The 72089-nt window shown below is 44.1% G+C and overlaps 1 protein-coding gene across 1 annotated transcript; it reads left to right on the top strand.

Annotated features, from left to right (window-relative positions):
• Positions 1 to 21860: 21860 nt before the first annotated feature.
• LOC142189620 (uncharacterized) lies at positions 21861 to 42493 on the top strand. Its single transcript, XM_075262226.1, has 5 exons — positions 21861 to 21944; positions 22206 to 22264; positions 23158 to 23267; positions 24683 to 25292; positions 42130 to 42493. The coding sequence occupies exons 1-5, from the start codon at positions 21861 to 21863 to the stop codon at positions 42296 to 42298; spliced, it is 1032 nt and encodes a 343-aa protein (XP_075118327.1). The 3' UTR covers positions 42299 to 42493.
• The last annotated feature ends 29596 nt before the right edge of the window (positions 42494 to 72089 follow it).

Below are 72089 nucleotides of genomic sequence, written 5' to 3'. Positions count from 1 at the left end.
GCCATTAAAAAAAAAGGGGGGCCTGCAGTTCTCCGTGCAGGGATAAGTGGGGAGCTGATTGTGACTGGTTACCAATGTATCCCGGCAAGGGAGGCCAAAAACGCAATGTGAACACTCCTTTAAAGTGAAAGTCCCACCCCCAAACAGGCTGCTATGCTAGTAGCATAGCGGCCTACATCATTATTAATACAAAGCACACATACCTTTGGAGGTCTTGTATGCTTTGTAGTTCTCCAGCTAAAAACTTATATATTATACAGTCCTATGAAAAAGTTTGGGCACCCCTATTAATCTTAATCATTTTTAGTTCTAAATATTTTGGTGTTTGCAACAGCCATTTCAGTTTGATATATCTAATAACTGATGGACACAGTAATATTTCAGGATTGAAATGAGGTTTATTGTACTAACAGAAAATGTGCAATATGTATTAAACCAAAATTTGACCGGTGCAAAAATATGGGCACCTCAACAGAAAAGTGACATTAATATTTAGTACATCCTCCTTTTGCAAAGATAACAGCCTCTAGTCGCTTCCTGTAGCTTTTAATCAGTTCCTGGATCCTGGATGAAGGTATTTTGGACCATTTCTTTCTACAAAACAATTCAAGTTCAGTTAAGTTTGATGGTCGCCGAACATGGACAGCCCGCTCTCAAATGATCTGAAAACAAAGATTGTTCAACATAGTTGTTCAGGGGAAGGATACAAAACGTTGTCTCAGAGATTTAACCTGTCAGTTTCCACTGTGAGGAACATAGTAAGGAAATGGAAGACCAGTTCTTGTTAAGCCCAGAAGTGGCAGGCCAAGAAAAGTATCAGAAAGGCAGAGAAGAAGAATGGTGAGAACAGTCAAGGACAATCCACAGACCACCTCCAAAGAGCTGCAGCATCATCTTGCTGCAGATGGTGTCACTGTGCATCAGTCAGCAATACAGCGCACTTTGCACAAGGAGAAGCTGTATGGGAGAGTGATGAGAAAGAAGCCGTTTCTGCACGTACGCCACAAATAGAGTTGCCTGAGGTATGCAAAAGCACATTTGGAGAAGCCAACTTCATTTTGGAAACGAAGATTGAGTTGTTTGGTTATAAAAAAAAGGCGTTATGCATGGCGTCCAAAAAGAAACAGCATTCCAAGAAAAACACTTGCTACCCACTGTAAAATTTGGTGGAGGTTCCATCATGCTTTGGGGCTGTGTGGCCAATGCCGGCACCGGGAATCTTGTTAAAGTTGAGGGTCGCATGGATTCCACTCAGTATCAGCAGATTCTTGAGAATAATGTTCAAGAATCAGTGACGAAGTTGAAGTTACGCCGGGGATGGATATTTCAGCAAGACAATGATCCAAAACACTGCTCCAAATCAACTCAGGCATTCATGCAGAGGAACAATTACAATGTTCTGGAATGGCCATCCCAGTCCCCAGACCTGAATATCATTGAACATCTGTGGGATGATTTGAAGCGGGCTGTCCATGCTCGGCGACCATCTAACTTAACTGAACTTGAATTGTTTGTCCAAAATACCTTTATCCAGGATCCAGGAACTGATTAAAAGCTACAGGAAGCGACTACAGGCTGTTATCTTTGCAAAAGGAGGATCTACTAAATATTAATGTCACTTTTCTGTTGAGGTGCCCATACTTTTGCACCGGTCAAATTTTGGTTTAATGCATATTGCACATTTTCTGTTAGTACAATAAACCTCATTTCAATCCTGAAATATTACTGTGTCCATCAGTTATTAGATATATCAAACTGAAATGGCTGTTGCAAATATCAAAATATTTAGAACTAAAAATGATTAAGATTAATAGGGGTGCCCAAACTTTTTCATAGGACTGTATATTATTGCCCCCTCAAGTCCCCTCCATCTCTACCCCTAGATTCATGCCCTCCATCTCTGCCCCCATATTCATGTCCCCTCCATCTCTGCCCCCATATTCATGTCCCCTCCATCTCTGCCCCCATATTCATGTCCCCTCCATCTCTGCCCCCATATTCATGTCCCCTCCATCTCTGCCCCCATATTCATGTCCCTCCATCTCTGCCCCCATTGTCATGCCATCCTCTCCATCTCTGCCCCCATATTCATGTCCCCTCCATCTCTGCCCCCATATTCATGTCCCCTCCATCTCTGCCCCATATTCATGTCCCTCCATCTCTGCCCCCATTGTCATGTCGTCCTCTCCATCTCTGCCCCCATATTCATGTCCCCTCCATCTCTGCCCCCATTGTCATGCCGTCCTCTCCATCTCTGCCCCCATATTCATGTCCCCTCCATCTCTGCCCCCATATTCATGTCCCTCCATCTCTGCCCCCAGTGTCATGCCGTCCTCTCCATCTCTGCCCCGAGTGTCATGCCGTCCTCTCTCTGCCCCCAGTTTCACGTTCCACATTACACTGACTGACTTACCTTCTCCTTCGTTCCCTCGCAGCTCTCTGCGCGCCTCTCTCTCACTGGCGCACAGTTATAGACGCGATGTGACGTCATCACATCGCGTCTACAAGCCAGTAGCGGAGGCGGCGAAGCGAGGAGCTGACACAGGTCAGCTCCTCGCTTCAGCCGCATATGTGACAGCGAGAGAGGCGTGCAGCGGCGAAGCAAGGAGCTGACCTGTGTCAGCTCCTCGCTTCGCCGCCGGCTACTGGCTTGTAGACGCGATGGCTGAAGCGAGAAGCTGACCTGTGTCAGCTCATCGCTTCGCTGCTGCCGCCGGCTACTGGCTTTTAGACGCGATGTGATCACATCGCGTCTACAAGCCAGTAGCAGCGGCGGCGGCGAAGCGAGGAGCTGACACATGTCAGCTCCTTGCTTCAGCTGCATATGTGTCAGGGAGAGAGGCGCGCAGCTGCTTCAGCCACGTATGTCTTCAATTAAGATCTGCATCCTCTGGATGCAGATCTGAGTTGAAATAGGACATACACAATGACTGCTACGGGCGCCAGGGGGCCGGCACACGGTATATAGGCTCCTTCACAGCAATACCTCCCAGTGATACAGTCTCTCATGTACAATATAGTGGGGTGCATGTGAGGAGGATTCCCTGGTAAGGGCTGGGGCTGACAGAACTTTCCTCAGATTTTGTAGTCTAGAGTTTTGAGGAGACACAGTTAAGATTATCGCTACAGAAGAGGGATCTTCATCCGTTGGCTCCCGCTGGGTGACTAATTTGGGTTATATGTAGTTACTCACAGTTACTGGGCCGTGGTATCTGATAGCCAGACGCAGACCTAGGAGACATATGGCCTGGAAACCATGCAGCACTGGACTTGACCGGTGGCCTACTTTAAGGTCCAGGAATGCAGAAGGCTCCTTTATAGCTGCTCCTTTCTGTCAGGTTCTCTCCTTCTTGGAGGCAATAGAAGTATGCTTGTTATCCCTTCTGTATTGACTGGTGAAGGGGCCGAGGAGGTTCTGTGCCTTACATGGGCCATGAGATTCACCATGCAGCTCCTAGGTTTGGCAGGAATAAACTGAGAATCGTGCTTGGTGGTGGCCTAGCTGGAGGTGCTGTCATATCTCCCAACTTTTAAAGGATAGAAAAGGGACAAAATGCAGGCACGCTATGTGCACCATGCCATATTTCGCTCCACCCACTTCTAAATTGACTCCACCTATTCCCATCCATTTTATACCCTACATTCCACATCTCTCCCCCACACAGTACACCATGCACCACACATCGTCCCCCCCAACACAGTACACCCTGCACCTCACATCTCTCCCTCCACATCCTGCACCCACATCTCTTCCCCCGCACCCTACACCCCACATCTGTTCTTCCATACAGTCCACCCTGCACCCCACATCACTCCTCCCACACAGTACATAATGTACCCCACATCTCTCCCCCCCACTGTACACTCTCCACTCCACATCTCTCCACCACATTACACCCTGCACCCCACATCTCCCCGCACAGTACGCCTTGCACCTCACATTTCTTCATTTTCCTCCATTCAACAGGATACAACTTTTCTTCATGTAGAATGATTGTCTTACAAACACAGACACGCCTACCCAGACTTTCTGCTTCAAACCTAAAGGAAATCCGCCAGTGTTTCCATAAGTATAATAGACATCCTTCGATTTTGAAAAACTGACGGTTTTGGAAATCGCAGAGTGTCCGCAGTGCATATTTTTACGCTGTGTATGGATGGGATCCTCTAGAATCCATCTGTATACACTGACTGTAAAATTCCGTGTTTCTTTCTGCTGCTTTTCTGCCGCAGTCAAATCACAGTGTTTACACCACATGTGGCTCCTGGCCTAAAGAAGGAATGCAGCCTAGGATGCAGTAATTCATGCAGTTCCCTGCAGTGGGGATTTTTTTTGCCTGAGAGTTCTCATTTTTAATAAGTGCTCAGTTTCAACCCCAATTTTGAATTGGAAGCAAATTGAATAGTTCATGGGTGGTTCAACTACTTCAAGACAGTTCAGTTTGTACGTTCAGGTGGTCCACTGTTAACTCTGCAAGGATATATACATATGGACATACAGTATATACGCCCTTTAAGGGAGCCTTCACACGGAGTAAACGCGTGTATTTTTGCAAAATACACGTGTAAAAATAAGACTCCCATTGTCTTCAATGACATTTTACAGGCATATTTTTACAGGCGTATTTTTGATGTGGCTTCACTTCTGCCCTGCGTCCATGTGATCTGCCTGCTGAACTGATTTTCCACGTGTATCCTTTATGCTGTTGCGAGATACTTAGATCCAACTAGTGGTCAACTCCATTAAAACTCCCCATATAGCGGCCATATAGTGGCCACCACCTAAGAGGAAGATGAGACTCCATGGACTGTTATACCCCAAATCACCCCCCCACCCCCCATACAGCTGTCACCAACTAAGAGAAAGATGAGACTCCACGGACTGTTATACCCCATATCACCCCCTCACCCCCCCGCCCATACTCTCCCCCTCGACTCCAACTCAACTCCCCCCCCCCCTGTACTAGCTTTGGTAATGCCAAATATCTATTCGGACATGCCAATAAAGCCTATTTGATTTGATTTGATTTGATCATGCCATATTTCTATGTTATGTTAGTTTCACTGTGGCATGTTGTGCACTACATCAGACTGTGATGCCAGCATTTATATTACCACTTCAAGTGAAGGGACAGGACTGCAATACCAGTAGATGTAGCTGCCAGGTAGCGAACTCTTTAGTAAGCCACTGTCACTGTAATGGATCAGATTTTGTTATTCAAGGTTTGTAGCTCAGCTTGTGATAGAATTGCAAAAGACATGCCATCAGTGACATCTTAATTATTGCCTCCGGTTTGCAAAATACTCTACTCAGGGTGCCACTGCCTTCTCCTAAGGGAGGTGAGGATCTGCCAGCAACTGTTGTGAATTTTGTGCTGTGCTACAAAAAGAAAAAGTGCAGTAATACTGCAGGGAGACTAGGATGTCAAAGGGACACTGTGAGGTCCAGTAGGATGTCCTCAGACCCCCTTATGATACTATGGAAACAATAAAGGACAGTTTTTCCTGGCAGTAATACCATGTACACAGTGCAGATGAGTATAAGAGAATTGCTGACTTGATGACCATCGCAAAGCGACATTGAGACTAGGGCCCCACGTTGCAAAAATGCTGCGAATCCCAAAAGAGATAAGGGAAGGTGAGTTTAAACTTTTTTTTTTTTTTTACATCTCCTCTGGGTCTCCACCTATTATATTATCTTGCATACCAGTATCATAACATATCTCTTCAGACCCCAGACATAAGATAACATAATCCTTTAATAGTCCCTCCATGGGGAAATTCAGTGTGTTACAGCAGCATAGATAATACAATAATAATACAAAATATGAGTCCAAAAGCTCCACAGTAGAGGCATTACAGTAATAGTAGGTACAGATAAAAAGATAAGGTAAAAAAGATAGTAGGAGGGATACCACAAGTTAAGGATCTTTCAGTTCTCTGTATGGAGTGATCTACATTTAGAGTATGTTAATTTCACTTCCGGTTCTATCCGAAAACGTTCAGACTAAAGTGAAACAGAGGATTGCTTCATCTGAACTCGAGGCAAAACAAATCTACAGAGGTTCACCCATCTCTAATAATAATAATAATAATAATTATTATTGTGTATTTATATAGCACCATTAATTCCATGGTGCTTTACATTTGGGGGTTACATACAGTACACAGAATATACAGGTAGATATAATACTAACAGTGACCGACTGACACAGTGGGGTAGAGGGCCCTGCCCGCGAGGGCTTACAATCTATGAGGGGAGGGGGGTAGAGACAGAAGGAGAGGGGGAGACTGTACAGATGGGGGTGCGGTGATAGTGTTATTGGAGGTTGTAGGCCTTCCTGAATAGGTGAGTCTTCAGGGCCTTCTTGAATCCTGTGATTGTGGGGGTCAGTCTTATGTGTCGTGGTAAGGAGTTCTAGAGTATGGGGGATGCACGGGAGAAATCTTGGAGACGGTTGTGTGAGGAGAAGATGAGAGAAGAGCGGAGTAGGAGGTCATTGGAGGATCTGAGGTTACGTGTGGGCAGGTAGCGGGAGATTAGTTCAGAGATATATGGAGGGGACAGGTTGTGGATGGCTTTGTATGTTAACGTTAGTAGCTTGAATTCAATTTGCTGGGCTATGGGTAGTCAGTAGTGAGGAGGGACTGGCAGAGGGGAGCAGCTGATGAAGATCGGGGGGAGAGGTGAGTTAATCAGTGTCCCAGGGAAGAAGTGTGGAATAATAACAAAACCCTTATCCTCACTTTTTCGCACCTCTCCAGGGGCTCTGCCGTGGCTTCTAATCTTCTTTCCCAGGCATCCCCAGTATCTTTCTGGAGCTACTGATGTAACAGGATCTTGTTTGCCCCCCATCATCACTTCTGCAATTGTAAACACAACAAGACAACTTAGATGCCACTATCTTTATTTCAGCACCTGCTGCTGATGTAATAATACGTCACAATGCTGGAACTAGTTCAAGCATCTTAATTAGAGATGAGCAAGTAGTATTCGATCAAGTAGGTATTCAATCGAATACTACGGTATTCGAAATACTCATACTCGGTCGAATACCACGCGGTAAACGCAGTAAATATTTGATTCCCCTCCCACCTTCCCTGGCGCTTTTTTTTACACCAATAACTATGCAGGGGAGGGGGGACAGGAAGTAGGGAACATAGGCATTGGAAAAAAATGTATACAGCCATTGGCTGGCCAAATCAGTAGCAGCAGCAGTAATAATAATAATAATAATAATCATACTGGGACTTGGGCGTGTTAGATGCCGCCAGGCATGCTTCCCCTGGTGTCCCAGTTGCATTCCAGAGGTGCTGGCATAATTTCCTGAGGTGGAATTGGTGAGTCCAATTGGTCGAATTTTGGTTTCCCTGAAACAAGCATGTTTTTCCCATAGACTATAATGATATTCGATATTCAAATGAATAGTCAAATATTGAGGTCTACTCGAATCGAATTTTCAAATATTTCACTACTTGCTTATCTCTAATCTTAATCTAATGCTAAATATAGCTCCACTGTATTAATCTAGGAGAAGTATAACTATATCTTTGTGCCGTATTAGCCAGTGGATATGAAATGTAAAAATTGAGAATCCTCAGTAATTGATAGCTTTTTTACTGGCTAACTAAAATGATAGTACTAAACAAGCAACATTAATCCAGCTCACCTAACTGTGAACAGAAAAACCTTTCCTGGGAGGCTCGGATGCTAGATGGACTTGAACCAGCTTGAAGAATGTGTGATCAAATGAGTAAAAATCCAGCGTCGACCAGGCGGTAAATATTCAATAAAATATAACCTTTATTCTTGATCCAGATAAAATGTTACATAGTAACAGACAGTAGATTAATCGTGCAGACACATGGTTTGGCTACGCGTTTCAGAACGATAGACGTGCCGTGGTCGACGCTGGATTTTTACTCATTTGATCTTTTAACTAAAATGATGTTTTGAAAGCTCGCAATCTGTCATCATTTTTGTTAGCCAGTAAAAAAGGTATAAACTACTGAAGACTCTCAATCTATACATTTCTAGGAGAAGTAACAACATCATATTTTTAAGGAATCAGGAGTAAATGCCATAAACCTACAAGATTTCATAAGAATGGATAGTAAAGTAGCCTTGTGATCACCTTTGCCTAAAAAAATAATTGTTGCGTGTAGTATTGGTACTTGCCCAGATCCACTGGAGATAACTCTGATTATGGTAGAATTGTACTGTATCTAAGTTATTGGGGAGACTCCCTCTTTCAACCCCTCAGCACCCACATGCTGCAAAGGTGGGATGCCAAGGGGCTGGCATATAGCTGAAGGTCTTGTAGTAGCAATCATGCTACAATCTACAGATGCCTATTAGGCTCAGTCATTGCTAACAGGTAATAGATCAATAACTGCAAAAAAGCCTTCACACAGCTCCATAAATGAAAAAAATTAAAAAGCTGTAGTATTCAGAAAATGTCTTAAAAAGGGTTTAAATTTTCTAAAAGTAATTTTGGTTCATCATAAGCTGCCAAAGAGATTGTATAGCACTAGATGGTAAAGGGTAAGGCACCATTTAGCTGTTGAAAGTTATGACCATGTAATGTTTATGAGTATAGCTGCAGGAAATAACATGTAAGGTAGCAAAAAACAGATTACATAAAATACCAAGATCCGAGGGCATATAGCAAGGACAGGTAGGGGGCAACAACAGAAATAGAACATACTGTGAAAGTTACTCCATGTTTTATCTCCTTTCTGTGAAATCCTGCATTTTTTCACTCCTTTCCTTGCTTCTCTATTCAGAGCTGTTCCTTTGTAACATGAAAATTAGGAAAGGGAGGATTACTTTAAACATTTATATATTGGACATTATAAAAGGAACAAACTCTTCTTTCATGTGGCACTAAAGTTGCAGTGCTATCTATATTATTTCCAGAGATATCACTGGTTAAACACACAGTCAGAATTGGGATAAATCAGAATTGAAAAAAAAAAAAAAGAATTGGGATATTTATATTCAGCTGAATAATGTATATGTGATGTACATATCATGATCGACTTCATTTTCAACCAGTGATATCTCTAGAAATAATATAGGTAGTGACACCTTGACACCATATAACACCTTAGTGTCATATGAAAGAAGAGAATCTCCTCTTGCATATGACACCAAAAGCAAGTTTGTATGTTTTATAAGATGAGATGATCTGTGATATAACTGTTTGAAGTGACCCTCCCTTACCTTCCAGGCCTGTACTCCATACACAGTAACATTCAGAGAGAGGCAGGAAAAGTTCACAATACAGAAGCAATGGAAAGGATAACAAATGCAGAATTTCACAGAGAAGATCCAAAATATGTTAAAAAAATATGTTACCAAATTTACTCATGACACAAATACTTCCAGGAAATCAAAAATTGTCTAAAAGTTTAGTTACACTATAAGGGAAATTCCCACTTATGTGATAAATTTACATATACAGACAATTTTTGGGTAGATGAGGGTGGTTTTTGCATAAGCTTATTGCAAAAAGAGGAAAAAACTGTTGTGTCTTCCTTTTGTTGCACAAGTATTGCACACAGTATGTTCACATATTTTGAGCAAGAGGAAGCATGCTGTTGTGCTTTTTGAAGCATATTCTACATGGTCCAATTACTTGTATATTGTAATTCAGCATCCTTTGTCACAAGGAAAAGGTATAAATGTAAGATATTACATAAGAACTGTTAGAGAAGGTATGCAATTATTCAAGACACTCACAGGCAGATAAATGGCATACTGTTCAGGCTGGTAAATCCAACCAACACACATTGTTTCACAGCTAAGACTCAGTTGTGTGAATGTAGGGTCAGTATTTAAATAAAGACACAACATACAGTGTGACATTATGGTTGAGATTGGCACAGCAACCTTTTATTAAAGAGGACCTTTCACCATATCTGGGCACATGCAGTGTTATATACTGCCAGAAAGCTGACAGTGCGCTGAATTCAGCGCACTGTCGGCTTTCCCGATCCGTGCCCGGTGTAAAGCGCTATCGGTCCCGGTACCGTAGCGCTTTACAGTCAGAAGGGCGTTTCTGACCATTAGCCAGGAACGTCCTTCTGCCTCGCGGCGCCAATCGCGCTGTGCTGTGGAGCCGGGAGGAACGCCCCCTCCCTCTCCTGATAATGCTCGTCTACGGACAAGCTGTGTGAGCAGAGGGAGGGGGGAGTTCCTCCCGGCTCCACAGCACAGCGCGATTGGCGCCGCGAGGCAGAAGGACGTTCCTGGCTAATGGTCAGAAACGCCCTTCTGACCATAGAAGAGCTACGGTACCGGGCCGTAAGCTCTTCACACCGGGCACAGATCGGGAAAGCCGACAGTGCGCTGAATTCAGCGCACTGTCAGCTTTCTGGCAGTATATAACACTGCCTGTGCCCAAAAGTGGTGAAAGGTCCTCTTTAAATTAACCAGGGCATCTAAAATATATAAAAAATATTGGCAATATTACATTTGAAACCTGGAATTTAAAAGGGGGGATCATTTGATTGCTCATTTTCTTACTCTCTAGGGCAGTGATTTTCAACCTTTTTTGAGCCGCGGCACACTTTTTACACTTAAAAAATCCCGGGGCACACCACCGACCAAAATGGCACAAAATGACACTAAAACAGTACATATTATACATATAGTTAATAATATAGATTCTAAATGTATTTATACTCACTCAGTGTGAAACCTGGGCCTGTTTCGATGTACACAAAATTTCATTATCATTCATTATCTGTCCCCAGATTCATGTCCTCTCCATGTCTGCCCCCAGATTCATGTCCCCTCCATCTCTGTCCCCAGATTCATGTCCCCTCCATCTCTGTCCCCAGATTCATGTCCCCTCCATCTCTGCCCCCAAATTCATGTCCCCTCCATCTCTGCCCCCAGATTCATGTCCTCTCCATGTCTGTCCCCAGAATCATGTCCTCTCCATCTCTGCCCCCAGATTCATGTCCCCTCCATCTCTACCCCCAGATTCATGTCCCCTCCATCTCTGCCCCCAAATTCATGTCCCCTCCATCTCTGCCCCCAGATTCATGTCCTCTCCATGTCTGTCCCCAGAATCATGTCCTCTCCATGTCTGCCCCCAGATTCATGTCCCCTCCATCTCTGCCCCCAGATTCATGTCCCCTCCATGTCTGTCCCCAGATTCATGTCCTCTCCATGTCTGCCCCCAGATTCATGTCCCCTCCATCTCTGCCCCCAGATTCATGTCCCCTCCATCTCTGCCCCCAGATTCATGTCCTCTCCATGTCTGTCCCCAGATTCATGTCCTCTCCATGTCTGTCCCCAGATTCATGTCCCCTCCATCTCTGTCCCCAGATTCATGTCCCCTCCATCTCTGCCCCCAGATTCATGTCCTCTCCATGTCTGTCCCCAGAATCATGTCCTCTCCATGTCTGCCCCAGATTCATGTCCTCTCCATGTCTGTCCCCAGATTCATGTTCTCTCCATGTCTGTCCCCAGATTCATGTCCTCTCCATGTCTGTCCCCAGATTCATGTCCCCTCCATCTGTGCAGAGAGTGTACACATTACACTTACCTTTCTCCTTGTTCCCTCGCTGGTCTCTCTCTCTCCGCGGTCTTGCTAACAGTTAGAGACACGATGTGATAACGTAGCCAGACTACGGAGAGAGAGAGAGAGAGAGAGCGGCGAGAAGAATGAAGGGAACGAGGAGAAAGGTAAGTGTAATTGGGGAACTTTCCCCGCGGCACACCCGACCATGTGTCGCGGCACACTAGTGTGCCGCGGCACACTGGTTGAAAATCACTGCTCTAGGGTACCCAAACATTCACATCTGAAGTAGATGGGCTGACCACCCTATTGAAGACAGGACCCATCTATCCACAGGCATTCAATTCAATTCAATTAACACCGCACCACTTCAAATCCACTGTTGCTGCGACTCCATAGGAACAACTGTTCCACTATAGACATAAATGAAATGATGGGCAGACAAGCTGCTCCATGTTACTCTCCATCCAAATGCTGACTCCTCCTCAAACCCTGTGCTTTAAGGGTGAATTCACACAGAGTAACGCCAGGCGTTTTTTGTGTGTTTTTTGCACATAGCGCCGCGTTAACGCCGCGTGTACGCCGCGTTAACGCTGCGCTATTTTGCGGTGGCGTTGCCCGGCGTTAACGCGGCGTATACGCGGCATTAACGCGGCGCTATGTGCAAAAAACACACAAAAAACGCCTGGCGTTACTCTGTGTGAATACAGCCTAATTTCAACGCCTTTCAATCCTTTAACCTCCTTCTTCCCCCCATTTCCCACAACCTTAGTTGTGTTTCCTTACAGGTAGGCTTTTCCTGCCTCTACTCACATTTTTCAGGATTAGTCCCATTTATTCAGTGTTTCTGTATGGTAATTTCTTTGGTGAATTTTTTTAGCTATATACTCAGAAACCCATGTATAATTTCTGTTCCACGTGAAAAAGGTTGTGAAAACTCTATGGTGATTATAATCAGATTTATAAAGATTATTTTCAGAATATGTGCCATAATCTATGACAACGTGTGAAAAGATCATTCTTGCAAATTCTATCCACACATTGCAGTAAAATAACCGCAGTGGAAATGCTGCGATTTCCAAAACTGTCATGTTTAGATATATATACATATATATGCTCCCCTCTGCCAGTCCCTCCACTGGCTACCTATAGCCCAGCGAATTGAGTTCAATTCTACTAACACTAACATACAAAGCCATCCACAACCTGGCCCCTCCATATATCTCTGACCTAATCTCCCGCTATATATATATATATATATATATATATATATATATATATATATATACACACCTATAGAAACGCTTGTGGTTTCCCTAGACGTATAATAGGAGCAGAAAGTCTGCAGAGGAAAACTTTCTGTGAAAAGCACTGCGAGAAAAACCACAATGTGTTTATGGCTGGGTTTTTCCTGCAGCACCTTGCTACGGGAAGGGGGGGACGGACCTTAGCCTACAGCAGTAATTAACAGAGGTAAGATAGAACACATACTAGAACCTGCTGTAGAATATGTATCTGTGTGTCTCTCTTACACTCTCCTTCTCCCATCTCCATAACCATTTATAATAGTGCTGTAGCATCAGTCCGGGGCAATTTAAGGTGGAGTTAGAGTCAGGAAAAAAGCTAATGAATACGATTCAAAATTAAATTATTCATCATTTTTAATTAGATAATACAATTATTAATATTATGTAATTCAATGCACAGTTTGTTTCATATTAAATTACTGGATTTTTAAAGGGTACCTGAATTTTCCTTAAAAGTTTAAATATATGCAGGGTCTTTCTGGGCAGTCTGTTCTATGACTGTATAAGCCTACATATATGATGGGTTATTTTTTCTGCTGCTAATATTACCATTATGGCTGAATCACATTTTACATTTATCTCTGAGGCAGGAGGAAATGTATAATAAGGAGAAGTCTGCCCCCATCCATTCTAATTATTTTATTTGTTTATTTGAATTTCTGCCTGAAGTAACTGTACAATAGGAAACAAGTAGCTGAGAAAAGCCCAAGTGACTCTCATATAAAAGATCCAAGAACACTGAACTTCAAATACATGCAGACACCGGAAAAAGCAATCTATCTATGAGCACAGACTGGAAAGCTGCTTGCTGTCTGTGAATAATATCCCATCTGTATTCACAGAAGAAGGCAGGAGTAGATACAGGTATTATTATTATTATTATTATTATTATTATTATTATTATTATTATTATTATTTATATAGCACCATTAATTCCAGTTTTCAGGGCCATCTTGAATCCTGTGATTGTGGGGGTCAGTCTTATGTGTCGTGGTAAGGAGTTCCAGAGTATGGGGGATGCACAGGAGAAATCTTGGAGACGGTTGTGTGAGGAGCGGATGAGAGCAGAGCGGAGTAGGAGGTCATTGGAGGATCTGAGGTTACGTGTGAGCAGGTAGCGGGAGATTAGGTCAGAGATATATGGAGGGGCCAGGTTGTGGATGGCTTTGTATGTTAGTGTTAGTAGAATTGAACTCAATTCGCTGGGCTATAGGTAGCCAGTGGAGGGACTGGCAGAGGGGAGCAGCCGATGAAGATCGGGGGGAGAGGTGAATTAAACGAGCAGCACAATTTAAGGTGGACTGGAGCGGGGCTAGGGTGTTTGCTGGGAGTCCATGGAGAAGGGTGTTGCAGTAGTCTAAGTGGGAGATTATGAGGGCTTCGACAAGCATCTTGGTAGTTTCAGGGGTGAGGAAGGAGCGGATTCGATGGATGTTCTTGAGCTGGAGGTGGCAGGAAGTGTTGAGGGTTTGAACGTGTGACTTGAAGGATAGGTCAGAGTCCAGGGTCACCCCAAGACATCGGGCCTGTGAGACAGGGGTAATTTTGGTTCTGTTAACTTTGATAGATGGGTCAGGTGGAGGGGCCACATTGGGTGGGTTGAAAATGATGAACTCCGTTTTCTCCATGTTCAGTTTGAGAAAGCGGGAGGAGAGGAAGGAGGCTAAGCAATCTGGAACTCTGGCCAGCAGGGAGGTAATGTCTGGTCCAGAGATGTATATTTGAGTGTCATCGGCATAGCAATGGTATTGAAAACCATGAGATTCTATGAGTTGGCCTAGGCCAAGGGTGTAGGTGGAGAACAGGAGGGGTCCTAGGACGGAGCCTTGGGGGACACCTACAGAGAGAGGGCGTGGTGAGGAGGTGGTGTGCGAGTGGGAGACACTGAATGTGTGGTCAGTGAGGTATGAGGAGATCCAGGAAAGAGCCAGGTCTGAGATACCAAGGGATGAGAGAATTTCTAACAGGAGGGAGTGGTCAACTGTGTCAAAGGCAGAGGAGAGGTCAAGGAGGAGGAAGACAGAGTAATGGCGCTTGGCTTTGGCAGTTAGAAGGTCATTGGTGACTTTTGTTAGGGCAGTTTCAGTGTATATAGAAGGATTATTTTTTACATTGTATGTGAGATTGCAGAATGTTCAGTCCTTGCATGGAAAAATCAGTTTGCAGACATGTATGGATACTGTGAAGAGAATAAGCCCCTCCCATCTGCATTCACTGTTTGGATAGAGAAAAGAACCTCCCCCTCCACTCGCTGAAATTGTGTCTTGCATCTATGGAGACTAAACTTCCCTAGTAACAGGGAGTGAACTACAAATTGGCTAGAGGAGAAACACCTACCCACAGATTACCCTAACCACACTAAGATTGATTAAACTCCTTAGCACCAGTAACCATCACTATCAAGAATTCACTATTGGGATGAGGTAGGGGGCCCCGGACAAAAGCTTGCGCTCAGGGCCACAAGACTTTAGTTACGTCACTGCCTAGGAGTAGGAACTTTAGAGAGGTTTTTTTCTGACAAAAAACAGAAACATTTTTAATTGAAGTGCATTACATTTTGGTCCAGAATCACAAGCTCTATGAAATGAGATAACATTTTTCTAAAAATTCACAAAACAGGAAGAAAAAAAGCAATAAGTGGCACTACTATATGAGGAGTCGTTCTCTCTTTTATCATCCAGTCTTAGCATACAGCAGTGAGACAAAAATACTGCTCAGTCCATTAACTATGGTATCCAGGTAGTGGTGCTCACTGCATAAATAGTGAAATAAATGTCCAAAAAATATTTTAAAAAAGCAGGGCATTCACCAGAGCATATAAAAAACGACAATCCTTTATCGCATAATCTTTAACCCTTTCACTGCAAAGGGTCTCTGGAAATTTTGCACCTCCAGTAGCCAGGCAATTTTCACAGTTTTGGGATGGACAAATCAAACCTAAATTGCAACATTAAAAAGCATCCAACCCCCCATACCTATATATTTTCTTAAAGTAGACACCGGCAGCATTGTCAGAATGCCACTTGGTACTGTATACGAACAGGCACCTTCATGCAATTTTGATTTAAAGTGAATGTTTTATGAAAAAATGCAAATAAATGTTGCTAAAAGCGGAAACCAAACAAAAAATTATATGCACCAAACCTCCTAATAATAAGAGTTCAACATGTGCAGAGTTCATTCATATCACCATGGCCTACACCCGCATGCACGTGTCTTCAGAAAATCGCTAGAACTGGAAGGAACACAAATCTGCTTTGAAGCAGGAAGTGTTAAAAAAGTATCAAGCTATAAAATGTAGGGATTACACACCATGAAAAGTAAGTGAACCCCTAAAACCTATATATTTTTTGAAAGTAGACAACCTGAAGATTACAAATGTCTTAATGAGTCATCAATAGCCACATCCACCTTCATACAACATTGTGACAAACACAAATAATTTTTTGAAAAAATGTGCTAAAACACATATTTGCACTTAAAACTCATGTTCAATCTCACATTTATATACAAAATACTCTTAAAATAATAGCTTAAGGTGTAGACATAGTATATTTTTATACTATATGTACCGCAAACATCAACTACAACAAGAGTTCAGACTCTCAAAAACCCTAATACAGAAGATAGGCAGGATTTTGCTGTTATTCACTAATATTTTAAAAATCTATACTGCACCTTGCAAAGTGTGACTGTGATACCAAAATCTAACTTTTTCAAGATTGCACAGCATTCAGTATATAAAAACACAATTTAATAGTTCATATATACAACCACCTTCATGCAACGTTGCGGCAAACAGAGATTGCAAGCAAAAATTGCACAAAATTCAAATTTGCCACTAAAGTGCGGCTCAAGCAATCCCTTTCTGCAAACATAATGTACTTTCTAAAAAACTGCAATATGTGAAGAGTTCATACATACCACACATGTATATATTCACAGGGGCAGATGGTAAAGAAACGCCAAAATCACAGAAATGCGCCATTCCATTTTGTGCATGCAAATTAAATTGGACTTTACGTAAAAATGTTATTTTCCATCCCCCTATAATAATTTTCGCAATCTATACGTTCATCTCTAGTGATAATCGTTATTACTATTATTTTAGCGTGTAACGGACATCACTAGAGACGTATTTTACTGTAGAAAGCTCAGGTATAGACAGGACAGGGATTGGGTGAAATGTAAACTTTATTTGGGGGCCACATGGTGGCTCATTGGTTAGCACTGCATCCTTGCAGCACTGGAGTCCTGGTGTTCAAATCCCACCAAGGGCAAAAATCCATCTACAAGGAGTTTGCATGTTCTCCCTGTGTTTGCATGGATATCCATCCCATATTCCAAAAAGACATACTGATAGGGAAAAAATGTACATCATGAGCTCTATGTGGGGCTCACAATCTACATTAAAAAAAAAAAAAAAAGTAAACTTTATTCATGACTTTGTGTATATGTTGTGTAAGTGTTTGGTGCGACTTTATTTTGGCGCTGCGACCTGGACAATGGTAAACATCTGGGTCACAGCACCAATAAACTTCCTGGTTATGTTTAGAGGGTATTACATAAGAATACTGCACTAATAAAGCTCAGGGGGGAATTATGTGAAATGTAGAAAACAGGGCACTCACCCGCCACGGGATACATAAAACATTTGTTTTTATTTCATCCTCTTTAAAAAAAGGGTCAAACCTTGACCATCGGGGTACAGAAGACGGAATGATGCAAAGAAACAAACAGCGACGATCGTTTCGTGCTTAGTGCACTTCGTCAGGCTTCCTGACGAAATCAGGGGGGAATTATATTATACCTGAATGTGACAATCAGACACAAAAGTATAGTATGCGCTCTGATTGGCAGGAGAAGGGTTAATAGGGACAGAAGAGTCCCTGCCACCCCCCTCCTGGTGTCACATACAAGTTATATACAGAGTTAGATTGTTCTCTGTCTCTCTCTGTCTGCTGCGCTGCTCGTGCCCCCCTCCCTTTCCTGTTACAGTTTGCAAATTGCTTGCTTAGACAGGGGGGGGGGGGGGCACTTTACAGCCCTATATCTTTGGACTGCATCAACATATCTTGATATTTTAAAATGAATTTTAAAGAAGAGAATCTCATCTTTAAAATGATAACAATGAGAACTTGATGATACAACCTATTCTTTTGAAGTAATTCACTGTTGAAATGCTGTCGGGAATTGAGATCTGCAGTTAGATCTCAATGCCAAATAGCGTTTTCAACAGTGAAGTTGTATCATCAAATTCATGGTATCATTTTAAAGATGAGATTCTCCTCTCTAAAATGCATCAAGATATGTTGATGCAGTCCAGAGATATCGGCATTAGTAGGCAGGACGTAGTAGCTACACCCTCCGCTACTGATGTGCCACCTTTGGGAGGACGTAGAGCAGGGGTGCCCAATACGTCGATCGCGATCTACCGGTCGATCGCAATGGACGTATGGGTCGATCGCGGGATGCAGCCAGGCATCCCCGCTGTCTGCTTCTTCACAGCGCAGGCTGAGAGTTATCTCTGGACACTGGCAGGCTGGGGCTGCCGCAGCCCTGACCTGCCGGTATCCAGAGATAACTCTCAGCCTGCGCTGTGAAGAAGCAGACAGCTGGGATCCCTGGGCGGCCACCTCTCACGATCCGTCCGGCTCCGCCCATATGCCCCACCCACAGACACACCCCATCCGCCTACAGGCCCGCCCAGGCCCCACCCACAAGAAGTGGGTAGTCGATCTTAGGGCTTGGTCATTTAAAGAAGTAGCTCACATGCTGACAAAGTGTGAGCACCCCTGACGTAGAGCTACGTGCTTGGCAGTGAAAGGGTTAAAAGTCTTCCAAACATCAGGAGAAAGATGGTAGCAGATCAAGCAAGGACCGTTTCATGCACTCAGCATTTCATCAGGCTTGCAAGAATTCTGAGAACGCATTGTTGACTGGATTAATATGTTTGCTGAATATTTATTAGAAGGAATATGCAAATCTGTCTCCCAAGATGTAAACAGGGAGACAGTGCCTCTGTTATGCTGCCCTCTATGGGAAGCACCCTGAACATCATGCCCGACTTTCCCAGAAGCCTTTACTGCATAATGTGGTTTTTTTTACCAAGTTAGTTTCTCAGCTATGGACGGTACCGTGTCTGTCTGGTTGGACCTCGTCAGCGCAGGCTAGAGAGAACTAACTTTGTAGAAGTGAGAGGCTGAGAGACCAGATTAAGGGGATAACGTCTATCCTTAGGGAGGGAGAGACCACCTATTTAGGTGTGTGGAGTCTATTTATTAGCACAAAGGCAAGCTTGTCTGCTGCTCTTTAAATAAGCTAAGTCAATACTTATAGCCATCAATCCTTAATGAACGACTTCCTGCTCCAGAATTGATTTATATTTAATAAGAATATGAGGAAGTATTTTTTTTAATACTGTGCACAAAAAGGTGTTTGTTTGAAGCACACCTTACACAGTTTCAGAGCAATTCTGAAATCATCTGGGCACGGCAACAGGATTGAAATTGTATCACATTCTGAAAAGTATAATACTAGTTTAGTAGATTTTTGTTAGCTCAAACGAAGAAGAATAGCCCAGTCAAAAGAAGAATAGCCCAGTCAGATATTTTTCGCCAACAGCTGCATACAAATTTCCAGCCATGACCAGCCACTTTTGGTCAGTCATTAGCCAACTTGCACATACTTCCCTATCAAGCAGTTTAGTTATTAATGTGAATGGTAGGCTATTTGTTTCATGTTGATGATCGGTAACTGGATGATCATGGCTCCCCAAACTATCACTGATTATGGAAACTTCACACTAGACCTCAAGCAGCTTGGATTGTGTACAGCAGCCTCTCCACTCTTCCTCCAGACTCTTGGACCTTGATTTCCAAATGAAATGCAAAATTTACTTTCATCTGAAAACAAAACCTTTGACCACTGAGCAACAGTGCAGTTCTTTCTCTCCTTGGCCCAGGTAAGATGCTTCTGGTGTTGTCTATTGATCATTAGTGACTTGACACATGGAATGTGACACTTGTAGCCCATGTCCTGAATACATCTGTGTGTGGCGGCTCTTGAAGCACTGACTCCAGCAGAAGTCCAATCCTGTGAATCTCACCCAAAATTTTGAATGGCCTTTTTTTAACAATCCTATCAAGGCTGCGGTTATCCCGGTTGCTTGTGCACATTTTTCTACCACACTTTTTCCTTCCACTCAACTTTCCATTAATATGCTTTGATACAGCACTCTGTACATCCAGCTTCTTTAGCAAAAACCTTTTGTGGCGTACCCTCCTTGTGGAGTGTGTCAATGGCTACCTGCTGGACATCTGTCATGTCAGCAGTCTCCCCCTTGATTGTGTTGCCTACTGAACCAGACTAAGGGACCTTTTTTAAATGCTTAGGAAGACTTTGCAGCTGTTTTGGATTAATTATTTTAATTTTCTGAGATAATGATTTTTGGGTTTTCCTTGGATGTAAGCCACAATCATCAATCAACATTAAGGGTCCATTCACACGGAGTAACGTGCCACGTGATGTGGCACATATGTGGCGTGTGAGACTTTGAGCGCTGTAAAAGCTCCCATTGATTTCAAAGGGAGCCTGGATCGTATACGCCGCGTTATTTTGTGGCCGAGATTTCCCATGCCCAAAATATCTGGAGACTAAGACAGGTAAGTATGATGGGTTGGGGTGGGGGGAATTAGTATATTTCATGTTCCGTATCCAGAAACGGGGAACAGAATGTCACCGGAAAATCTGAAAATTTCATGACGCCCTGGCAATTTAGGTGAACTTACATTTTTGGTAAACTAAGTTGGAAGGTAGACAAGGTGGGGGAGGGGGGTGTTTAGCTTATGATAGCAATATAATTTTATCCTGGACAACCCCGCTAAGGACTTTGCAAGAGACCTGGGCTCACGGCTAAGGCCCCAAGGGATTGATGTATTTGTTCAGGCTTGAATAGACTAGAAATATATATTATTCTAAACCTGTATATGCCACCAGCATTAGATTTGTATGTTCTACTTACTTTCTCTCAATTTACCACTATGTTCGTTAATGTTACGTTGATATGTGTGGGTGACTTTAATAAAGTCCTTGATAGCTAGTTGGATAGGTTTAATGATATCTCGCATTGTACTGGAGCTGGGTTGGCAAGACTTGTGGCATTTGAGAAACTCCAAGGGTTTTCTCTTGCCACTCAGCAAACAGATCCAGAATTGACTATGCTTTGGGTAATACTAGGGCCTGTTTTCTGGTGACAGATATCTCATACTTGTTCAAAGTAGTTTCATACCACTCACCTATACTAGTGGAAATTGGTGAATGTACAGGTTCTGGAGCCCCCCAAAGCTCGTGTATCCACCTATTTTTGCTGAAGCTTACAGTCCCTCATGTCCGTATACTTGATCAATTGAAAGATTATCTAGGGATCCAACACCTTAAGTTTTATGGGAAACCACTAAAGCATATTTAAAGACTCAAGTCTTTAAACTAATATATATATATATATATAGAGAGAGAGAGAGAGAGAGAGAGAGAGAGAGAGAGAGAGAGAGAATCCTCAAGGAAGCCAAATTGGTTAACAGATTTGCCTCCTGTGAGACTGCCTATATTGCAAATCCAGGGATGAATCACAATCTCAGCAGCTTCACTTAGGGTGACAGTACCTGCATGATTTGCTAGAGAAAGCGGCAGATATCAGTTTTTAATATGCATAGAGTTTATGAATTGAGCAATCAGTCAAGCAGCGTCCTGACCCAACTGGCACACCAGAACATTACATCCCCATCTATATTGAGAGCAGGGCTGGTGTCAGCACCCGGCACACTTGTGCAAGTGGCCAAGTAGGAGCTGACTGCAGCTACTAATTTTTTATTTTTTTTTAAATAGACCGTTATGTACTAATGTTACTTACCAATCCCTGTTTCTGGCCATAGCTGCCTTTGCTTCCACTTCAGCCCTCCAGAGGGCCCTGTGCACCGCATATCACGTACGTCGCTGACGCTGAACATGATGGTATACGATGCATAGAGCCCCTTGGAGGGCTGAAGTAGAAGTGAAATGGACTGTGGCCAGGAGTGGGAATCGGCATAGCAAGGAGAACCCCGTGAGATTTGTCTTGCGAGGATCACCTGATGGTTTCGTTTGAATCAGATAAGTCCAAACCAAAACTGTTATTATTATACTCTGGGGTTTCAGACCCCGGAGTATAATGATCGGAGCCCAAGGGGAGAAAACTTAAAAAGCAATGTTACTTACCTCTTCTTCACTCCGGTGCTACTCCCTGCTGATTTCAGGCCTCTTCAATGATGTCACAGACATCACTTGTGTCAGGTTGCCGTCATGATAATGACGCTGTGTAACCCAGGTTCATGGCATTTTTGAAGAGGGCCAAAGACAGCAGGGATACGTGTCAGCCCAGGAGAGGTAAATAAAATAGTTTTTTATGTTTGTCAGCTGCCCTAGGTCTCTGAGTATAATAATAGTTTGAGTGATGTGAACCCCCAAAATTTCAGGTTTCAAGGAACAACTATTTTCAGAGATATCACTGGTTGAAAACACAGTCTGAATTGAGATTTTTATATCATATTTATTATACAGCTGCATATTAAAATCCTAGTCTTGCCTGTGTTTTCAACCAGTGAGAATTTCTCCTCTTTCATATGACACAAAAAACAGGATTGTATGTTTTATAATGTTCGAGATAAAACTGCCTGAAGTGACCCTCCCCCACCCTCATTCTCTACATATCACACAGCCTTTTCTTCCGTGCACAGTAACATTTAGTGAGAGGCAAGAACAACTTTCAATATAGAAGTAAGGGAAAGAGTGAAAAAAGATTGAATTTCACAGAATTGATCCAAAATTTGTTAATATAGTATATTAGAAAATATATATATATATATGGCACAAATATTGCCAGAAATCAAAAGTTGTCCGAAACCTGAACCAGGCAGAATCAGCCTCAAAAAATGCCTGTCATTAATTTTAATGGGAGTCAGTTACAGTTTTTTTCTTCCGCCTTAAAAAACCCATTGAAATCAATGCCCCTGTTTTTGATGCTTTTTTTAAATGGAAGTTTCCAGATCCATACAGTGTGCTGAGCAAAAAAAATGAGACGAAAAACACAACAAAAACTGCATCATGTAAAAAAAAATGCATCAAAATAAATTTTCGAGTTCCTGAAGCAGATTTTTTCAGCCTGCAAAAATTTTTTTGTGAACATACCCTAAGAATTTCATGTAAATCCAATAGGTCTTCTCAGTACTGGTGATACATATTTGTTACTGTAATCTGCCACAATATGTCTGTTCTCTCAGCTTCGTATTCATTCCTCTTTTCTCTATAATATTCTATAAACAGCAGCCTGTCTTCCATGAAGACCGATCTGTCAATGAATTCAGTAGCTTTGAAGGCAAGAGCGGAGCTGGTAACAGCAGGGGTGAACCTGGGCTTTCTGCCGCCTGAAGTGGCGTCAGAAAGCCCCCCCCGAGGAGGGGCGGAGCTGAAGGGGCGGAGACGAGCGGAAAGGGGGTGTGGTCGAGTGGAAAGGGGGTGTGGCCAAACGGAGCGAGCTCCGTTCGCAAGCAGGGAGAGGACCTGCTCTCTGCTTGAGTGTGAGGGGCGGCCACAGGAGCAGCGCTGCGTCCAGTAGGGCCGCCCCAATACACCGCTCGCTTCCCGTGTCGGGCTGCAGACACGGTGATGCTAAGCCAGTCCAGGACAGCTTGTCCTGGACTGGCTTAGGTCAGCAAAAATGCTGCCCTCCTGAGGCCCTGGCATAGCACCGCCTGAAGCGGTCGCTTCAGGTCGCCTCATGGGAGATGCGGCGCTGGGTAACAGGAGATATAAACCTTTTTCTCTGCTAAGATATAAGACAAAATTTGTTATATTCATCTAAGCTATTCATTTACAAATGAAAAACATTAACTCACAGCTACACTTACATGCATTTAATACATTTACATGCTTACTATGTTTACTACATTGCAAATATGGGCAAAAACTTAAAGAGTGGGCAGTATGTAAAGACAGGTATGATTGCCATGCTGTACTTAAAATGCATTATTAATTAAAAAATAGCATATATATATATATATATATATATATATATATATATATATATATATCTACTAAGTTTGAGGCTAATGCTCATGTTCAGGATAAAACAGCTTTTTTTGTTCTGGCTTTTTGAGCCAAAGTCAAAGAAATGAGAGTGCTCAATTCACACCTGACTTTGGCTCAAAGAACCGCAACAAAATCTGCAATGAAAAAAAGCTGCTTTTCCACAACATTGGGCCTAAAACTATCTTGGATCAAGCAAACTGTGGATGCATTGGTTTAAGCCATTGTTTCCCAACCTTTTTAGACTAGGGGCAGCCCTGGAAAAATCGCTGATGTAAGGCTCAGTTCAGACAGGGTTTTTTGGTCTGGAATTTGACACAGAGGCCACCTCATATTCCAGACTAAAAAAACGGCTAGCCGCACCTGGATGCAGTGCATCGGCATCCAGTCACAGCACTCCGCTCCAGATTAGGCTCCAATGAATGAGTCTAGTCGGGAGGGAGTTGTTGCGAAGCGGAATCCGCCTGAAGAGAGGGCATGTCGCTTCTTTTTTCCGCAAACGGGAACAAACCGCTTGTGGAAAAAGGAAATGATCGGCTCCCGTTGATTTCAATGGGAGTCCGGGTTTTTTTAGCAGGATTTTGACTCCGCATCAAAATGCTAACCAAAAAAACCCATCTGAACTCAGTCTAAGTAGTTAGTGGAAGAGGTATCATGTCCAACCTACTTTCATATGTTAGTTGTTAGTTAATAATGAAGACCAATGTTTCTGTCTTCCAGAAAAGAAGATGTGGCTAGTTATAATGCTGGTGATCTTTCTGCACAACAATGCTTACACCAATGGAGCACCTCAACAGTGTGAAACATTAGACTTTCGGCCAAAATTAGACAACTGCTCAAATGTAATCTCAGGAAATACAAGCAATAAGGATGTTTTCCATAAGATTTTTGGCAACCTGACTCAAGACTGCAAATGTGAGCTGGTTAGCAACATCATGGCACATTTTAATGATTCAGAACTTTCTGAAGAGTGCAAACAAGTATCAGTGCAGTCCAGATTGAAGAACATCTATGAAGAAAACTGTGGCAAACAATATTTGGCCCTCTACATTGTTTTACCAATAGTGGTGCTAGTTTTGATTGTTGGAGTTGTGGCTTTGTATATGTGGAAGAGGATCAGAAGTTCAGCAAATTTACAGAACAAGGAAGCGGCAGACAAGTCACCTGCTCATTCACAACGTTACATATCAACAACTATGGAAGGTACTGCAACAGCTTCAAACCCCGGCCCGAGACAAGATTATGAGAATGTTTTTGTCGGTCACTTACAGACTACTGAAGCTAAATCCTATGGCTATTCAGAAAAGGGGCATCAAGCTAGCAGTTACAGGTAGGATTTGTTTATTGTGGTTTTTTTTATCAGATAAGATAACATAAAATAATCCTTTAACCCCTTCCCGCCGATGGTATTTTTTGATTTTCGTTTTTCATTTTTGACTTTCCCCCTTCCAAACCCCATAACTTTTTTATTTCTCCGCTCTCAGAGCCATATGAGGTCTTAATTAGAGATGATCGAACAGTAAAATATTCAATATTCGATATTCGTTTCGAATAGCCCCTCAATATTCGACTATTTGATCGAATATTGAACCCCATTATAGTCTATGGGGAAAAAACGTTCGTTTCAGGGGAAACCCAAATTCGACTCAGAAGGGTCACCAAGTCCACTATGACACCTCAGAAAATGATGACAACACCTCTGCAATGCAACTGGGACAGCAGGGGAAGCATGTCTGGGGGCATCTAACAAGCCCAAGTCACAGTTTTACCCCACCATCACAGCCTATCAACTACACACTTTCCACACTCAAAAAAATACCACTATCAAAGTGGAAAAATACCTGGAAACCTTCTTTCTTCCCCAATTGGATGGACGGAAACCCAAATTTTAAGCTAAAGAAACATTACCAAGCACCCCTTTAAATCACGTTGCCCATGACAACCACAGATGGAATAGGCAATGGGAAATCCAACAGTACCCACCCTTAACTGTCATTGTGTATGTATGTGCGTGGTGTGATGTGGTAAGGCCTTCAAAAATTCACTTTTCTGGCCCTTAACGTGAGCCCTTCCAAATTAAGTTAGAGGCCCTTAAGCTGAGCTACCAGCTAGCAGAGATTGAGGCCCTTGAGGTGACTTCAGCCTTTTACCAGCAGAGTTTTAGGCCCTTTAAGTTAGTTCAGCCTTCCACCAGCAGTGTTTTTGGCCCGTGGGGTTAGTTGAGCCTTGCACCAGCAGTGTTTTTGGCTCTTGGGGTGAGTTGAGCCTTGTACCAGCACGTGTCCCGTAACATCAGGCGGGCCCTAAGTTCTGTGCTTTGCACAAAGTTCCACTTGACCACCAACGCATGGACAAGTGCATGCGGCCAGGGACGCTACATCTCAATCACGGCACACTGGCTGAATGTAGTTGAGGCTGGGACCGGGTCGCAAACTGTGGTGGCCTGCCTTGTCTCCCCGCCCAATATTCCTGTCAGGAGTGCTGAAACACCACCTTCCTCCACCTCCTCCTCCGCCGCCGTTAAATTTACCCCAGCTACAAGCTGGAAACGCTGCAACACTGGCGTGGGGAGACGTCAGCAGGCCGTTCTGAAGCTCATCAGCTTGAGGGACAGACAGCACACTGCCTCCTAGGTGAGGGATGCCATCCTGGATGAGACGGCAATGTGGGTTTTCGCTGCTGCACCTGGGCCCAGGCATTTTATTGTGTGTGATAATGGCCGGAACCTGGTAGCATCTCTGGAGCTTGGCAGCCTCCAACATGGTCCATGCCTGGCCCACGTTTTAACTTATTGGTGCAACTGTCTTTAAAAATGTACCACAATGTTCTCAAGCTACTGGTGAAGTGCGACGCTTGTGCGCCCACTTTGGCAAGTGTACAGTAGCTGCTGCTAGCCTCAATACACTCCAGCAACGCTGAAACCCTAGATACCATATGTTGAGCAGGGTGTGTGAGCAGCAGAGATCTTTGATGGAGTTCCATCTCCAAAACCCAAGAGTTCATCAAAGTCAGCTCCCTCAGTTTCTGCACCATGAGTGCCCATGGATGGTAGACTTATGTGAAATCCTATCCCATCCTTTCCACTGGACACTTTACAAACTCACTAGAAATTCTATGAAAGTGGATAAATAATTGGAAACCTTCTTTCCTCTACATTAATATGGACAGAAACATAACTTTAAACCGAAAGAAACATTAGCATGCGCTCATCACAATTCCTGATATGACAGCTGCGTTAAGCAGGGTGCAGGGTACAACGCAGACCAGGCCCGAGCACCAGGAACAGGTGTTACAATGGCTAGCGGATAATGCTTCCAGCTGCTTTTCCACCAGCCAGTCAGCCACTACCTGCAGTTGTGTTCATACCCAAGAGTCTGTCCCTCCTTCCTCCCAACATTCCCAAACTTCCCAACAGAGTCATCCCACCTTTGCCCCCTCCCAGGATCTCTTTTCGAGTTCTTTTACTGTCTCTCCCTCTGTTGAACCACTTTCCGAATCCCAGGAGCTACCAGACGACTTTGTGTGTCCCGATGCCCAAATACTGGAGCATCCGCCATTTCCTGCCAATTTTGTGGTTGTGGACCCGCAACCGGCGCTTCTCGGCCTCATTGATGATGATGAGACACAGTTGCCATCAGGGCAAGCTGTAGTTATGTGCGGTTTACAGTAAGAGAAGAGTGAGCAATTGGAAGATGAGTTGATGGACGACAGGGCCACCGACCCGACATGGACAGGGGTGATGTCTAGTGGGGAAAGCCGTGTAGATGTGGAGGAAAGCGCAGCAGCAAAAAAGGTGGCTAGAGGCAGAGGCATGTCCAGAGGCATAGGACAGCTGCTTCACAGAAGCCAGGCCAGAGGCAGCAAGGCCAAAGATTTTACGTGTACTAGCCACTCAGCCAAAACTCGCCCATGTTGGCAACCTCCCTCGATGGTGTGGAGATTTTTCAATGCATGCGTGGAGGACAAACTGAGTTCTTTTTACACACTGTGCAACTATAAACTAAATAGGGGCTCACAGAAAAGCAACCTGACCACCTCAGCCATGCGCCGTCATTTTGAAGGCAAGCACTGGGCTCAGTGGGAGACAGCAAACGCAGGACAATCGTTGCCCAGCGTTGCCAACACTGCCTCTTCCAATGTTTACAGTGCCGTCCAGACCACCAGCCTGGACACCTACACATCTGTCTCTGACACTTTGGGGAGTTCACCCTCATCTGCCCTTTTTGCCTGCACCATCATGCGCCTCTTCCCAGCCACTCCCCATCTCCCAGGCGTTTCATTGCAGGCAGAAGTACAGCGCAAGCCACCCACATGCCCAAGCCTTCAACAGCCTCATCTAAAAACTGCTGGTCCTGGAGATGTTGGCATTTATGCTTCTGGATACTCAGGCCTTCCGTCACCTGATGGCAGCTGTGGCAACTCCCTATGCTGGGCCTAGCCGTTACTACTAGAGATGAGTGAACAGTGTTCTATCGAACTCATGTTCGATCGGATATTAGGCTGTTCGGCATGTTCGAATCGAATCGAACACCGCGTGGTAAAGTGCGCCATTACTCGATTCCCCTCCCACCTTCCCTGGCGCCTTTTTTGCTCCAATAACAGCGCAGGGTAGGTGGGACAGGAACTACGACACCGGTGACGTTGAGAAAAGTAGGCAAAACCCATTGGCTGCCGAAAACATGTGACCTCTAATTTAAAAGAACAGCGCCGCCCAGGTTCGCGTCATTCTGAGCTTGCAATTCACCGAGGACGGAGGTTTCCGTCCAGCTAGCTAGGGCTTAGATTCTGGGTAGGCAGGGACAGGCTAGGATAGGAAGGAGAAGACAACCACAACAGCTCTTGTAAGAGCTAAATTCCAGGGAGAAGCTTGTCAGTGTAACGTGGCACTGACGGGCTCAATCGCCGCAACCCAGCTTTCCCAGGATCCTGAATGGAATACACTGTCAGTGTATTCCCGTATACCCGATATATACCCCCGATACCCGTTCCAACGGTGTGCCCCCCCACCTTCACCCCAGAAATACCCTGCAAGTCCCCTAGCAATAGAATTGGGGCTATATACACCCACTATTTTTGCTACTGCCATATAGTGCCATTGTCTGACTGGGAATTCAAAGAATATATTGGGGTTACGTGCACCCACAATTTTTACTACTGGTATACAGTGCCAGTTTCTGACTGGGAATTCAAAGAATATATTGGGGTTACAAATACCCTCATTTCTTGCTACTGCCATATAGTGCCAGTTTCTGACTGGTAATTCAAAGAATATATTGGGGTTACGTGCACCCACAATTTTTACTACTGGTATACAGTGCCATTGTCTGACTGGGAATTCAAAGAATATATTGGGGTTATAAATACCCTCATTTCTTGCTACTGCCATATAGTGCCAGTTTCTGACTGGGAATTCAAAGAATATATTGGGGTTACGTGCACCCACAATTTTTACTACTGGTATACAGTGCCATTGTCTGACTGGGAATTCAAAGAATATATTGGGGTTATAAATACCCTCATTTCTTGCTACTGGTATATAGTGCCATTGTCTGACTGGGAATTCAAAGAATATATTGGGGTTACGTGCACCCACAATTTTTACTACTGGTATACAGTGCCAGTTTCTGACTGGGAATTCAAAGAATATATTGGGGTTACAAATACCCTCATTTCTTGCTACTGCCATATAGTGCCAGTTTCTGACTGGTAATTCAAAGAATATATTGGGGTTACGTGCACCCACAATTTTTACTACTGGTATACAGTGCCATTGTCTGACTGGGAATTCAAAGAATATATTGGGGTTACAAATACCCTCATTTCTTGCTACTGCCATATAGTGCCAGTTTCTGACTGGTAATTCAAAGAATATATTGGGGTTACGTGCACCCACAATTTTTACTACTGGTATACAGTGCCATTGTCTGACTGGGAATTCAAAGAATATATTGGGGTTATAAATACCCTCATTTCTTGCTACTGCCATATAGTGCCAGTTTCTGACTGGGAATTCAAAGAATATATTGGGGTTACGTGCACCCACAATTTTTACTACTGGTATACAGTGCCATTGTCTGACTGGGAATTCAAAGAATATATTGGGGTTATAAATACCCTCATTTCTTGCTACTGGTATATAGTGCCATTGTCTGACTGGGAATTCAAAGAATATATTGGGGTTACGTGCACCCACAATTTTTACTACTGGTATACAGTGCCAGTTTCTGACTGGGAATTCAAAGAATATATTGGGGTTACAAATACCCTCATTTCTTGCTACTGCCATATAGTGCCAGTTTCTGACTGGTAATTCAAAGAATATATTGGGGTTACGTGCACCCACAATTTTTACTACTGGTATACAGTGCCATTGTCTGACTGGGAATTCAAAGAATATATTGGGGTTACAAATACCCTCATTTCTTGCTACTGCCATATAGTGCCAGTTTCTGACTGGTAATTCAAAGAATATATTGGGGTTATAAATACCCTCATTTCTTGCTACTGGTATATAGTGCCATTGTCTGACTGGGAATTCAAAGAATATATTGGGGTTACGTGCACCCACAATTTTTGCTACTGGTATATGGTGCCAATTTCTAACTGGGAATTCAAAATGCGCAAGGCTCCTGGAAAGGGACGTGGACGAGGCCGTGGGCGAGGTCGGGGGAATGGTTCTGGGGAGCAAGGTAGCAGTGAAGCCACAGGGCGTCCCGTGCCTACTCCTGTGGGGCATCAAGCATTGCGCCACTCCACAGTGCCAGGGTTGCTTGCCACATTAACTAAACTGCAGGGTACAAACCTTAGTAGGCCCGAGAACCAGGAACAGGTCTTGCAATGGCTGTCAGAGAACGCTTACAGCACATTGTCCAGCAGCCAGTCAGACTCTGCCTCCTCTCCTCCTATTACCCAACAGTCTTGTCCTCCTTCCTCCCAAAATTCCCAAGCTTCACAGAACAATAACCCCAACTGTCCCTGCTCCCCAGAGCTGTTCTCCGCTCCTTTCATTGTCCCTCAACCTGCCTCTCCACGTCACGATTCCACGAACCTAACAGAGGAGCATCTGTGTCCAGATGCTCAAACACTAGAGTCTCCTCCATCTCCGTTCGATTTGGTGGTGGATGACCAGCAACCCACCCTCATCGACGATGATGTGACGCAGTTGCCGTCAGGGCATCCAGTTGACCGGCGCATTGTGCGGGAGGAGGAGATGAGACAGGAGTTGGAAGAGGAAGTGGTGGATGATGAGGACACTGACCCGACCTGGACAGGGGGGATGTCAAGCGGGGAAAGTAGTGTGGATGTTGAGGTAAGTGCAGCACCAAAAAGGGTAGCTAGAGGCAGAGGCAGAGGTCAGCAGCTTAGGCGAAGCCAGGCCACACCCGGAATCTCCCAAGATGTTCCAGTTCGTACCCAGCCCCGAAAAACTCCCACCTCGAGGGCACGTTTCTCGAAGGTGTGGAGTTTTTTCAAGGAATGCGCCGAGGACAGATATAGTGTTGTCTGCACAATTTGCCTCTCGAAATTGATTAGGGGCTCTGAGAAGAGCAACCTGTCCACCACTTCAATGCGCCGTCATTTGGAATCCAAGCACTGGAATCAGTGGCAGGCAGCAACGGCAGGACAAAGGCCGCCTGCCGTTCACGCCACTGCCACTGCCTCTGCCACTGCCTCTGCCACTGCCACTGCTGACTGTGCTGGCGATGCACTCCAGAGGACGAGCCAGGACACCACTTCATCTGCCTCCGCCACTTTGTTGACTTCTCCCTCATCCTCCCCTGTTCCTGTCTTATCTCCTTCTCCTGCACCATCAAAGGCACCATCAGGCGCTTCTTTACAACAACCCACCATCTCTCAGACATTGGAGCGGCGGCAGAAATACACTGCTAACCACCCACACGCGCAAGCCTTGAACACCAACATCGCTAAACTGCTGGCCCAGGAGATGTTGGCGTTCCGGCTTGTTGAAACTCCCGCCTTCCTGGACCTGATGGCAACTGCGGCACCTCGCTATGCCGTCCCTAGCCGTCACTACTTCTCCCGGTGTGCCGTCCCCGCCTTGCACCAGCACGTGTCACTCAACATCAGGCGGGCCCTTAGTTCCGCGCTTTGCACAAAGGTCCACTTGACCACCGACGCGTGGACAAGTGCATGCGGACAGGGACGCTACATTTCACTGACGGCACACTGGGTGAATGTAGTTGAGGCTGGGACTGCTTCCCAAACTGGCCCGGTGTACCTCGTCTCCCCGCCTAACATTCCTGGCAGGGACACGAGAAGAACACCCCCCTCCTCCTCCTCCTCTACCGCCTCCTCCTCCGCCACCGCCTCCTCCTCCGCCACCGCCTCCTCCTCCGCTGTTAGATTGACCCCAGCTACGAGTTGGAAACATTGCAGCACTGGCGTTGGTAGACGTCAGCAGGCTGTGCTGAAGCTGATCAGCTTGGGGGACAGACAGCACACTGCCTCCGAGGTGAGGGATGCCCTCCTCGATGAGACGGCAATATGGTTTGAGCCGCTGCACCTGGGCCCAGGCATGGTCGTTTGTGATAATGGCCAGAACCTGGTAGCAGCTCTGGAGCTTGCCGGACTCCAACATGTTCCATGCCTGGCCCACGTCTTCAACCTAGTGGTGCAACGTTTCCTAAAGAGCTACCCCAATGTTCCAGAGCTACTGGTGAAAGTGCGGTGCATGTGCGCCCACTTTCGCAAGTCGACAGTAGCCGCTGCTAGCTTAAAATCTCTCCAGCAACGCCTGCATGTGCCACAACACCGACTTTTGTGCGACGTCCCCACACGCTGGAACTCAACGTTTCAGATGTTGAATAGAGTGGTTGAGCAGCAGAGACCTTTGATGGAATACCAGCTACAAAACCCTAGGGTGCCACAAAGTCAGCTGCCTCAGTTTCACATCCATGAGTGGCCATGGATGAGAGACCTTTGTGACATCCTACGGGTCTTTGAGGAGTCCACAAGGAGGGTGAGCTCTGAGGATGCGATGGTGAGCCTTACAATCCCGCTCTTGTGTGTTCTGAGAGAATCCCTGATTGACATCAGGGATAACTCAGATCACACAGAGGAGTTAGGGATAGCATCCGATCCGTCACAGCTGGAGAGTAGGTCCACACATCTGTCCGCTTCACTGCGTTTAATGGAGGAGGAGGAGGAGGAGGAGGAGGAGGAGGAAGAAGAGTTGTCCGATGATGTGATGGTGATACAGGAGGCTTCCGGGCAACTTCGAATCGTCCCATTGTTGCAGCGCGGATGGGTAGACATGGAGGATGAGGAGGAAATGGAGATTGAACTTTCCGGTGGGGCCAGAGGAGTCATGCCAACTAACACTGTGGCAGACATGGCTGAGTTCATGTTGGGGTGCTTTACAACCGACAAGTTTATTGTCAAAATCATGGAGGACAACCAGTACTGGATCTTTGCTATCCTTGACCCCCGGTATAAAAACAACATCTCGTCTTTTATTCCGGTAGAGGGGAGGGCCAATCGCATCAATGCTTGCCACAGGCAATTGGTGCAGAATATGATGGAGATGTTTCCAGCATGTGACGTTGGCGGCAGGGAGGGCAGTTCCTCCAGTAGGCAACCAAGTTCTCACCGGTCCACACAAACGAGGGGCACACTGTCTAAGGTCTGGGACACCTTGATGGCACCCCCTCGCCAAAGTGCCGCCACGGAGGGTCCTAGTGTCACCAGGCGTGAGAAGTATAGGCGCATGTTGCGGGAATACCTTTCCGACCACAGTCCTGTCCTCTCCGACCCCTCTGCGCCCTACACGTATTGGGTGTCGAAGTTGGACCTGTGGCTTGAACTTGCCCTATATGCCTTGGAGGTGCTGTCCTGTCCTGCCGCCAGCGTCCTATCTGAGAGGGTGTTCAGTGCAGCCGGTGGCATCATCACTGACAAGCGCACCCGTCTGTCAGCTGAGAGTGCCGACCGGCTCACTTTGATAAAAATGAACCACCACTGGATAGAGCCTTCATTTTTGTGCCCACCTGTGTAAAGCACCCCAACATGAAACTCCATGTCTGTACTCAACCTCTCCAATTCCTCCGCATCCTCATACTCATCCACCATAAGCGTTGCACAATTCTGCTAATACTAGGCTCCCTCCAACATGATTTCCCCCAACTCTGCTGGTTAGAGGCTCCCTCCACCCTGATTTCCACCAACTCTGCTGGTTAGAGGCTCCCTCCACCCTGCTTTCCCACAACTCTGCTGGTTAGAGGCTCCCTCCACCATGAATTTGCCCAAACTGGGCTGTTTAGAGGCTCCCTCCACCATGAATTGGTCCAAACTGGGGTTTTTAGAGGCTCCCTCCACCATGAATTGGTCCAAACTGGGGTTTTTAGAGGCTCCCTCCACCATGAATTGGTCCAAACTGGGTTTTTTAGAGGCTCCCTCCACCATGAATTGGTCCAAACTGGGGTTTTTAGAGGCTCCCTCCACCATGAATTGGTCCAAACTGGGCTGGTTAGAGGCTCCCTCCACCATGAATTGGTCCAAACTGGGTTTTTTAGAGGCTCCCTCCACCATGAATTGGTCCAAACTGGGGTTTTTAGAGGCTCCCTCCACCATGAATTGGTCCAAACTGGGGTTTTTAGAGGCTCCCTCCACCATGAATTGGTCCAAACTGGGCTGGTTAGAGGCTCCCTCCACCATGAATTGGTCCAAACTGAGCTGTTTAGAGGCTCCCTCCACCATGAATTGGTCCAAACTGGGTTTTTTAGAGGCTCCCTCCACCATGAATTGGTCCAAACTGGGGTTTTTAGAGGCTCCCTCCACCATGAATTGGTCCAAACTGGGGTTTTTAGAGGCTCCCTCCACCATGAATTTGCCCAAACTGGGCTGTTTAGAGGCTCCCTCCACCATGAATTGGTCCAAATTGGGGTTTTTAGAGGCTCCCTCCACCATGAATTGGTCCAAACTGGGGTTTTTAGAGGCTCCCTCCACCATGAATTTGCCCAAACTGGGCTGTTTAGAGGCTCCCTCCAGCATGAATTGGTCCAAACTGGGGTTTTTAGAGGCTCCCTCCACCATGAATTGGTCCAAACTGGGGTTTTTAGAGGCTCCCTCCACCATGAATTGGTCCAAACTGGGGTTTTTAGAGGCTCCCTCCACCATGAATTGGTCCAAACTGGGCAGGTTAGAGGCTCCCTCCACCATGAATTTGCCCAAACTGGGCTGTTTAGAGGCTCCCTCCACCATGAATTGGTCCAAACTGGGCTGTTTAGAGGCTCCCTCCACCATGAATTGGTCCAAACTGGGTTTTTTAGAGGCTCCCTCCACCATGAATTGGTCCAAACTGGGGTTTTTAGAGGCTCCCTCCACCATGAATTGGTCCAAACTGGGGTTTTTAGAGGCTCCCTCCACCATGAATTGGTCCAAACTGGGGTTTTTAGAGGCTCCCTCCACCATGAATTGGTCCAAACTGGGCTGGTTAGAGGCTCCCTCCACCATGAATTGGTCCAAACTGGGTTTTTTAGAGGCTCCCTCCAACATGAATTGGTCCAAACTGGGGTTTTTAGAGGCTCCCTCCACCATGAATTGGTCCAAACTGGGGTTTTTAGAGGCTCCCTCCACCATGAATTGGTCCAAACTGGGGTTTTTAGAGGCTCCCTCCACCATGAATTTGCCCAAACTGGGCTGTTTAGAGGCTCCCTCCACCATGAATTGGTCCAAACTGGGTTTTTTAGAGGCTCCCTCCACCATGAATTGGTCCAAACTGGGGTTTTTAGAGGCTCCCTCCACCATGAATTTGCCCAAACTGGGCTGTTTAGAGGCTCCCTCCACCATGAATTGGTCCAAATTGGGGTTTTTAGAGGCTCCCTCCACCATGAATTGGTCCAAACTGGGGTTTTTAGAGGCTCCCTCCACCATGAATTTGCCCAAACTGGGCTGTTTAGAGGCTCCCTCCAGCATGAATTGGTCCAAACTGGGGTTTTTAGAGGCTCCCTCCACCATGAATTGGTCCAAACTGGGGTTTTTAGAGGCTCCCTCCACCATGAATTGGTCCAAACTGGGGTTTTTAGAGGCTCTCTCCACCATGAATTGGTCCAAACTGGGCTGGTTAGAGGCTCCCTCCACCATGAATTTGCCCAAACTGGGCTGTTTAGAGGCTCCCTCCACCATGAATTGGTCCAAACGGGGGTTTTTAGAGGCTCCCTCCACCATGAATTTGCCCAAACTGGGCTGGTTAGAGGCTCCCTCCACCATGAATTTGCCCAAACTGGGCTGTTTAGAGGCTCCCTCCACCATGAATTGGTCCAAACTGGGCTGTTTAGAGGCTCCCTCCACCATGAATTGGTCCAAACTGGGGTTTTTAGAGGCTCCCTCCACTATGAATTGGTCCAAACTGGGGTTTTTAGAGGCTCCCTCCACCATGAATTGGTCCAAACTGGGGTTTTTAGAGGCTCCCTCCACCATGAATTGGTCCAAACTGGGCTGGTTAGAGGCTCCCTCCACCATTAATTGGTCCAAACTGGGCTGTTTAGAGGCTCCCTCCACCATGAATTTGCCCAAACTGGGCTGTTTAGAGGCTCCCTCCACCATGAATTGGTCCAAACGGGGGTTTTTAGAGGCTCCCTCCACCATGAATTTGCCCAAACTGGGCTGGTTAGAGGCTCCCTCCACCATGAATTTGCCCAAACTGGGCTGTTTAGAGGCTCCCTCCACCATGAATTGGTCCAAACTGGGCTGTTTAGAGGCTCCCTCCACCATGAATTGGTCCAAACTGGGTTTTTTAGAGGCTCCCTCCAGCATGAATTGGTCCAAACTGGGTTTTTTAGAGGCTCCCTCCACCATGAATTGGTCCAAACTGGGGTTTTTAGACGCTCCCTCCACCATGAATTTGCCCAAACTCTGCTGGTTAGAGGCTCAATCCACCCTGATTTTCAAAACAAATGTTGGTGCCAACCTCAACTTACTACAAGGGCCAAATTCACTGCTAGTGACAAGCTCTCCTCACTGCAAGTGCCAAATACACATGTTTCAAGGTGTTTTCCTACTGTCAGAGAGGTGGTATTGAGTGTGTAAAGTGTGTAGTTGTTAGGCTGTGATGTTGGGGTAATAGAGGGTCTTTGGTGTGTTAGATGCCCCCAGACATGCTTCCCCTGCTGTCCCAGTGTCATTCCAGAGGTGTTGGCATCATTTCCTGGGTTGTCATAGTGGACTTGGTGACCCTCCAGACACGGATTTGGGTTTCCCCCTTAACGAGTATCTGTTCCCCATAGACTATAATGGGGTTCGAAACCCGTTCGAACACACGAACATTGAGCGGCTGTTCGAATCGAATTTCGAACCTCGAACATTTTAGTGTTCGCTCATCTCTAGTTACTACTTCTCTTGGTGTGCCGTCCCCGCTTTGCGCCTGCACGTGTCCAATAACATCGGTCGGGCCCAGAGTTCCGCACTTTGCTGCAAGGTCGACTTGACCACCGATGCATGGACAAGCGCTTGCAGTCAGGGATGCTGCTTCTCTGTAATGACAGGTCGGGTGAATGTAGTGGAGGCTGGGCCCGGGGTGCAAACTGGGGTGGCCTATCTCCTCTCCTAGCCCAAAATTCATGGCAGGGGTTCTCTGAAAGCCTACTCCTCCGCTGCAACCTCGATCACACCTGCGACCTGTAAGTGCTTCAGCACTGGGGTGTGGAGACGTCAGCAGGTCGTGCTGAAGCTCATCAGATTGGCCGACAGAAAACACACTTCCCCTGAGGTTAGGGATGCCACACATGGCCCACGTTTTTAACTTGTTGGTGCAAAGGTTTTTTGAAACCTACACCATTGTGCCTGATATACTGGTGAAAGTGCGGCCATTTTCATAAGTGAGAAGTAGCCTCTGCTAGGCTGAAAACATTCAGAGCACACTCCTGTCATCTTCGCACCGTTGGCTGACGGAGGAAGACGAGGGGGATGAAGTGGCATTTCATGTCACTGTCCCACACGAGGCTTGAGGGTGAAGTTCAGTGCATCCCATTGCTTCAGCATGGATGGTGTGAAGGGGAGTGTAAAATGGAGGAAATGGAGTTACAGTTGGGGGCAGCGAAGTCATGCCAAGTAACATACTGGCACACATGGCTGACTTCATGTTGGGTTGCTTTTCAAGAGACAAAGGCATAGTTCACATCATGGAGAGCAAACAATACTGGATTTTTGCAATCCTCGACCCCCGTTATAAGTAAAAAATCTCGTCCTTTGTTCTGGTAGGGGAGAGGAAAAAAATCTCAAAAATGATTGCCACAAGCAACTGGTGCAGAATTTGATGGAAATGTTTCCGTAAACCCTCGCGGGCGGCAGAGAGGAGATTTGCTCCATGAGGCTAACAACTGCCATCTGGTCCACACTACCGCCACTGAGGGGCCTAGTGTCATCAGGAGGGAAAAGTATAGGCACGTGAGTACCTGGCCAACCACAGCCCTGTCCTCTCCGATCCCTCTGCGCCTCACACGTATAGGGTGTAGAAGTTGGACCTGTGGCTCTTGGGGTGAGTGGAGGCTTCCCCCAGCTGAGGTTTGGGTGAGTTTGGCGAGAGGGTTCAAGTACGCCCCGCAGTTATCCTTGAGAGCTGTCAAATGTACAGTATGTATATGTAAAGGGATTTCATTTAGTTTATTGTAGGACATGCTCCGTGCCTGGTGTTATTATGTAAGGTTGTGTTACATAGAATGACTTGTAGGATCAGTTAATTTTGTAAGCTGGTTTAGAGCAGTGCACCTGTATAATTTTGACACATCAGGCCAGGGTCCGATAGCAATATAAGATAGCCATAAAGTGCTTGAATTTATACCTTATGTTAAGTAATGGACAAAAAATGGCAAAGATAAGGGATCAGCCGTTTTGACCCTTTGCACTGTACACTATATAGAGAATGTGGGGAGTGGTGTAACTGTACTTGGACTGATTGTCACGTAGGGAGCATGACCAAGATAGCCACGTGTTTTACACAACCAGGAAAGCTGGATTCAGCACATATATACTATACACAGATTTTCTGTATATCACTTAGGTGTTTGGGGGTACACACCGTGGATAGCTGGATTGAGCGTATACAGCCTGACTTAATTGCTGTGTATTCCACTTAGGTTTTGGGGGGTACACACCGTTAAAAACTGGATTGAGCGTATATAGCCTGATTTAATTGCTGTGTATCCCACTTAGGTTTTGGGGGTACACACCGTTGAAAGCTGGATTGAGCGTATATAGCCTGTTTGAATTGCTGTGTATCCCACTTAGGTTTTGGGGGTACACACCGTGGAAAGCTGGGTTGAGCGTGTATAGCCTGACAATTGCTGTGTATCCCAGTTAGGTTTTTGGGGGTACACACCGTGGAAAGCGGGGTTGAGCGTATATAGCCTGACAATTGCTGTGTATGCCAGTTAGGTTTTGGGGGTACACAACATGAATAGCTGGATTCAGCGTATATAGCCTGACTGAATTGCTGTGTATCCCAGTTAGGTTTTAGGTGTACACACCGTGGAAAGCTGGGTTGAGCGTATATAGCCTGACAATTGCTGTGTATCCCACTTTGGCGTTTGGGGGTACACACCATGGATATCTGGATTGAGCGTCTATCGACTCCTCTCTCTGCAGTATAGCTCTGAAAAGAGCTGTTGTTGTTCTTCAGATTTCCTGCCTAGCAGAATCTAATCCCTCTCTAGCCCTCAGCAGATCTCTGTCCCTATCTCTCACTGCAAATGAGACGAAGATTGCGGTGACTATTCCTATAAATCCAAGGTCACCTGATTTCCGCAGCCAATGACTTTTTCCAATTTTTTTTCAATGCCTACGTTGTCATAGTTCCTGTCCCACCTCCCCTGCATAAAAAGCGCCAGGGAAGGTGGGAGGGGATACGAATTTTTACTGCGTTTGCCGCGTGGTATTCGATTGGAATTGAATATATCGAATAGCCTGATATTCGATCGAATACCTATTCGATAGAACGCCGTTCGCTCATCTCTAGTCTTATTCTATGCAGGGAAAATTCTTCTTCATGATGCCACCATTAATTATTCTGTATAATGTGCTGGGAAGCTGTAAAAAAAATACTCAGAATGGGGGGATTTGAAGAAAAAGTGCATTTCTGCGATTTTCTTATGGGATTCATTTTTATGGTGTTCACTGTGCAACCAAAATGACTTGTCACCTGTATTCTATGTATCGGTACGATTCTGGGGATTCCAAATTTATATGGTTTTATTTACATTTTAACCCCTTAACAAAAATCCAAAACTGTGCCAATTTTTTTTTTTCTTAAAGTCCTCATATTCTGACAGCTGTAACTTTTTTATACTTCTGTGTACGGTGATGTATAGGGCGTCTTTTTTTGCGGGGCCGGGTGTACTTTTTAGTTATAGGATTTTGGGGAATTGCTTTTGCTTTGATCATTTTTTATTAAAATTTTTATCAGAGGCAAAACAGTGAAAAAATGGCGGTTTGGCACTTTTGACTTTTTTTCCCACTACGGCGTTTACCGTACAGGAAAAATATTTTTATAGATTTGTAGAGCGGGCGTTTTCAGACACAGGGATACCTAACATGTATGTGTTTCACAGTATTTAACTACTTTTATATGTGTTCTAGGGAGGTGATTTGAATTTTTAATACTTTTACTTTTTAATTTTTTTAAAAAATTTTTAACTTCTTTTTAATTTTTCTTTTTTTTGCATTTATTAGACCCCCTATAGGGGTCTTCAACTCTGGGGGTCTGATCACTAATACAATGCATTACAATGATAATGCATTGCCATGCATTGCAAAAAAAATTATTTCTTTTGCAGGCTGCATAGAACAGCCTGCAAGAGAAAGTGACTACAGACAGGCCGGGGAGCCTTTACAATGTCATGCCAATGGGACGTTGGCCCTGGAGCATGCTCCAGGTGCTGGCGATCACCGGCAAAATGGCGGCACCCATGCGCCAGCGGGAAAATGGCGCCTTGGTCAGCTTTGACCGAGGCACCGGAGGGGTTAATGCCTCTGATTGGTGCAGGCACCGACTGAAGGCATTAGTGCTGGTTGTCTACTGTGTAGAACAGTAGACGCTCGGCGGCTATGGCGGCCGCCATAGTTAAACACCCAGCATGCGCCGTACTAGTACAGCGGATGTCAAAAAGGGGTTAATAGTCCCTGCAGTGTGTTACTGCAGATAATGCTAATGTTAGGCTAGAGAGATGGGGAGGGGCTAGTAATGAATTAAAAAAATAATGATGCAGCAGTTTAACCAATTGCAGAAGTTGGGGTTAACTGTGATACATTTGTCTACTTTAGAGAAATAAGCATATTAGAAATCATAGAAAACCAATGAGCAATGAGTGATTGAACAAAGCGTTTAAAGTACTAAAACAAGAAGGTAGTGATATGGCATTAAACAAATATAAAGGCAGATCTAATAAATGAAGTTTAATGTTGACAAATGTAAGGTTACGGATTTTGATTGAAGAAATAAAATGTATGATTATGTACTTAGTAATAAATTACTGGGTTAGACTTCCAATAAAAAAGACTTAGGGATTTAGGTGGACAGTAAAATTATGGGATGCATAAATATTCGTGACATCAAGATAGTGGTCCCTCTATACTAATCACTACTAGAGCCACACATAGACTATTTTTTACAATTTTGGGCCCAGTGTACAAGAAAAACATAGCTGAACTAGAGAGAGTGCAAAGAAGGCAACCGAGAAAACCAGGAAAATGGGTGGATTGGAGTACAAAGACAGACTTACAAATTTGGGGTTATTCAGGTTAGTAAAAAGATGCAAAAGGAAGATCAGAGGCATATAGCAAAAGGGGGCATCCTATATGCCTATTCACTGCCACAGGATATGGTGATGGTGTATTTATTGTGCGCATTCAGAAAAGGCTTGGATACTATACTTGAATGGAAAAATATATTATAGGTTACAGGTTTTAGATTCTTGATAGAGACAAGATGATCCAGGGTTTTTAAACTGACTGCCAAATTTGAAGTCGAGAAGGAATTGTTACCCCTGCATTAGGGCAATTGGCATCAGCCTTCTAAAACTGTAGGATTATAGGTTGAACTTGATGAACCTGTGCTTTAATCCAACCTCATCTACTATGTTACTATGCTATCTAATATAGATATGGTTTGCATACAGTCATAACCAACTTTAACATTGTCTTCTTTGTTTCACCAGCAGCAAACATGCAGCAGAAGAAGACATATATCTGGAAAGTGATATTAATGAGGGTGACCAACCAATTTACACCAATACCCAAGGAATTTATTACAATTACTCACAACCCAGTTTTATGAAAAGCAAGAGCAAAGAAGAAGATGATGTCTACATTTTACCAGATCAGTAAAATGTCTGTTACCTTTAAGATAGAACATATATAATGGATAAAGTGTAATGTCAACGATAGCCTAGTGACTTTGACCTTTACCGACTCATCCAATAATTTAGTATTTCTGTTTATTACACTGCCATCCTAGTCAACCTCTAGGTATATGACACCCATAGCAATCATCACTATGAAGCTGCTATTACCATCACACAATCTGGGTATTTATGGCACTCACCCATTATGCAATGTAAAAATAAGTCAATTGTACTCTTATCTTAGACATCTTTTATGCAATGTTTCTTTAACAAAGATAATGATATGAATTAAAATAATGTCTTTGGCCACCATTTGCTACTCATCCTGCTATTACTGTATACTAGCAGGAGGACCCGGCTTCACAGGGATATATTTCATTTTTTGTTTATGTAATGGCCCTATAAGAATTACCCAGTTTTACACTCGTGTATTTTGTATGCTGTTTGTGTGTGTGTGTCTCTGTCCGCGACTTCGCTTGCGGCGTTGTTGATCCGCCTATATTCAGCAAATTGCTGCCGTCGATGTTTTGCCTGCTCTGGCGTTTTGGCATATGTTAAGCTATCCTGCTGCTGAACTTGTTCCTCACGGCATGCCTGTGATTGTTCCGGAATCTCAGCTTCTCGCTGGGATGCCATATAATGAGCGTGTTGTTGGCGTTGATGATCCGCCTGCTCCGGCATTCTGGCAGCTGTTAAGCTGGTCTGCCACTGAACTCATTCCTCACTCTGTGCCCGTGATTGTTCCAGAATCTCAGCTTCTCGCTTGGATGCCATAGAATGAGCGTGTTGTTGGCGTTGATGATCCGCCTGCTCCGGCATTCTGGCAGCTGTTAAGCTGGTCTGCCACTGAACTCATTCCTCACTCTGTGCCCGTGATTGTTCCGGAATCTCAGCTTCTCGCTGGGATGCCATAGAATGAGCGTGTTATTGGTGCCGATGATCCCCGTCAGCTCTGCTTGAGGAGAACTCTGTTGACTTCTGGCTACCTTCATAGCTGTCGTTGTTTTAGAATTTTGCAACAAATTAGATTTTCTTTTTCCCAGCATGTTTAAAAGTAGCAAAGTGCCAATTTGGATTAAAGGTGTCTGTGTCAGCATGTTGCCTGGAGCTGATCAGATAATATGCAAATGCCTGTACACAATCCACTGAGAGTTAGCTGAATGTTTACACAGAGAGATAACAGACCTTGGACCTGAGATAAGCTGCTGCAAGAGCAGTGTGATATAGTATGTGAACATAAATTCATAACAGTCAGGAAGCCATGTCATTTACTGGGATAAAAAGTAGCCTATGTGTTAATTGAGGTCACAAACTATCTATGTGCTGAATTTCATTCAAATCCATTCAGCCGCTTTTGTGTCATTGAATAACAAACACATAAACACACATCCAAACTTTCACGTTTATAATGTTAGTAGGGTAACATATTTAGTGCCTCACATAGACATGACCAAAATCCAAACAATTCTATGGGCAAACACTGGCAGGTTTATTTCTTTTTTCCACTGAATTTATTAAACTAGACTTTGTGCATTACATTCTGTATATAAGAAGTAGCTTGTAAATATTGTACAGCTTTTCACCATCTTATTGTAATCTTTACCAAAGCTTAAAAATAGAATAAGTGAATGATGAGCCCAAATAAAAACATGGATTATATTCACAAATACTGTAGAAATTTTTGTGGATAGTTAACGGGAATATATATAGTTACAATAGTCTATAGAAGAGAGGCAATGTGTTTATACTGTTCTTTATATGTTACAGCTGTTTATTTCTTACTTTTAAAACCACATTGGAACAAGGACAGGTATAAACAGCCGTATACCATGTTTATACATATTTTTTAATCAGCTGTTATCTATTCGATGAATCCAATAGGTAATGGCCGTTAATTCTTACCTCTCCCCACTCCTGCCTTCTCTGGCACCTCTCATACTGTGTTCCCATGCAGTACAATGTCCTGATATTGCACGCATCAGGACCCTCTATACAGTAGTGCCAAGAGCTAGAAATGAGCCGGGAAAGGTTTGAAGTCTGGAGTGCAACCCACATTCTTTCTTGTATTGTTTGTATAGACACTACAGCAAAGTATGTACACTTTATGGAAGTTAATTGACCAAGAAAAGTCTTAGAGCATTATAACCTCTAGGAGGCGCTAAAGGCAGTTCCTAGAGAGAATTATATGGAGATTCATACAGAGCCGTATCTATATCTGTTTAGTACAGCAGTACAATAAAACCAATATTAAATCCTTCACAATCTAATGGTAATGAGATGTCTCTGCTCAACTTGTCCAGCCTGTAAAACAAAATGAGCTGCAGAAAACAGGATCCATAAGCCTATTCTAACTGCTCTAGTAACTAGGGTAAAATCTGAAGCCATCTTATTGATATGGAAATAATACTGCATGTTATATTATAAATTGGAAAGAAAATCTACAAAAAGCGGAAACATAAGTTCTGGACTTCATGCTACTTCCCATATAATAAATGTTGATTTCTATTGATGTATTGATGTATACAATGTATTGATTCTCTGTGTGTAGCTTGTATCCTATGTTTGTTTCATGTTTTCAATAAAGCAAAAAGCGAGTTGTCCTCTTCTGTCCAGTTATTCCGAATGGTCAAGGGATGTAACATTTGGTCTTACTAGTTATCATGAGGCTTAGGGAGCGAAGTAGAAGTGTATACGGTGGCACAGTTATTAAATATCATGAAAACTCTAAATTACAGCATCTCTGCTACTAACACAAATACGCAAATGATTATTACATGGTCAGCTTCCTATATGAACACATCCATAAATAGAGTGTCCTGCTACACTAATATAAAGAGCATATAAAACATGAGAGTGAATTACAGATCTGGCTCCACTGGCTGGTTAAAGGGATTCTACCATTAAAAACCTTTTCATTTTCTCCCTAACACGTAGGTATAGCCTTAAGAAAGGCTATTCTTCTCCTACCTATAGATGTCTTCTCCGCCCCACCGTTCAGTTAAATCCCATTGTTTACCGGTATGCAAATGAGTTCTCTCGCAGCACTGGGGGTGGGCCCCAGCAGCCAAACAGCACTGAGGGCGTCTCGAATGCTGAGAGAGAATTCTTCAGAGCCGCCTCCATCTTTTTCAGGAACTAGTCTTCTTCGCATCTTCTTCCAGCAGTGGCTTCAAACTTCTAGGCCTCGAGCAGCCGACTGTGCATGCCCGCCGGCCACAAGGAAATAGCTACTTACAATGATTGTGGCTGGTGGGCATGCGCAGTCGGCTTTGCCCTAGACCTGAGGCCTAGAAGTTTGAAGCCTCCGCCGGAAGAAGACCCATTCCTGGAGAAGATGGAGACGGTGCTGGAGAGTTCTCTTGCAGCATCTAAATGTAGGAGAAGAATAGCCTTTCTTAAGGCTATTCCGTCGTGTCAACGAGAAAAAGAAAAGGGTTTTAATGGTAGAATCCCTTTAAACAACATCCTCCTCTGTTTCTTAAGCTGTTGAACAGGAATTGTAAGTGTAGGATCTCTGATCTACTATGTTAACTTTCCGTCAGTCAGATATAGCCAGTATGAAATAGTCATAGTAATACTGTTCAGTAAATGCTACATGACGCTGGGTTCACACTAGCGTTCGGGTCTCCGTTCTCAGCTTTTCGTCTTCTGCATGCAGAAGATGAAAAGCTGTCAGAGCGGGTCCGGCCGTGAGCGCCGGTGATCGTTTTATGCTCTCCGCCGGAAAACCGTTTTTTTTTAAATCGGACACAGAGTACTGCATGTCCGATTTTTAAAAAACGGTTTTGCGGTGGAGAGCATAAAACGCTCACCGGCGCTCACGGCCGGACATCTTTCAAACCCATTCAAATGAATGGGTGAGAGAGTCCTGCAGGTTTCCGTCTCCTGCCTCTGTTTTGTGCAGGAAACGGAAACCTGCAGAACGGAGACCGGGCGCAGATGTGAACGAGCCCTTAGAGAGGTTCCATCAGAGGTTACCAGTATTATTGGGTAATATGTGATAGCTACTGTAAAGACCAAGTACCAGTATTATATTCACTTCAGAAATAATATCCACATTTTGCTACATATTGTGAAATGTTTTTCAAATACGGAATTCTTGGACACATTCATAATATCAAAACAAGCCCACATAAAACTACTGATATATATCACACACATATTTCACGTATTTTATATATATATATATATATATATATATATATATATATATATACACACACAATTTTCATCTGGGCAATTCTTTTCTCCACTTTATAATTTCATTATGCCCACTACAATTATACCCACACAGGTTCTTACTCTATAATAGGAGCATTCACTCCAGTGGACAATGTAATATACAAGGGGACGTCACACCAATAAAGCTACATTCACATGACAGTTATTGTGACATCCTTGTGATATCCATGTTTTTTTAATAGACATCACATGGTAGGCTTAAATTCAATGTCAAAAATGGGGGCTATTCAGTTTTGTCCTCCATACACTCAAATGTATGGGGGATCAGTAAAAATGAGTGCTAGATGGATGTTTTAATGACACATAATAAAAGGTAAGGGGGAGATGTGGAGTTCAGGGTGTACTGTGGGGGGATGTGGGGTGCAAGGTTGACTGTGGGTGGGGGAGAAATGTGTTTTATGTTATCACAATGTGAGAAATATATCTACATCCTGATTCTCATCTTACAAACTATTGTAGGCAAATATTTGTTATGACCACTAGATGTCACTTTAACTCTACATTTGAATCTGCAATGGGCAGTTTTACGTCTCTGAGGGTGCATTCAGACTACGTAACGCCGGGCGTGTATGAGAGCCGTACACGCCGGCATTACGGCAGACTGCCGAACACTTCCCATTCACTTCAATGGGAGCGCTCGTAAACGCCGCTGTTACGAGCGCTCCCATTGAAGTGAATGGGAAGTGTTCGGCAGTCTGCCGTAATGCCGGCGTGTACGGCTCTCATACACGCCCGGCGTTACGTAGTCTGAATGCACCCTTAGAATGTAAAACTGCAGTTACTGGTCAAAACATTAATATTTGCTGAAACACCATAAGATGTATTGAGGAATAATTTACCTAAGGTGGAGATGAAGAACACTGAGGCTCATAACAACTAATCTGGGGTCAGCTGTCATCTGTCCAAGGAAAATAAAAGTACTAACCTGGTTGGTATAGACAACTGCTCCAAAGACCTTTCAATGCAGGATTATGTAGTAAAGTTCAGTACTTGTTAAACTAAAATCTTTCAAATCATGGAGACTGCCAGATGAAGTCCAATTTTCTAATGGTACATTACATGCCATGTTTGTGGTAATCTTATAGCTACAAATCCTTTGGTGTAATGACCTAGGGTAGCCTATCTATCATCTATCTATCTATCTATCTATCTATCTATCTATCTATCTCCTCTGGACACAAACCTCTGATAATGACTAGAGATGAGCGAACACCGTTCGATCGAATACATGTTTGATCGAATATCAGGCCGTTCGAGATACTCAATTACAATCGAATACCACGAGGCAAACGCACTAAAAATTTGTATCCCCTCCCATCTTCCCTGGCACGTTTTTTGCACTAATAACTGTGCAGGGGAGGTGGGACAGGAACTACGACAACGGAGGCATCGGAAAAAAATCGGAAAAAGTAATTGGCTGGCTAATTCAGGTGACCTCCAATTTAGACGAATGGTGGATTTAACATTCGACTAATTTAGGACTGTGAACTGACTGTGAGACAGGGATAGATCTACAGGCAAGGGTAGCTAGGGATAGCTAGAAAAGTTATGTAAATGTTTCCTGTGTTAATGGCTGATAGTAGACAACAAAATATTAAGTAAGTGCTGCAATCTTCTGATAATGCTGTCAGTGCGGCTATTAAAAGGAATTTAACCAGCCAGGAAAGTAACATAAATAAAAAAAGTCATATTCAGCTGTTCCTGGCGTGTCAATGTCAACCATGAGACCGATCAGTGGCTGGAAAGGACCCAGTGACGACATACACATAAGTCACCAGGCACAGTCCTGGCTTTACGCTTCAGTGGTCATGGCATTGAAGATATATATATATATATATATATATATATATATATATATATATATATATATATACTGTATATATATATATATATATATACACTCACCGGCCACTTTATTAGGTACACCTGTCCAACTGCTCGTTAACACTTAATTTCTAATCAGCCAATCACATGGCGGCAACTCAGTGCATTTAGGCATGTAGACATGGTCAAGACAATCTCCTGCAGTTCAAACCGAGCATCAGTATGGGGAAGAAAGGTGATTTGAGTGCCTTTGAACGTGGCATGGTTGTTGGTGCCAGAAGGGCTGGTCTGAGTATTTCAGAAACTGCTGATCTACTGGGATTTTTACGCACAACCATCTCTAGGGTTTACAGAGAATGGTCCGAAAAAGAAAAAACATCCAGTGAGCGGCAGTTCTGTGGGCGGAAATGCGTTGTTGATGCCAGAGGTCAGAGGAGAATGGCCAGACTGGTTCGAGCTGATAGAAAGGCAACAGTGACTCAAATAGCCACCCGTTACAACCAAGGTAGCCAGAAGAGCATCTCTGAATGCACAGTACGTCGAACTTTGAGGCAGATGGGCTACAGCAGCAGAAGACCACACCGGGTGCCACTCCTTTCAGCTAAGAACAGGAAACTGAGGCTACAATTTGCACAAGCTCATCGAAATTGGACAATTGAAGATTGGAAAAACGTTGGCTGGTCTGATGAGTCTCGATTTCTGCTGCGACATTCGGATGGTAGGGTCAGAATTTGGCGTCAACAACATGAAAGCATGGATCCATCCTGCCTTGTATCAACGGTTCAGGCTGGTGGTGGTGGTGTCATGGTGTGGGGAATATTTTCTTGGCACTCTTTGGGCCCCTTGGTACCAATTGAGCATCGTTGCAACGCCAAAGCCTACCTGAGTATTGTTGCTGACCATGTCCATCCCTTTATGACCACAATGTCCCCAACATCTGATGGCTACTTTCAGCAGGATAATGCGCCATGTCATAAAGCTGGAATCATCTCAGACTGGTTTCTTGAACATGACAATGAGTTCACTGTACTCCAATGGCCTCCACAGTCACCAGATCTCAATCCAATAGAGCATCTTTGGGATGTGGTGGAACGGGAGATTCGCATCATGGATGTGCAGCCGACAAATCTGCGGCAACCTTGTGATGCCATCATGTCAATATGGACCAAAATCTCTGAGGAATGCTTCCAGTACCTTGTTGAATCTATGCCACGAAGAATTGAGGCAGTTCTGAAGGCAAAAAGGGGTCCAACCCGTTACTAGCATGGTGTACCTAATAAAGTGGCCGGTGAGTGTATATATATATATATATATATATATATATATATATATATAGTGTGGGTTTATTCCAAGCAGCGACGTTTCGGTTCTTATCTGAACCTTTTTCAAGCTCAGATAAGAACCGAAACGTCGCTGCTTGGAATAAACCCACACTTTTTCTAAATATTGGAGTGCTGCCATTTTTTCCATTTCCTATATAAAGTTGAAGATTAGCCACCTTCCAGTTTGGCTTTGCACCCGGTTGGTATGCTGTGCTGCTTCTGCATTCTTTTCTAATATATATATATATATATATATATATATATATATATCTTAGGAGATTAAGTCCCTATTCACATCTGCGTTCAGGTTTCCGTTCGGGGAGTCCACTTGGGGACCCCCTGAAAGGAAACCTACACACATAAATGAGTTATCTAAAGTAACTTGCGGATCCCATAGACTATAATGGTCCATGTGGTTTCTGCATGAAATATGCAGAGAGAAAAGTCCTGCATTCAGCATTTTTCTCTCTGCATGTTTTGTGCGGAAACCAAGCAGAAACCACACAGACCCCATAATAGACTATGGGGTCCGCAAGTTTCCTTAGGTAACCACTATTTTATGCATATAGGTTTAAGTTCAGGCAGTCCCCAAGCGGACTCCCCAAACGGAAACCCGAACGCAGATGTGAATAGGGCCTAAGTTGATTAAGTTCAGTAAGTTGATTATTTTCCAATTAAGAAATAAAGAAAATGTATACAAATCACATATGCAAACATAGCCACATCAGAGCAGAGTCACTGTAGGAGCCAGGAAAGTAGTAAAAGAGCCTACACTAACTACGCCAACTAAGTTGTTACTAGTGTTTACTGAGGTAGATATTATTTAGCACAGATCAACGTTAATTGGTCAGCTTTAGGAAACAGAATCAATATCTGCAATTCACATGATATGAGCAGAAAACTTCTCATAGAATGAGATTGACAGTACTGTAGCTCACACAGTGATCATACGGTTTGCACACAACACTCACGATAACTGCACTGCCCTCTTTCTAGAAAACACCAAACCATAGCTCCCAACTGTTATGCATCCCGCGGGACAGACCTGATTTTAGACAGTTGTCCTGCGGTCCCGCACGGCTTACCGCATATCCCGCTATGCCCCTGAATTGTTTTGCTTATTAACAAACTTTCCCCCAATCACCACCCGCTCTTATAGCAGTTAAAAGGTTGTAACTGGGATAACAGCGGGTGGTGATTAGTGAAAAGCTTGACTACTGTACTCAGAAGGACTTGTGTGAATTCAGATGTCACGTGACTAGGTAGGCGTGTCTTTGTATCCCGAGCAGTGCAGGAAGAGATTGCGAGATGTGTGGTCCAAGGTACTGGGGGGGGGGGGGGGGTGAGATGCAAGTTGGACTGTGTGGGGGAGATATGTGGGATGCATGGTGGACTGTGTGTGAGAAGGAGATGTGGGGTTCAGGGTGTACTGTAGGGGGATGTGGGGTGCAAGGTTGACTGTGGATGGGGGAGAGATGTGGGGTGCAGGGGTGTACTATGGGGGTGTGTGAAATGTGGGGTGCATGGGTGTACAGTGGAGGGAGAGATGCGTGGTGCATGGGTGTACTGTGAGGGGAAAGATGTGGGGTGCAGGGTATACCCAATGAGAAATGGATGATAATGGGCAGAGTCAATTTAGAAGTGAGTGGAGCTAAATTTGCAGTGGTCCACCCACCCTCTCTCTCTGTCCTTTAAAAGTTGGGAGGTATGCCAAACCAAAGTAGACGCCAAATCCTGTTCTTGCGGTAGATGCTAAATCCTGGTTGGTTAAAGAACCTTTGATGAAGTCATGACCGTGTGATCAGCCTCTTTTGTGGGAGGAGTTATTCTGGATTGTACAGGTCAGTGTGGTGTTGCACAGGAAAAGGAATCTGCTGGGAATGGAGACTGATGGTAAGTAAAGAGGAGAGAAGAGAACATGTGTGAGTAATAGGGGGACATGGGGGTGCAGACTGTGTGTGAGCAAGAGGGGCACATGGGTGTGTAGGCTGCATGTGAGCAAGAGGGGGGAATGGAGGTGCAGGTTATGTGCAAGCAAGAGGGTGACATGGGGGTGCAGGCTGTGTGGGCAAGAGGGGCATATGAGGGTGTTGGCTGTGTGTGAACAAGAAGGGGGAATAAGGGGTTCAGGCTGGGGGGGGGCACTATGAGCACATAATACTGTAGGGGCCACTGGTGAGCACATAAGACTGTATGGAGGCCACTGTGGAGCATGTAATAATGTTTGGGGGCCACTATGGAGCACGTAATGCTGTTTGGGGGCCACAATGGAGCTGATAATACTGTTTGGGGGCCTCTATGGAGCACTTAATACTGTGTGGGATCCACTGTGGAGCACATAATACTGTGTGGGGCCCACTGTGGAGCATGTAATACTGTCCCAGTATTGTTTACATGCCGGGTGCTGCACAACTCACTCACCGTTTTCTTGATAACCGCAGTTGTGGATACTAAAGTTGTACCCCTTTCAAGTATCTGAGATATCTCTTCAGTGCCCGTAGCCATCATCATCAAGAATTCACTCTAGGAAGGGTGCCCTGGACAAAAGTTTGCACCTGTGCCCACAAGACTTTAGTTACGCCACTGGTCACAGCAAATTATGTATCTATGAGACTGCCTAATGCTTACATCTATTGTGGGGATGTGTGATGTGTATCTGGTTGACAGAGTGGATATTTTTGTGCTTGCAGCTCCACTAACACCCATTGTGGTAGAATATATAGAAAGTAGACTGCATAGGATTTTGATATTGAATTGCATCTGATTTACTGATTTAAATTTACACTTGTATCACCTATGTGCTATTTCTGATGTTTTACAGTGATTTCTCTATTATGTAGGCATGAGTATGATACATGTAGGATACTATGTATCGTATATGAAATTCTTATTTATATTTTTGTTATATAATTATATTAATCCTTACACACACCAGGATGAACAGTTACAGTTTATCTCCACTGTTATCTGAGCCATTTTCCTAATGTAAATAATGTTACATTTGTTAGATTTTGAAGCCCCGTCTGGTATCTGTCCACTCTTTAGAAAAAATGGTAAGTGCATTGCAAATGGACAGAAAAGTCACAATTTTTGGCACAAATATAGGCGTGCAGCACAAATTGAGACTTTTAGCATAGAGAAACTGTACATCTTGTGACTCTATAAAGACTCACAGGTAATAGATCTCTCAGATACTTTTCTTATAAGTCATATTACAACAAAGACTATTCATACTATTGTCATTTTAACAACATTGTTACTCAGAAAGGCTGACCTTATAAAAATGCCATTATTGAATTTTATTGGAGGCTATTGACGCTTTTACTAAGATGACTGACCGGTGGAATATCTGTGATTATGTAAAAAGCAAAAATGATTTTGTAACCAATGTTTAAACAATTAGTTCATAAAGTATATTGGCATTAAAAGAATATGATAAATAACTCAACTACTGTCATTTTTGACCTTTCACCAAATCAGCAAAAGAAGACATGACAGGAGTCACAGACAGTGCTATTCGGAGTTGATACATTTTTTTTTTTTTTTTTTTTTTTTACCATGGATCTAAAGACTTTCATTGATGTGATGCATCAATTAAATTTTTTTTGAATAAACACATTGAAATGAATGGGTAGGTGTGGCATCTGTGAAAAATGTGTGCTTGATATGTGGATGTGTGAATAAGGTGTAATAAATTTGTTCTGTTCATTGCCCATGACTGGATTTTGGATGTACAAATCAACAATTGATTAATGTTTTATAATTTTTTTGTTGCTACTTACAGCAAGAATTGGTTTAAAGGGAATACAATAGTAAACCTGCCTATAGAAAATGGTTAAGGCTAAGGCCCCACGGGCCGTAATTGCAGCGCTAAAGCGCTGCGGAAAGAACCGCTGCGTGATCACATTGCGGTTCTTTCCGCAGCGCTTTGAAGAGAAAGTTCACTGAGTTTTCCTCCGCGGACTTTCTCTTAACATTATATCTACGGGAAAGCCGCCAGCGTTTCCGTAGATATAATTGACATGCTGCGATTTGCAAAGCCGCAACAGCTTTGCAAATCACAGCATGTCTGCGCTTCTATTTCTTCCGCAAAGTAGGGATGGGATTCGATGAATCCCATCCACTTTGCCTGCATTGTACAACACCGCGATTTTTCCCGCACTGTCTCCGCTGTGGGCAAATCGCGGCGTTTATGTCCCATGAGGCCCCGGCCTAAGACGGTTTTCACACAACCGAGTTTTGGCATTGAAACTCAGGCCACATGTGTGCCAGATTTACTGATCTGAACTCTATGCAGGGAGACAGACTCTTAGCAATATATAGTGTCAGGGTCTGGGGTTGCTAGGTGGGGTGGCATAGACACAAAAGTCCAGTTCCTTTAGTCCAAAACAAAGATAGGGTTTATTTTCACTCAAAAAGGTAGTGAAGCAACAAAAGGAAACAATATAGAAATAAATTCCTGCCCAGCTAGGCTCTAACTAAACATAGAATAGGTTACCTCACCTAGAATCACAGAAATCCAAAAGCCAGTAGAATCATTCAGGACACAGCTCCAAAAATATGACCTCTCTCTTTGGCTCTCCAGCCAAACTCTGCCAAAGTGTTTCTGCTGAAGCAACTTCTTAAGCCTCCTTGACGAGGAGACTCTCTGCAGCTGAGTCACTGCCGAAACATCCCCAAAGTGTAGACTGGAGGGGGGGTGGAATGACAGGTCCCACTACCAATCCTACCTGCCATTCCTAAAAATCCAGCCCAGTAACCGGAACTTTGAAATAACCCTCAGCAGACAATAGTTATCTGTTGTGAAATGTTCTTTCTGGAGTTTTCTCATCTCACCCACCTTAGTAGTCTGGGTGAGATGTACACCCCCTCCATTACCTGACCAGCCATCGGCTTACAATATATATATGAAGCTAGAAGTCCTTCCTCCCAGTAAAATATTGTAACATAGTGATTACAGTATGGGATAGTCTGTGTGTAGGGACTACCATATATATGGAACCTGTTACTGCAAGTAAATTGTGCCTCCATGTTGCTTTTTAACTGGATTAACCTCACTAAGTAAATTGAGCCTCGAGCAATACCTGTCTCCTATGCTTTATTCGCACCTAAAATTAAAGGCATTCCAAAACTTGCACCAGGCCCTATGGAAGCGGGTGACCCCATGGGACAGCGGGACAGTCCTGCATTTGCTGTCCCACTGGGCAGTGGGTCCAGGCTGTCCCAATGGTGCTCCAATACCATCTACTTCCTGCTTCACCATCCCGTCTCTCCTCTGAGAGCTGCAGATGTTATGTGATGACATAACTTACACTACACCTGCAGTCCCCAAAGACTGAAACTATGGACCAGACACAACAGGGGAGCGAGGAAAGGTGAGTATTAGCATTTATTTTATGTTTGTTTTTAGGAGAGGGAGATAATGTTTTGAGGGCAGCTGGAGGAGGACATTAAACAGGAAGGGATCTCCAGGGTCACATTAAACTGTCGGTGTAGCCAAATGTGGGCATTAAACTGGGAGGGTAGCTGGAAGTGGACATTAAACTGGGGGGGAGGGGTAGCTGGAGGGCGACATTAAATTATGGAGGTAGCTGGAAGGGGACATTAAACTGTGGGTGCACTTGGAGGGTGACAAAATGCTGTGGGGGCTGATGGACAGGACATTATGCAACTGGAGGGGACAGTATAATGTGGACAAATGTTATGGCAACTTTAGGGATGTTATACAGTGTGAGGGCACAAAAATGAATGAATGAATAAATAAATTAATTAATTAATTGGCATTAATTAATTGGCATGGGTGGAGTCAAAAGAGAAGTGGGTGGGGCAAAATTTGGCCTGGCATGCATGGCACACTCCATCCCTTTTTTTGTCCTTTAAACCACTGAGAGACAGTATATTGTATGGGGCCACTAGGGAGGCATTATACTGTGTTAGGGCCACTTAGGGATGTTATCAGATTATGTAATATTAATAACCAAATTAAACTGGGGCAGATGAAAAGTTGACACTAAAATGGGAGCAGATGGTGGAAGGGATATTAAACGGGGGCAGATGAAGGAGGGGACATTAAACTGGGTCAGATGGTGGGGGGACATTAAATTGGTGGCAGATGAAGGGGGACTTTAATTTGATGGCAGACAAAGAGGGAGATTTAACTGGGGTCAAATGGAAGTGACATTAAACTGGGGGCAGATGGAAGGGGGACATTAAACTGTGGGGGTAACTGGAGAAGGACATTAAACCATGGATGTAGCTGGAGGGGGACATATCTGCCTTTAATTGCCCCCAGTTTAATGTCACACTCCAGTTAATCCCATGGTTTAAAGGGGTATTCCCATGAACATAATCATATTTATATCTGTAGACAATTAAAAGTTTAAATTTTTTTTGTAAATATAAGTAATTAAGACCTCTGCAGAGTTTTAAAGATTTTCTCTAACCATCTTAGTGGTGACAGCCTGTTGTCTAGATCGGTTGCCAATGGATACGACCACAAATCTAGCAGCTTTATATGGCCTGGGACTTTTCAAAAACCCAGCCATGATTTTCTTATTGTAGCTGGGATATCATACATGGACATTACAAGTATCAGAAGATATCCTGGCCACAATAAGGAAATCATAATTGATTCTCTGACCTTAAAAAGTTCTTGCATTAATGGTCGCATCCATTGGCAACCAATCAAGACCACAAAACTGTGACCAAAATGTATTTAGAGGAAATCTTTAAAACTCTGCAAAATGATTCATTACTTATATTTACAAAAATGTTTAACTTTTAATTATCTACAAATTTAAAAATAGTTATGTTCATGGGAACACCCCTTGAATGTCCCCCTCTAGTTGACCCTAGTATTTTTTTTGTTTGTTTTTTTAATTGTAGATTGAGAGCCCCATATAGAACTCACAGTCTACATTGTTCCCTATCAGTATGTCTTTGGTGTATGGGAGGAAATCTACACAAAGACGGGGAAGACATACAAACTCCTTGCAGATGTTGCCTTTGGCAGGATTCAAACCTAGGACTCCAACAGTGCAAGGCTGAAGTGTTAACCACTGAGCCACCATGTTGCCCCAGTTGCCCACATTTTAATGTCTACCTCTAGTTGCTTCCAATTTAATGTCCCCCTCCAGTAGCCCCCATTTTAATGTCACCATCCAACTACCCTTATGATTTAATGTTACCCTCCAGATGCCCCAGTTTAATGTCGCCCTCTAGTTTCCCCCAGTTAAAACTGGGGCACCAGGAGAGGCACCTGATATTGTGTTGTCATTGGAGATGAACAATATAATGTGGGGAAATATAATGGGTGACTGTAGTAACATTATACTGTGTGAAGGGCACATAGAAAAATGGATGGAGTGGGTGGAGTCAACATAGATAGGGTGGTTCTAAATTTGCCATGGTGCGTCGCACGTACTGTCCCTCTTTATGTCCTTTGAAAGTTTGGAGGTATGCTATAACTCTGTATGGGCACCTCATATAGAAATGATATGCCTGTCATGTTATGCAGGGTGTTTTTACAAAGCCAGGCATACCAAAAATTAAGATGAAATCATAATCCTTTCAGCAGATATACAAATTTGCGTGGTTTTGAGGGATACAAGTCCTGGTGCTTGGATCAGAGAAGTATGTCTGACCATGTCCTGTATGCAGATTGTTATTAAATATTAATTATGACAAATGTGGCTTTGGTAATATTTTTTTTCCTTTGTTTCATACAGTTTTTCCTTTTTCTACCTGTGATATCTATTCTCACTCGCACACAATCATATTTGCCTTCTTAATTAGATTATCTACAACTGAATTGACATCCTGGCCCTAATTGGTTAACTGTGTCCTGGGATATGTATTGTGACTTTGAAGTAACACATAAAGAAGACACACTCATACAGCAATGAACAATGTTCATATTCATCAGATTGTGATGTCTGAGCAGATTGGTGATGTGATGTAATCATGAGTTCAAGAACCACGAACTCATGTGTTACTCATGAACTCATTTGTTAAAATACATATCATTGGCCCAGAATTATTATGCTGCGTACAAGGCATAAAAAGTAAAAATAAGAAAAAATTGCGCAAAATGGGTATTTGCACAAAAAATTGTCACTTATTTAACTCTGCTCCACATAAAAATATATCTGATAGAAATGCATGAAATGCATGAAATATACGGCAGCTACAACCCCCATGGAGGATATACCTCATTTATAGCTCTGGTGTTATAACGACTGGCGTTAGCAACATCAGTCTATATAAATTTGCCCCAATGGGTATCATGTATCATTCTGTGATCCATTGTTGATGGATCATTTCACCTCAATAGGGTCTTTCAAAAACGGACATAAGAGTCTGATCCAGTGGCATATGTACCGCTGTAACAGCAGTGGAGGCTTGCCACAGGGCTTGGGATCTTAGGGGGCCTGGTGGGCCCCTGCTGCTGCTATTATTTATTATTATTATTATTTTTTAATAGGCTGTTACCTGCTGGAATAGCCCCAGCAGATAATGGGAACTATTTGCTTACTGATCCCCGCCTCCACTTCCCCTTCTGCCCTTCAGGAGGCCCTGTGCATCTCATATAATGTTAATGGGACCCTGTGGAGAGAAGAAGGGGAAGTAAGCAGGAGCGAGTATTGTTAAGTAAGGCCGCAGGTCTGTGGCAAGAGTATTTGTTCAGCGAACCCCAGCAAATGCTGCTATTATTATACATTGGGTCATTATACATTGAGTTGAGTGAACATAAAAACCAGTGTTACTCACCTCTCATGCACTCTAGCAGGTCAGGCTAGCGTTGCAACGCATAATGATGTTGGAGTAATCCACTTCTGTGAGGTCATTGAAGAGGACCGCGATGGAGCCCAGGAGTGCTAAATACCTCTGTTTTTTATGTTTTTAATAGTTCGTGGGTGGTGTACTTTGGGACATTACACTGTGTGAAGGGACCACTTTGGGACATTATAGTGTATATGAATGAGGCTTTATATACTGTATGGGTACCGGGAAAGGGGTTGCTATGTCGGGGTGACCCAAGTCTTTGCTAGTTAAGCCCCTAGTTTGATTCATGAAGAAATAGAGCAGGTCCTATTTTTCAATGGACACCACAAGGCCAAGAAACTCAGTCATGTGAATAAGGTGTTAGAGAGAGTTATTATTTGCATGACATGTTGCCATAATCTTACAAATTGCATTAACTATTTAATGATATTTACTCTAGTTGCTATAATTGTGCTTTAGTTCAAAATATACATGGAATGGAGAGAGTCAAAGTTCACCTGCCGTTGCTTGAGGGTGTGTATAGATGGTTGTGCCAATGATTTATAGGATTGCTTATTAAACCATTAAAAAAATCCTTTTTTTAAGGAGTTCAGTCATCTCATAGGTGACAAAGCAAATTCCCTAGCATTCTGATTCATTAGTGGCCTTTCACCTACTGACATGCACTGTAGGTGAAGCAGTGTGTGATACTAGTGATCATTGTAACCAGGGGTGAACCTGCCCTTTTCGCCACCCGAGGAGGCCGACAGAAAGCCGCCCCCCCACCCGGGAGGAGGGGCCGGAGCAGAGGGGGCGGGGCTTAGCGGCGTTCGCAGGCAGAGAGCAGACCTGCTCTCTGCCTGAGCGTGAGGGGAGGCCGCTGGAGCAGCGCTGCTCCAGCGGCCTCCCCAATCCACCGCTCGGTGGTAAGCCAGTCCAGGACAGCTTGTCCTGGACTGGCTCAGGTAAGCAAAAATGCCACCCTCCCTGGGGCCCTGACATAGCGCCGCCTGAAGCGTTTGCTTCAGGTCACCTCATGGGAGGCGTGGCGCTGATTGTAACCTAGTCCAAAAAAGATAGCAATTGGTATTGATGCTTATGTTTTTATAGACTTCTAAAAAATATCCTCTTATGTTATTAGGGTTATCATAGCATCTTTAGCCTACTTAAGTACCTTAGAAAGATAATATTAGTCTCCTGCCATTGTCCTTGAAAATGCTAAACCCATTGGCTTCTTGTCAAATATTGACACCATTTTTGTCAGATGCTGGATAGTCAGGATGTTCATGTTATCAGGCTGAATGGTTTCTCTTGTATTTTGTGAATACTGTTAAAATAAAATGGCTTATTTAGTGCTTTCAATTTTACTGATCGCTGCGGCTGTTTTGTCACCACAGATAGTAAAGACTAGTCTCATATAAACAAACATGTGCTTTTTTTAAACTCCTTTCCAATATCCACCATAATAGTATGACTGATGCTGACTCAAAAAACAAAGCAGGTGCCATATCTACTGGGTCCAGTGTTCATGCCCACAATCAGAGTTTATTCTGATCTTGAACATTAAAGAGATTTTCCATGCCCAAAGAATTTGTGCTTGCAATCATATTATCTGACAGAATTGCAGGGGTGCCAATACTTTTGGCCAACACTGTACATCAATGAACTGGCTACAGTCCTGGAGGCATCACCAACCCCAGGCCTCACCCTGAATGACCATAAGATGAAGTTCCTACTAACCCCCCACTCCCCATGGACTATTAAACCCCCCCACTCCCCATGGACTATTAAACCCCCCCACCCACCACCCAAAAGACCACTAAGCCCCCCCCCATCACCCATCTACCCCCATAAGCACCGATACCCACACGCTCCAAACAAGAATGATGAGTCTAAGGACATTCAAACCCCCAACCAACGAATCCCGTACCCACCCCCCTCCACCACCCTCTACCCCCTACCCCCTTTTTGCTTTCGCAAAACCAAATGTTTTATTCTTTGGTAATGCTAATAAAGCACATTTGTATCTTGTTGTATCTTGTATCTTATATCTTGAGTGGCCATGGACTTGGTAGGTCCTGTTATAAAGTCTGCTAGGGGGCATCAGTATATACTAGTGGTGTTAGATTATGCTAAACAATACTATGAGGACGTACCCTTGAGACATATTTCAGCTAAGTTAATTAGCAAGGAGCTCTTTTATATGTTCTCTCGGACAGGTATAGCTAAGGAGATCCTGACTGACCAAGGGACTCCTTTTATGTCCATGGTAATGACAGAGATGTGCAAGCTCCTAAAAATTAAAGACCTGCGAACCTCTGTATATAACCCTCAGACAGATGGCCTAGTGGAGAGGTCCAATGAATCTCTTAAGGGCATGTTAAAGAGGTGTTAGGATTTGAACCTGTGCCCTGCTCTGTCTCTCCTGGTTTGCTGAGCTATTCAGCTTGTTGAATATTTGTCTGCTGGACTATTGTGTTGAACCTTCTCCTGAGACTCATCATCTGTTTCTACTGATGAGAACCTGTCCTGAATTACCCCTTATTGGACTGCCTATATACAGTATATGTGACCCTGACACTTCCTGTTTTGTGTTGGTATTGTGTTTAGGCATCTAAATACAAGCTGTACACCCAGGAGACCTCCTTGCTGGTGATCTTCTCTAGTTCTTTGGAACTTCCCTCTGCTGGCTGCAAGCTCACTGTAGCTTTACTACAGTTCCTGAGATACTACAGACTTCTACCCAGTCTTACGTATCTGCTCCCGGACTACTACCTCAGCCCCCTGTGGGATATTCGTGTGCTGTCTCCAGCCTCCCCAGCCTTTCCCGACTACTAGACACCTGCTCCTATATCACTAGTATTGTGACAAGTGGGCAGTTAGCAAGGACGGCAAAGATTGGGTCTGCCTACTGCCCTACTTAATGTTTTCAATCCAGGAGGTACCTCAGTCCTCCACAGGGTTTTGCCCATTTGAGTAGGTGTATGGTAGACACCCACGTTGTCTCCTAGACATAGCCAAGGAAACCTGGGAGTGAGCGTAAACTCATTATAGGTGTGTAATTGTAAACAACACCCTGATCTACGACAGGATTGCAACGGTAATTGCTATTGTTAAGGAATATATGGAGCAGGCCCAAATGGCCCATAGCCGTTTCTATAACAGAATGTCTAAACTTAGAACCTCTAGTCTAGGTGATAAGGTGTTGGTGTTGGTTCCCACGGTAGAAAGTAAACTTCTGGCCAAATGGCAAGGGCCATATGAAGTTAGTGAAAGAGTGGAAGAAGTGAATTATAAGGTGCACCAGCCGGGAAACAGAAAGCCCAAACAAAAATACCATATAAATGTACTAAAACCCTGGAAGGACAAGGAAATGTTGGCATCAATAGGTACCCCTAGCAAGGTTACTACTGAAGGAGTACATACTCCTGGTATGACTTCACCCCAGGTGCAAATAGCAGAGCCCCTGTCTAAGGCACAGAAACAGTAGACAAAAGAGTTGGCAAAGAAAAATAATGATGTGTTTTCTGTGTTTGTCTGGACGCACCCATGTGATAGAACATGACATTGTCCTCGAGCCACAGGTACAGGTTAATCCAAAACTGTATCGGATACATGAAGCTCTTAAACAAGCCATATCTTAGGATATCAAAAATGTGTTGGCACTTGGGGTAATTGAGAAGTCTAAGAGTGACTGGTATAATCCCATTGTTTTGATTCCTAAGCCAGATGGTACCATAAGGTTTTGCAATGATTTCTGTAAGCTTAATGAAGTGTCAACGTTTGATGCCTCCCAAATGCCTAGAGTCGATGACTCAATCTCAGCTGGAAGCCCTAAGGAGGTCTAAAAATAAAAACAAAAAAAATATTCATACTCACCTTTCATTACCTCTTTGGGTCTCCTCCCAGCATCTGCCGCTCTCATAGTGACGTCTGGTGGTCTTCTGTGATGTCATCGGCCTGGGGTTCAGGGCTGATTGCTTTGATTGGGCTGTCATGACGCTTAGTGTGCTCAGGTCACTGCTGAGGCGCAATCACAGGCCTCAGTGCTGGGAATGGGCTGATGACGTCACAAAAGAATACCAAGCACCTAGAGGAGGCCCAATAGGTGCAGTGCATCCAGGTAATCAGCCTAGTATTGAGGAGCACACCCAGGTACTTATAGGTCTTGACTATCTATCTACTACATCTATCCAATTCTCTGAATAGTCTCACTTTAGTTAATGTGCACAGGGAGGCGTATGCAATAAAAAAATATATACTGTATATATAGTTTCTAATGAGTGAAATACTGTATGGACATTCCAATAAGGCCTCACGATTTTATGTTACAGGTTTGGCCACAATCCCGCAGCAAAATCTGCAATGAATTTGTGGGTAAAAATCGCATGCGTTGCATGTGTTATATGTGGACTTATCATGGACTGCAGAGTGGATTTACAGTGGAAGTCACCCTATGCATTACAAAGGGTGAAATCCAAAGTGAAAATCTGCAACATAAATTTACCTGCTACAGCTAGGTATTGTAAATCTGCACTGCAGGTTACTATATGCTGCAGATCACTTTCTGTAATGTATTGATGAGATTAACTTAAATCTCTATATAAAAAAAAAAACAAATATGCGACTTTACCTCCTCTCGAAGCAAATGATGCGGTCCAATTGGACTCACCATTCTCTCTGCAAGAACTAGAGCTTGGCAAAAAGAATTATGAAGTCTCCACTGACTCCTTTCCCATCCTCTTCCCTTCATGCCCATATCACAGTCTTACCTAAAGAGGGTAAAGCCCCATTCTATATCCTGCTGTACTGAGATAAGTTACCAAAGTTGGGTTTATTTAGTTTAAAATAGGGTTGTTTTTGGGACAACCTAATTGTGATGTACAAATATATGAATGGACAGTAGAGATCTTTGTAATAAGAGAAAATACTGATCTTGTTTGGTGCCAGCATTTTAGAAGGCTTATTTTATACTCATTCCATAGTCACAGTTTGTTAAATACTTCTTTTAATAGTAGATACAATGTGTTCTGACATCATGTTAATGCAGACAATATTTACACATACCATTCTGAAAATAGGCTGGACCAAAGATTTATGACCCTGTTAGCTCTTTAAAGATAAATGAAATGTTAATAAAATTCATTGGGAAAAAAGTATCTTGGTTGAGTCATGACAGCAAAAGAAGATGGTAAATTCCTACAAGTTTCTTATTCTGATTCACTAAACCAATGTTGCATCTTCAAACTACAAGAGCAGAAAAATTTCCTTATAAGGTAACCTGAATATATGATTTAAAATCTATTAAAATCCCAATATAAAAACGGACAGCAACGGTCCATTATTTTTTTATCATTAAAGTCCATTAATTTGTGCCCATTTTTTTGCGCATGCTCAGAAAGCAGGACAAACCAAAAAAAAACAAAAACAAAAAAAGGACAGCATAAAAAACAGACACTAATGACAGTAACTGACACTAATGATGCTAGTTAGAGATGAGTAAACAGTAAAATATTCAATATTCATTATTCGTTTAGAATAGCCCCTCAATATTCGACTATTTGAACGAATATGGAACCCCATTATAGTCTATGAGGAAAAAACGATCGTTTCAGGGGAACCCATAATTCGACTCACGAGGGTCACCAAGTCCACTGTGACACCTCAGCAAATGATGACAACACCTCTGGAATGCAACTGGGACAGAGGGGGAAGCATGCCTGGGGGGCATCTAACAAGCCCAAGTCACTGTATTACCCCACTATCACAGTCTATCAACTACACACTTTCCACACTCAGAAAAAACACTATGAAAGTGGAAAAATACCTGGAAACCTTCTTTCCTCCCCAATTGGATGGACAAAAACCCACATTTTAAGCTAAAGAAACATTACCAAGCAACCCTTTAAACCACGTTGCCCATGACAACCACAGATGGAATAGGCAAATGGGAAATCCAACAGTACCTACCCTTAACTGTCATTGTGCATGTGTGTGTGTGTGTGTGTGTGTGTGTATATGTGTGTATGTGTTTGTGTGATGTGGTAAGACCTTCCAAAATTCACTTTTCTTGCCCTTAACGAGAGCCCTTCCAAATTGCTAGAGGCCCTTAAGCTGAGCTACCAGCAGAGATTGAGGCCCTTGAGGTGACTTCAGCCTTTTACCAGCAGATTTTTAGGCCCTTTAACTTAGTTGAGCCTTGCACCAGCAGAGTGTTAGCCCCATTAAAATTGTTAGCCCCTAAAACGGTGGTTCCAAAACCATCACTCTCATTGTGTGGGATTGATGCAGTGGATTGGACTGAGGACCCAGACATTGACCTTGATTTTGATTGGGAATTTGATAACATTTTGGCATCAAGTCCTGGGGGTAACTTTTATTTAGAGGGCCGCAAAGGTGGAGAATTGGCTGCAACCACTACTACCGTTAATGGTCCTCTAATATGGGACTCTACAGGATTCTGATCAGGTGTTAATAGTCCAAACAACATGCTCCAGTACTTTAGATGTAGATCAGAAACCACTTTCCCTTCCGACACCAGATTTAACAAAGCTTCACCTCATCATCCTGCTGAGATGGAGCCACTAAAGGAAACCTTGCCTTCAAAGACATGTCCTGGAGCTGCGACTGAGCCAGATCTAAACACAGAGTCCTATGGAACTGAACAAAATTCACCAGCTGTGTTTTTGGCCCTTGGGGTGAGTTGAAACTTGCACCAGCATGTGTTTTTGGCTCTTGAGATGAGTTCTAAGTTCTGCGCTTTGCACAAAGTTCCACGCGACCACCAACGTGTGGACAAGTGCATGCGGCCAGGGACGCTACATCTCAGTCACGGCACACTGGTTGAATATAGTTGAGGCTGGGACCGGGTCGCAAACTGTGGCAGCCTGCCTTGTCTCCCCGCCCAATATTCCTGGCAGGAGTGCTGAAACACCACCTTCCTCCTCCTCCTCTGCCGTTAAATCGACCCCAGCTATGAGCTGGAAACGCTGCAACACTGGCGTGGGGAGACATCAGCAGGCCGTGCTGAAGCTCATCAGCTTGGGGGACAGACAGCACACTGCCTCCGAGGTGAGGGATGCCATCCTGGATTATATGGCAATGTGGTTTTCGCCGCTGCACCTGGGCCCAGGCATTTTTTCGTGTGTGATAATGGCCGGAACGTGGTAGTGGTCCATGCCTAGCCCACGTTTTCAACTTATTGGTGCAACGGTCTTTAAAAACGTACCCCAATTTACACAAACTATTGGTTAAAGTGCGGTGCTTGTGCGCCCACTTTGGCAAGTCTACAGTAGCTGCTGCTAGCCTCAAAACACTCCAGCAGCGCCTACATCTGCCTGAAGCACCGGCTGTTGTGCGAGGTCACCACACGTTGAAACCCTTGATACCATATGTTGAGCAGGGTGTGTGAGCAGCAGAGATCTTTGATGGAGTTCCATCTCCAAAACTCAAGGGTTCATCAAAGTCAGCTCCCTCAGTTTCTGCACCATGAGTGCCCATGGATGGCAGACTTATGTGAAATCCTATCCCATCCTTTCCACTGGACACTTTCTAAACTCAATAGAACCTCTAAGAAAGTCTAAATACTTTGAAACCTTGTTTCCTCAACATTAGTATGGACAGAAACAAAAATTTAAAGCAAAAAAAAAAAACATTAGCATGAACCACTTTAAGTCACGTTGCCCATGACAACCACAGATGGCATAGGCAATAAGAAATCCAACAGCCCCCACCCTTAACTGTCATTGTGTGTGTATGTGTGTGTATGTGTGTGATGTGGTAAGACCTTACAAAATTCACTTTTGCGGCCCTTAACGTGAGCCCGTCAAAATTAAGTTAGAGTCCCTTAAGCTGAGCTACCAACAGAGATTGAGGCCCTTGATGTGACTTCAGCCTTTTATCAGCACAAAATTGGTATATAATCCATCAGTTTGTGAAGTCACTCATTCCTGTATACTGCCATATTGGACCTAATATACGCTCAATATATCTAGCCTCTGTGTATGCAAAAAAAACCCCATTTGTATACATCACAAAATACATAAGGCTAGCGCTAAGGGACATGGACGAGGATGTGCCCAGGGTTGTGGAAATGCAGCTGGGGAGCAAGGTTGCGGTAAAGCTACAGCTAGAGGTAGAGGCATGTCCAGGGGCACAGGAAAGCTGCTTCACAGAAGCCAGGCCAGAGCCAGCAAGGCCCAAGATTTTCCCTGTACTAGCCACTCGCCCAAAACTCGCCCATGTTGGCCACCTCCCTCGATGTTGTGTAGATTTTGCAATGTATGCGTGGAGGACAAACTGAGTGCATTTTGCATACTGTGCAACTCAAAACTGAATAGGGTCTCTGAGAAAAGCAACCTGAGCACCTCAGCCATGTGCCGTCATTTATAAGGCAAGCACTGGGCTCAGTTGGAGAGAGCAAACGCAGGACAATTGTCGGCCGGCGTTGCCAACACTGACTCTTCTGCTGTTTCCAGTGCTGGTGCTGCAGTCCAGCCACCAGCCAGGATACCTCCACATCTGCCTCTGACACTTTGGGGACTTCACCCTCATCCTCCCATTTTCCTGCCTCTGCTCCTTTTGGCTGCACCATTATACGCCTATTCCCAGCAAATCTCCATCTCCCAGGTGTTTGATTGCAGGCAGAAGTACAGTGCAACCCACCCACATGCCCAAGCCTTCAACGGCCTCATCTCAAAACCGCTGGCCCTGGAGATGTTGCAAGTTTAGGCTTGTGGAGGCTCAGCGATGCTATTTGTACAAGACTTGGGTTGTAAGTTGGTCTTGCAGAGGATAAATCAATAGTCATTAAAGGGATTCTACCATTAAAACTTTTTGTTGTGTGGATAAGGCTATTTGTCTCTTACCTTTAGACGTGGTCTCCACTGCGCCGTTCCATAGAAATACCGTTTTTTACCAGTATGCAAATGAGTTCTCCCGCAGCGATGGGGACAGGCCCCAGCGCTCAAAAAACGATGAGGGCGTCCCCACTGCTGCCAGAGAAGTGTCTCCAAGCGCCGCCTCCTTCTTCATCCGCCGCATCATCTTCCGGCGCAGCCTCGTAACTTCTAGCAGAGCAGAGCAGACTGCGCAGGCGCACAGGTCACGGGAAAATGGCCGCTTGCACAGTATTGTTAGCGGCCATTTTCCCGTGGCCTGTGCGCCTGCTCAGTCTGCTCTGCTCTGCTAGTTTATGAGCCTGCGCTGGTAGAAGACATTGAACATGACGCTGCAGACGAAGAAGGAGACACTTCTCTGGCAGCAGTGGGGACACCCTCATCGCTGTTGGGGGGTACAGCATTAAAAACTGGATTGAGCTTGTATGGACCAACTGACTTGCTGTGTATCCCACTTAGCTTTTGGTGGGTACAGCGTGAAAAACTGGATTGAGCTTGTATGGACTGACTGACTTGCTGTGTATCCCATTTAGCTTTTGGGGGGTACAGCATTAAAAACTAGGTTGAGTGTATATAGCCGGACTTAATGCTCTGTATCCCTGTTAGGTTTTTGGGGGGACACCGCCTGGAAAGTTGGGTTGAGCGTATATAGCCAGAGTTAATGCTCTGTATCCCTGTTAGGTTTTTGGGGGGACACCACCTGGAAAGCTGGTTTGAGCGAATATAGCCAGACTGAATTGCTCTGTATTCCTGTTAGGTGCTTGGGGGGACACCCCGTAGAAAGCTGGGTTGAGCGTATATAGCCGGACTGAATTGCTCTGTATTCCTGTTAGGTGTTTTGGGGGAAACCCCGTGGAAAGTTGGGTTGAGCATATATAGCCGGACCTAATTGCTGTGTATCCCTGTTAGTTTTTTGGGGGGGACAGTGGAAAGCTGGGTTGACCGTATATAGCCGGAACTAATTGCTCTGTATCCCTGTTAGTTTTCGGGGGAACACTCCGTGGAAGGCTTGACTCCTTTCCCTGCAGTATATAGCTCTGAAAAGAGCTGTTGTTTTTCTTCAGTTTTTCCCTGCCTAGCTGAAGCTAATCCCTATCTAGCCCTCAGCAGCACGTCTGTCCCTACGTCTACAAGCCGCAAAATGAAACAAAGATGGCGGCCGCTATTTTTATAAATCCGAGGTCACATGTTTTCGGCAGCCAATGGTTTTTTTTTTTTTTTTTCAATGCCTATGTTGTCGTAGTTCCTGTCCCACCTCCCATGCACAGTTATTGGTGCAAAAAACGCGCCAGGTAAGGTGGGAGGAAATACAAATTTTTACTGCATTTGCCGTGTGGTATTCGATTGGAGTCGAATACCTCGTACGGCCTGATATTCGATCGAATACCAATTCGATCGAATGGCATTCACTCATCTCTAATGCTAGTGTGTCCATTTTTTTAAATTGATCCTTTAAATGGATCAGTTAAAAAAAAATGGGCACATTAACCTAAGTAAGGCTGTGGCCCCATGTTGCAGAAACGCAGCTTTTTTTTGTTGCAGATTTTGCTGCGTTTTTTTGAGCCAAAGCCAGGAATGGATTGAGCAGAAGGTAGAAGTATAAAAACTTCCTATATATTTCCCATTCCTTTTGTAGTCATTCTTGGCTTTGGCATTTCATAAGAAATGGGCACACATACATCCCATCCTCATGCTACTGTTGGCATTTATTAAGCAGCAATGTTACCAACTGTGGGGTCAATTCACATTCATATAATAGAATTACAGTCTTTCTCTAGACAATTTTTTTTAAAATTAAGTTCACTTTATTAAAGGTACATTGTCTCTGGTTGATATTGTCGATTTTACAATAAAGTTAACTGTTAGGACTGGTTCACACTGCCATTACTTAATATTCATTGGTCTAATGTATAAGCTGTGTGATAGCATATCACGGGACACCCTAGAATTAGAGCTTACAATTTAAAAAATAAAAAAAACAAACCAGAAGAGACCCCCCAGAGTGACTCCTCTCCCCCAATCATAGGAGCTACTGGGTAAATAGTAGGGAGTTTGGTGTTCGCAATATAACTATGCACAGCTTACAGACTCACTTTTCACCATCTGCTGTGAATTCATGTCTGGGATACTAATGCTCACAACACCTCTTGATAAATTCTTTGAGGGGTGCAGTTTTCAAAAAAGGGGGAACTCCCTAGAGCCTAGAGGATTCAACTTTAGTGATACCATAGAGGCTCAGGAAACATGACATGGCGTTCAGATACCAAACATCTGAATCTGTGCTCCAAAAGCTGCATAGCGCTCCTCCCTTCTGTACCCAAACTACAGTTTATACCATATTTAACCACCCAGTGTTGCATTGATTTATTTTCCAGAAATGACCATTTTTCTAGGGCACAATATGTTTTGTGCTCTTTCCATTCGGAGTCCTTTCATGTACCCATACAGCAGATTGCAGGAGCATTTGTTTAACTAACTGCGAGATGCTTTTTCTCTTTTAACCCCTTGTGAAAGTGAAAACTTTGGGGATCAAGTTACATTTTATTAATTTTTCATTTACACATTCCAATGTTAATAAAATCTGTGAAATGGCTCTGAGGTCAATATGCTCACTATAGCCCTTGATAAGTTCCTTGAGGGGTGTAGTTTTCAATATGAGGAAACTTTTAGAGGGTTTCCATTGTATTGGTACTCTAAGGGCTCTGCACATGAGACATGGTACCCGAAAACTATTTCAGCAAAATCTGCTTTTCAAACACCCAGTGTTGCTCTTTCCCTTCCATGCACTGCTATGTGCCCAAACATTAGTTCACATACACATGTGCAGTATTTCTTTCCTCAGGAGAAATTGTATAACAAACTGTGAGATGCATTTTCTCCTTTAACCCATTCTGAATGTGTTACTATTAGGGCTAAAGGCTTGTATTTTTGAAACAATATGAAATGCCTAAATTTCATCTCCATATTGTTTTAATTCCCGTGAGAAATGGGGTTAACAAACAAATTTCCCAAATGCTGTTTTGAATTATTTGAGGGGTTCAGTTTTAAAAATGGGTTAATTTTGGGGGGTTTTCTGACATACAGACCTTTATAATCCCTACAGAACTGAAGTGGTCCCTAAAAAATGAGGGACGTCACCCTTCTAACGTTCAAAACAAATTGACGATTATAAGATGACGCCAATATAAAGCAGAGACATAGTAGATAATATTTATTAATGTATTTGGGTGGCCTGGCTATCTGACTGAAAAGCAGAGCAGTTCACATTTTGAAAATGTCCTGTTTTTACAAATAAATACAAAAATAGTAAATACAAAAAGTGAAACATGTTAGTTTTGAAAAATGAGGCCTGGTCCTTAAGGTACTTTTAGGCTGTGTCCTTAAGAGGTTACCCTTCATTCACATTTGCGTTCGGTATTCCGTTCGGGGAGTCCGCATGGGGACCCCCTGAACGTAATACCAAACACAACTGCAAGCAGTGTGCAGTAAAAGTACACAAACCCCATAGACTATAATGGGGTCTGTGCGCTGGCCTTGCGCTGCCCGCACAAATCATGCGGAGATTGTGAACTACTTTCCTGTCCGCATGATCCCTGCGGAGATCTGGCAGTCTATGGGGTCCATGTGCTTTCACTGGGAGAGAGCAGAATGTAGCGCTCTGTGGAACTCACGGATTTCGAACGTTGTCAGGTGATTGGGTGCCACACATCACACAGCTCAATGTGGGACGATTGAACAGTGGAAAAACGCTGTGTGGAGTGACGAATCACGGTACATAATGTGGTGATCCGATAGCAGGGTGTGGGTATGGCGAATACCTGGTGAACGTCATCTGCCAGTATGTGTAGTGCCAACAGTAGAATTCAGAGGCGGTGGTGTTATGGTGTGGTCGTGTTTTTCATGGAGGGGGCTTGCACCCCTTGTTGTTTTGCATGGCACTATCACAGCACAGGCCTACATTGATGTTTTAAACACCATTTTGCTTCCCACTGTTGAAGAGCAATTCGGGGATGGCGATAGCAGCTTTCAACACGATCGAGCACCTGTTCATACTGCACGGCCTGTGGCGGAGTGGTTACACGACAATAACATCTCTGTAATGGACTGGCCTGCACAGAGTCCTGACTTGAATCCTATAGAACACCTTTGGGATGTTTTGGAACGCAGACTTCGTGCCAGGCCTCACCGACCTACATCGATACCTCTCCTCAGTGCAGCACTCCATGAAAAATGGGCTAGATATGAGTAGTTATTTGAGCGAATATTAAGGTATTCGACATATTCAATTCCAATCGAATACCACGCGGTAAACGCAGTAAAAATTCGCATACCCTCCCAACTTCCCTGGCACTTTTTTTGCACCAATAACTGTGCAGGGAAGGTGGCACAGGAAGCATGAAAACGTAGGCATAAAAAAAATAGGAAGAAGTCATTGGCTAGCTAAATCAGGTGACCTCGGATTTATAAGAATAGTGTCAGCCATATTCGTGTCAGATGTGTTTTGGTGAGATGATTGTTCTGAGGATGAGAAAGAGATTGTAGCTTCTGCTAGGCAGGAAAACATTCATAAACAACAGCTCTTTTCAGAGCTACACTGCAGGGACAGTGTAAACATACACTGAACCTTCCAATGATGCTTCAGGGTAGAATCAAGGGACGGGGGCGGGCACGTGGACATGGAAATCCAGCTGGGGATCCAGTCCATAGTCCAGGTACTGGAGAAGGG

The sequence above is a fragment of the Leptodactylus fuscus genome, chromosome 1 (assembly GCF_031893055.1).
Source record: "Leptodactylus fuscus isolate aLepFus1 chromosome 1, aLepFus1.hap2, whole genome shotgun sequence".
NCBI classification, from domain to species: Eukaryota; Metazoa; Chordata; class Amphibia; order Anura; family Leptodactylidae; genus Leptodactylus; species Leptodactylus fuscus.
The sequence above is the reverse complement of the archived record's forward strand: the minus strand, read 5'-3'. Positions and strand labels throughout refer to the sequence as shown.

Excerpts from the sequence above, each read along its gene's own strand:
- LOC142189620 (XM_075262226.1), top strand. The coding sequence starts at position 21,861 with ATGCATAGAGCCCCTTGGAGGGCTGAAGTAGAAGTGAAATGGACTGTG. Across the intron at positions 23,268-24,682 it reads TGAAGGCAAGAGCGGAGCTG|AAAAGAAGATGTGGCTAGTT; the intron begins GTAACAGCAGGG and ends TCTGTCTTCCAG. Across the intron at positions 25,293-42,129 it reads CATCAAGCTAGCAGTTACAG|CAGCAAACATGCAGCAGAAG; the intron begins GTAGGATTTGTT and ends TTGTTTCACCAG.